The sequence below is a fragment of the Salvia splendens genome, chromosome 6 (assembly GCF_004379255.2).
Source record: "Salvia splendens isolate huo1 chromosome 6, SspV2, whole genome shotgun sequence".
Lineage (NCBI taxonomy): Eukaryota > Viridiplantae > Streptophyta > Magnoliopsida > Lamiales > Lamiaceae > Salvia > Salvia splendens.
This window is the reverse complement of record NC_056037.1, coordinates 2,268,011-2,338,062: the sequence shown is the minus strand read 5'-3', so window position 1 is coordinate 2,338,062 and position 70,052 is coordinate 2,268,011. Positions and strand designations below refer to the sequence as shown.

Sequence of the window (70,052 nt, the reverse complement as noted above, 5' to 3'; positions counted from 1 at the left end):
GCGAAAATGCCGAAATCAGTAATGAAGGCCGTTTTTGAAGCGTCAATCTCATCCATTAAAACTTGATGGTATCCTTTGTACAGATCAAGAAAACAAAAAATTTCAAAGCCTATCAAAGCTTCTACTTTTTTATCTATGTTCGGAAGGGGATAGCAATCTTTGGGACAGTGCTTATTTAGATCGGTGAAATCTATGCACATCCGCCATCCTCCTTCCTTTTTCTTGATCATGACAGGATTGGCCACCCACGAAGGATACTTCACTTCGAATAACACATCCGCCTTCAATAATTGACGGACTTCGTCATGGATGACTTGACTTCGTTCTGCCGCAAAGAGTCTTTGCTTCTGTTTTATCGGCCGGACCGAAGGATCAATATTTAACCGATGAGTGATTACCTCGGGGGGCACTCCGGTCATGTCCAACGGAGACCATGCAAAGACGTCTTTATACTCCTTGAGGAGCTGGATGGTTTTTTCCCGAAGTAGAGGCGTTCCCGCGAAGCCGATCTTAACCGTTCTGGATGGATCGTCTTCGTACAGCTGAACTGTCATCGAATTCGGCTCCGGTATGACTTCGGTCATTGCCTCTGACTCCGGCTGCTGTGATTGCTATGCTTGGTGGTGCCGATCTGACTGCTCGGCACTTCTAAGCGCAATTTGCAGACATTCCTTTGCTCTCTTTTGGTCACCTCGTATGACCGCTATCCCTCCTTTAGTAGGGATCTTGATGGTGAGGTGATAAGTGGAGCAAATGGCCCGAACTGTGTTGAGCCAGTCTCTTCCCAGGATGACGTTGTACGGGGACCGAGCTTTCACCACGAAAAACTCAATCATCGTACTGGAGCTAGTAGGCGCTTTCCCCACCGTGATCGGAAGGCTGATAATACCTTCAGGGCGGGTGTCCTCCTGGGCGAAGCTCTTCAGGGGAAGCGGAGCCGGACTGAGCCGAGCTGGGTCCACTTCTAGTTTGTCGAAGCACTCTTTAAAAAGAATGCTCACTGACGCTCCTGTATCCACAAACACCCCGTGGATCAGTTTGTTTGCCACTCCGGCTTGGATGACAATGGCGTCTTGGTGAGGAGAGATGGCCGGGACGGGATCAGCATCCGAGAACGTAATCACTTCGTCCTGCTTCAGCCTTTTATGCGTTGGCTCCTCTCGATTGGAGCCTCTGCGCTCTGACTTCAGGGACGACTTGGTCTTCCCGGCAGGGAGAGCGTCAATAGTCTGGATTACTCCATCATATTGCGGCTCGTCATCGTCTTCGGGATCCGGCTGCCTTTTCGGATCCTGAGGAGCGCAGTTCGCACCTCTCTGCTTCTTATTCTTCTTTGACTGCTTGCTTTGGTATTTTTTCAATGTCCCTGCCTTCACAAGAACATCGATACCTGCAGCCAAGTTTCTGCACTCCTCGGTATCGTGACCGTGGTCTTGATGGTAGGAGCAGTAGTTATCCTGGGGTCGGCGCGCGGCTGATTTCGTCATCCGCTTTGGCTTTTCGAACAGGTCAGAGTGCAGTTCGAAAATTTCCGCTCTCGGCTTGTTCAGCGGTACGAACTGAGCGGGCGGCTTCTCGGGATTGAGACGGGGTCCCAATCTGTCTTGCACCGGAGCCCTTTGAATTCTTTCAAATGGAGTCCGGCGAGGATGCCCCTGATCGCTATGATCGGGCTTCCTTCTGTCTCCTCGGGATGATGAGCTGTCTAACGACCGTTTGCGACGGTCTGCCTCATCGGCCCGGGAGTACTGGTCCGCAATGTCCCACATTTCCTGAGCTGTCAGCGGACCGCACTCAACGAGCTTCCTGTAGAGAGCTCCGGGCAGGATTCCATTTTGGAATGCCGAGATGACAAGCAGATCGTTGAGATCGTCTACTTGCAGGCATTCCTTGTGGAATCTTGTCATAAAGTCGCTGATTTTTTCGTCGCGACCTTGACGAATGGAAAGCAGCTGAGCCGAAGTGATTCGGACTTCCGCTTTCTGAAAGAACCTCCTATGGAATGCATCCATTAGATCTCGGTAAGATCTAATGCTGCCTTGGGGGAGGCTATCGAACCACCTTCTTGCGTTCCCGATGAGCAGCTCGGGAAACAGCTTGCACATGTGGACCTCGTTGAGACCCTGGTTCGCCATGTTATATTGATAGCGTCCCAAGAAATCATGAGGATCCACGAGTCCGTCATAGGTTATCGACGGAGTTCGGTAGTTCTGTGGTAGGGGAGTTCGGGTAATATCGTCCGAGAACGGAGTCCTCAATGCTCCGTACATGGCGAACCCGACATTTCTTCGGTATGGAGGAGATGGAGTTCTCCTGTGATTCCGGTACCGAGGATTCTTTCTCCTGGAAGACATGACACTACTGCGGTAGTGACTGTCTCGTATGGAGGGAGAGGGAGAATCCGCCGTTTTCGTCTCCGGCTGCTTTTGGCTTTTTTGCAGGAAGGTTAAGAATTCCTCCTGCTTTTCAGCCAAAAACAGCTTGACAGCCTCGTTCAAATCGGGCTGCTGGGAAGACTCGGTGTGACGGCTTTTGGAGCGGCTAGTTCCTTCACCGTGAGAACAGGAGGTAGTCTCCCGAGGCTGTTTCCCAGAGCTGCGGGCTGGACTAGCGTCCTCCTGGTTATCGCGAACGGTGTTACGGGTGTTACGTGATCTGGTACGCATTTTTGGGGTGGAAAAGGGTCAAAAATTCGCTTTATCACAAATTTTGTTCTCTGTTTCCCACAGACGGCGCCAGTGATGAATCCGCGAATTTCTGATGTTAGTAAATGCTGGTAGAGAATAAAGACTACGACACAATGAATTTACGTGGTTCGATTTACTGAAGTAAATCTACGTCCACGGGAAGAAGGGAGGGCAAGATTGTATTGCTTGATCTGGGATTACAGCTTACAACACAGACTTGCTATATGATATTTTATCTCTAGAGAGCTTAACCCTTGTCTATCAGATCTAAGTTCTATTTATATATTGAACTAAGATCGTGGCTTGCATCACCACCCTAAGTCGTGGATGTCGTGTAGGTCATGGCCTAAGATCGTGGATGTAGCGTAGGTCATGGCCTACGATCGTGGCCTGAGTTGACACCACATGGTAGTGGGTGTGTTGGAAGTTGTGGAAATCCTGTATGGGTCCACTAACTCCTTGTTCGGTCGAATACTGAGACCGAACTGCTTTGGTTGCCGATCTGAGAGTAGAGCTTGATGCCGACCTGAGAGCAGAGCTTGATTGGTTGGCTTTTACCGAGCTGTAGGCTGAGGCCGAACTCTTTGGTAATGCCGAACTCATACTCTTCCTTGGGCTTTGGGCTGATGGGCCGTCATTGCTGTTGGGCTTGTTTAGTACGCACCCCATCAGCATTGTTCTTTCTAATGAAGACAACTAATACTTTTCGATAAAATCTTGTATTTTGTTTTTTCTTGATTACTCTATATTCATGCCTGAGGCTCTGAGCAAGATATAACGGGTAGCAAAACCTTTCAAATAGATCCAGGTGTAATTTATGAAACTGAACTCCAACCTGGACCGTTGAGTTAATTTCTAATTACAAGTAAATTATAGATAATACATATATTTATATTTAGGTGTAGTAAGGAAAAACATATCCTACTGCTTGATATATACTATGCTCCATACAATGCTAGAATGCTGATATTGACCTTATCTAAGATTCTAAGGCTAAAATTGGAGGTTAGAATGTATAGAGGTTTGGAAGTTAATGTACCTTTTGCTCCCACTACTTAGGTAACTATATATCAAGAAGTACAGCACATTTTCCCGCATGCAAGGAACCGGATTACCAGCAAAACCTTTGGACTTTGATTTCATTTGTAAGTTAACTAGTGCTTTATCAAATTCGGCCCTGACCTAGTTGATTGATTCTGACTACAGTTTTTGTGATCTTGCAGGGCATGGCTGATAAAAATCTGGAGGATGGTGATATTGAACCAGCCCCTAAGCTTTTATTCCAGAACTGCAGAGTTCAGGTTGATCACTGGGTTGAGCCGTACTTGTGAATAACTGTGGAGCACTTGAAATGCCAAGTGGTAAGCATGACATCTCAATATGCATCTTCTTGTGATCTTTCACATGTGGCTGTGTCCAGTTGTTTTATAATGAAATGGTAATGTCACGACCGCCCATACTAGGGGTGTTACAAACGAGGCGATCGTGACCAAGGACAAACATTAAGAATAGCATTTAAGGATTTCAGTTCATAAGAAGGACTCCATTAGCTTAAAAGAATAGTATTTTAGTTCAAAAATATAGCAGCGGAAATAAGGTTTCAAAGAGAGTCAAGGATGACGCCTGTGTATGAAGACACAACGCATCCATATTCCCTATGCCGACTCAACATCCACCGCAACATCCCGCTCAACCTGCACATAGGGAAAACACATGCAGGGCTGAGTACTTGTTGTACTCAATGGGCTCATGCCGAAAACATTTTCATAAAAACAGTTATGTCATCCATACCAGTGATCTCGAGTTTTATGAAGTTAAGAAATATCACGAGAACACAAAAAATATTTCAAAGTCTGGCCAGACAATCAATCTCCCCACTTTCTCATCAATCATTCAATCACATTCTCTTTCCATAGTGCGACGAAAGTGTGGCCACACTATTCGCCCACGAGACCGGCCGACTAGCAAGGACGGCTCACGATCCCACCTGTGTACACTAGCCTGATAGGGTTTGCGGCCCTACTCAGACCCGAATTCGTTTAACATAGCCCTATAGCCTAATGGAGCGCACTCACAAACTAGGCATCAGGCACAATCTCATCATCAAAACAAACATGGCATGACATAACACTTTAAACCACCCTTATTACACCATAATCATACTTTTGAAAGTTGTAAAAGAGTTTAGTAAAAGAAAGCCCACCTCGTTCTCTTAGCAATTCACACCCCAACTTAGCAACTCTCGATCCTCGAGTTCACGAGTACACAACACCCTTGTCAATGACAACACAAGTCAGCCTCACACAACATCATCTTACTATGCATGTCCTATCGCTTCTCTCTCATCGTTTTCCTCAATTTCCCAAACCCAACATACGTCACAAAGGTGTAAGACACGCGTAACACATTTCAACTGATCACAAGTGATTTCAACGTTTAAACACGTTTCTTGGACATACATGCATCATATAACACTTTTAAATCTTGAAACTAGGTGTCATTTTAATAAGGCAGAAAACTGGCAGAATTGCGCGACCGTTTTGTAAAAATCACTATAAAATGACCCGACTTCCGTTGGGGCTAAAACTTTACCAAAATGCAGTAGACTCATCAAATAACTTCCAGTTTAAATTTCATATCAAAATACCCCCTTTTGGTCGGTCAATTCGGAAACGTAACCTACTGGTCGAGAAAACATTTTCTGGCAGAATTGCACAGTCAACTTCAAAGATTCACCAAAAATTCATCCTTCCTCATATTACGCTAAAATTTGGTCACAACACATTAGACACATTCAAGTTCACCCAGTTAAAATTTCACACCGAAATCATATCATTTGGTCAGTCAAAACATTTATGCAACACTCTGATCGGAACATAAAATTCTAGCTGCACTCCGCAGTTCATTTGAAAAATTCACCGTAAATTCATACAATGTCCAATAAGGCTGAAATTTTCACAAGACTCAGAAGACACTTCAAATTTTCATCTAGTTCAAAAATCACATCAAACGGAGGTCATTCGGTCGGTCAAACAGATTTCGAAACATTCTGGCCGAGAACACACGTTACTGGCAGAATTGCGCAGTCGACTTCAAACATTTTTCAAAAATTCATTTTTCGACAAAAAGGGCTGAAATTTATACGAGACACAGAAATCACCTTGAAATTTACTCAGTAAAATTTTCGTATCAAAATTCGACCGTTTGGTCATTCAAATACACGTCGGAATCCACTGTCCGAACACCACAAATTTCATACTCAAAATTTCGAAATTTGAGTTTCTTCCACTATCACCCAAACAAAATTTTCTCATGCTTATAACACACAATCATGCTTGATAAGACTCTCTTAACATGTTTGCATATAAACTTAGATCATTTACCAAGGATTTAAATCAAACTTCACACAACTTAATCAACAATCGTATAACTATCAAAGTTCTCAAGCAAACTCACTTTCCCACCGATTAACTTTGCGATCTATGATTCCTACACCCTCTATATGCATGTAGGATTCAAGAATAAAGTTTCAATGAAGGAGATGAGAAGAAAATCTTAGTTATACCTTATTGAATCAAGAAAACGAACGGTAGAAACAAACGTTGACACGATTCGTCCCTCTCCCTTCACCGCTGCCGCCGCTGCCACGAATTCGACTTCGCGGATCCGCCGCCATCGGCTCCTCCTCTCTCTTCTCTCTCTCGGATTCTCGATTGCGAAAGAAATGAAATGAAAGGAGGTTGTATTTATAGAAAATTTTTTCATAAAAGACAAAAATTCACGTCTTTTCGTTTCGATGTGACGCGTAATTAATGCGGCGTTGAAAAACGTGCCTGATGCGACGTGGTTCTTATCCACTTGGAAAACGTGCCTGATGTGATGCGGTTCTTATCCAACTTTTCGTCTCGATTTGTTGTCGAAAGTGTAATTGATACGTGGTTTATTCTTTCGTGTAAGTAACGATTTAGCGGGTTGTTACAGGTAATATCTTTTGACAGATTGCTGATACTTTGTACTATAATGCCTCATTTTCACTCATCATTCTGCCAAAGCTGAATCTTGCCACACAAGTTTTCAATCTTTGGTTCCAAATGTTGCAGAAGAAAGAAAAGTGGAGCACGGGCTAATTTTAAAAGGTTCTGGTAAACTTTTTCTTGGTTGTATTCAATCTCTCCTTAAAGCTGAAATGTTGCTTGTATATATTTGTGCTTACGGAGAACACGATAAAAAGGTATGCTGTTTGAAATTGGACATCATTGCTCCCTCTTCCTGCTGATCAGCTACCTGGAGAAGCATTGGACCGTGTTTTTAAATCTACACTTGAGCTGCTGGTTGCGTATAAGGATCAAGTAGCAGGTTCGTACTATAATAACTTGATTCTCTGCTGCTAATTTTCTCAAATGGCTCCTCGGGGCTTGCTCTTTTTCGTATGCGTGTTTATATATATGATTTGTTGGAGCAGAGGCTGCTGAGGAGGAATCAGATGGTGAAGAAGAAGAAGATGATGATACGAGCAATTTCCAAAGTGATGGCAATGAAGATGGTGATGATACTGACAAAGAGATGGGAGTCGATGCTGAGAGCCTTAAAACTTCATAAGTTGGCTACCAGGGTGGGTTTTTAAAATAATTGTATTTGTAATCCTTCTATTTTTCTAGTTTAACCTGGTTCAGCTTGGTCGGTGATAAGCTGCTATAGATGGAATTTGGTTTGAATTGTACTATGGTTTAGTTATGAATCTTCATAAATCATACATTATTCTTTTAGTTTTTAAAAATGATGAATATACCATTACATATGATGCAATAAAATGTATGTACATGGGGGATGCAAGTGGAAGTGCGGAGTCCCCTAAAAATTACCACTTGTACTGTATTTTGAACATATTTCTTTTACAAGAGTTTGAAAATTATCTAAATCTAATGTAAATTATTGTCTAGAAATCCCTATAAATAATCTAAACCACTCGAAAAAAATAAATTTTAAAATAATGTGTTTTTTTGGCACAATGTATAAGAAAATAATGTGTAAGGAGTTAAAACTAGGAAGATAATAGAGTAAAGAGGTGAATAGAAAATAAAGAAGGTAAGAGTAAATGTTATTATGTTTTTTGCTCAAAAAATTAAATGAATCAACTTAAATAGGACATTTCAAAAACGAATACGAGTGTTACGGGATGGAGAGAGAATTTAACATTTACACTTGATTTAATGCATGAAAAAATGATTTTAAAAAGTCGGGTGATACAATTGTGTGATGGTAAGTTGGATTGATTCGTAGTAATGAGTAATGACAATTGACAGACGTAGGATTTTAGTATTGGAAGTTTTAATATTGGAAGTTCAAACTGTTATTAATAATTATTTTATATTTCTAGTGTCCACGACAACAAAATCAAACTCGACATGAATAATACAGAATGATAAATGGATAATGAAAGAAATAATTAGGAATATAGTAAAATACTAATACATTGTTAAACTTTAAAACATACCGCCAAAATTTTCATATAAATAGCATTATTGATTAAACAACATACACAGTAACTCAGTAAGAAAAAAATGGTTAATCCGGAGCTCCTTCAACCTTTCTACTTTTGCCGCGATTTGGTAATAGTAGAAAGCTAATCAATTTTTTATGATTGCTTATCTTAGATGCATGATGAATGATTGCTTACGTTGGTTAGATTACTTGCAAATCACCATAAATTTTGACAGATTTCATCCTTATTTAATGAATTGACTATTAAATACCTATAAGAATCATGTTTTCGATGTTATAGGAATCATGTTTTCGATGTTGTAATAAGAGAGAGAAATGAAATGCAAGTTGATGAACTGAACTGAACTGAACATATTAGAAGAAAAACTTGTCGTTGTTTGAGGCATAATCATCATTTACTTTTTCAATTGCTTTTGAACAGCCTCGTACTAGTAATTAGATTAGAAGCAAAACCTTACACGTTGTCCGATGCGAAATTCTTCTTCATTTACTTGTTGAAATGCGTTAAAATTCTGCACATTTTATTCGCAGAATTTCTTCATCGTCTATCTACTTTCCTGCGCATTATTCGCAGAATTTCTTCATCGTCTATTACTTGCTGAGCTTCGTAAATGATGTGCTAGTAATTAGAAGCACGATGTGCAATTACTTCCTAATTTACCTTTTGAAATGTGTAAAACCTCTGCACATTATTATTCTCAAGTACTCTAGAATTTCTTCATATCGATTAATTGCGATGAATTTCTTCATCATTTGATATATTGCATATGGATCGAAGTAGAATTTCTTATAAATTGCAATTTGATGGAGTACGTACTAAACAAGCCAGCACAAAGCCCAAGAAAGAGTATCAGTTCGGCATGACCAAAGAGTTCGGCCTCAGCCTACAGCTCAGTAAAAACCAACCAATCAAGCTCTGCCCTCAGGTCGGCATCAAGCTCTACTCTCAGATCGGCAAAAGCTGCTCGGCAATAGTTCAGCAGTTCGGTCTCAGCATCGGCAAAAGCTGCTCGGCAATACCGGACTGGGAGACACGATCTATCTAGTGGTGGACCCATGCAGGCTCTCATGACCTCCACGACATCCACGACATAATTACTGATGATGTATGCCACCGCCTAATTAGTGGCCATGCAGGATCTCATGACCTCCGTGACCTCCACGACTTAGGGTGGTGATGCAAGCCACGATCTCAGTTCTATATATAAACGGAACTTAGATCCGATAGAGGATTCACCAACTCTAGAGAGAGAATATCATATAGCAAGCTTGTATTTGTAAGCTGTAGAAAACAGATCAAGCAATACAACTCTGCCCTCTTTTCTTCCCGTGGACGTAGATTTACCTCAGTAAATCGAACCACGTAAATCTCTGTGTTGTGATTTCTACTTTCCTGCATTTACTACCACCAGAAATTCGCGGATTCATCACTGGCGCCGTCTGTGGGAAACAGAGAACCAAATCTGTGATAAAGCGAATTTTTGACCCTTTTTCCACTACAAAAAAAAAAATGCATGCCAGATCGCACAACTCCCGTGCCTCCGTCCGTGATGACCATGAGGAAACTAACCCAGCAGCCCCTAGGCCTGGAAAGCAGCCTCGTGAGAAGTCTGTATCCAGTTCTCACGGTGAAGGAACAAGCCGCTCAAAAGGTCCACACACCGAGTCTTCCCAGCAGCCTGATTTGAATGAGGCTGTCAAGCTGTTCTTGGCTGAGAAGCAGGAGGAGTTCTTAACCTTCCTGCAGAAGAGCCAACAGCCGGAGAAGACAACGACGGATTCTCCCTCCTCGTCTAGGCATGAAAGTCACTACCGCAGTAGTGACGTGTCTTCCAGGAGAGAGAATCCTCAACCCCGACATGTTCCTGTTTCTCCTCGGCACCGGAATCACAGGAGAACTCCTTCTCCTCCGTACCGAAGAGATGTCGGGTTCGCCATGTACGGAGCGTTAAAGACTCCGTTCTCGGACGATATCATCCGAACTCCTTTGCCGCGGAACTACCGAACTCCGTCGATAACCTATGACGGACTCGTGGATCCTCATGACTTCTTGGGACGCTATCAGTATAATATGGCGAACCAGGGTCTCAATGAGGTCCACATGTGCAAGCTGTTCCCCGAGCTGCTCATCGGGAACGCCAGAAGGTGGTTCGACAGCCTTCCTCAAGGCAGCATTAGATCCTACCGAGATCTAATGGATGCTTTCCACAGGAGGTTCTTTCAGAAAGCGGAAGCCCGAATTACTTCGGCTCAGCTGCTTTCTATACGTCAAGGTCGCGACGAAAAGATCAGCGACTTCCTGACGAGATTCCACAAGGAATGCCTACAAGTAAATGATCTTAACGATCTACTTGTCATTTCGGCATTCCAAAATGGAATCCTGCCCGGAGCTCTCTACAGAAAGCTCGTGGAGTGCGGCCCGCAAACAGCTCAAGAAATGTGGGACATTGCGGACCAGTTTTCCCGTGCGGATGAGGCAGACCGTCGAAAACGGTCTTTAGACAGCTCATCCCAAGAAGAGAAAAAGAAGCCCGATCAAAGCGGCCAGGTGCTTCCTCGCCGAACTCCTTTTGAAAGAATTCAAAGGGCACCGGTACAAGGCAGATTGGGGCCACGGCTCAATCCTGAGAAGCCGCCCGCTCAGTTCGTACCATTAAACAAGTCAAGAACGGAAATTTTCGAACTACATTCCGATATGTTCGAAAAACCAAAGCGGATGACGAAATCAGCCGCGCGGCGACCTCAGGATCAATATTGCTCCTTCCATCAAGCCCACGGTCATGATACCGAGGAGTGCCGAAATTTGGCTGCAGGTATTGATGTTCTTGTGAAAACAGGAACGTTAAAAAAATACCAAAGCAAGCAGCCGAAAAAGAACAAAAAGCAGAGAGGTGCGAACTGCAATCCTCAGGATCCGAAAAGGCATGAAGATCCCGAAGACGACGACGAGCCGCAATATGATGGAGTAATCCAGACTATTGATGCTCTCCCTGCCGGGAAAACTAAGTCGTCCCTAAAAGCAGAACGCAGAGGTTCCAATCAAGAGGAGCCGACACATAAAAGGCTGAAGAAAGACGAAGTGATTACATTCTCAGATGCCGATCCCGTCCCAGCCATCTCTCCTCACCAAGACGCTATTGTCATTCAAGCCGGAGTGGCAAACAAACTGATCCACAGAGTATTTGTGGATACAGGAGCGTCAGTCAGCGTTCTTTTTAAAGAATGTTTTGATAAAATGGAAGTGGATCCAGCTCGGCTCAGTCCGGCTCCACTTCCTCTGAAAAGTTTCGCCCAGGAAGACACCCGCCCTGAAGGTATTATCAGCCTTCCGATCACGGTGGGAAAAGCGCCTACAAGCTCCAATACGATGATCGAGTTCTTTGTGGTAAAAGCTCGGTCCCCGTACAACATCATCCTGGGAAGAGACTGGCTCAACACAGTTCGGGCCGTTTGCTCTACTTATCACCTCACCATCAAGATCCCCACTAAAGGTGGGATAGCGGTCATCCGAGGTGATCAAAAGAGAGCAAAAGAATGTCTGCAGATTGCGCTTAAAAGTGCCGAGCAACCAGTTCGGCACCATCAAGCATAGCAATCACAGCAACCGGAGTCAGAGGCAAGCGAGATGACCGAAGTCACTTCAGAGCCGAACTCAATGACCGTTCAGTTATACGAAGATGATCCATCTAGAGTGGTCAAGATCGGCTTCGCAGGAACGCCTCTACTCCGGGAAAAAAACCATCCAGCTCCTCAAGGAGTATAAAGACGTCTTTGCATGGTCTCCGTTGGACATGACCGGAGTGCCCCCCGAGGTAATCACTCATCGGTTAAATATTGATCCTTCGGTCCGGCCGATAAAACAGAAGCAAAGACTCTTTGCGGCAGAAAGAAGCCAAGTCATCCATGACGAAGTCCGCCAATTACTAAAAGCGGATGTACTATTCGAGGTAAAATATCCTTCCTGGGTGGCCAATCCTGTGATGATCAAGAAAAAAGGAGGAGGATGGCGGATGTGCATAGATTTTACCGATCTAAACAAGCACTGTCCTAAAGATTGCTATCCCCTTCCGAATATAGATAAAAAAGTAGAAGCTTTGATCGGCTTCGAAATTTTCTGTTTTCTTGATTTATACAAAGGATATCACCAAGTGTTGATGGATGAGAGTGACGCTCCGAAAACAGCTTTCATTACCGATTTCGGCATTTTCGCTTATAAAAAGATGCCATTCGGTTTAAAGAATGCCGGAGCCACTTATCAAAGGATGGTAGACAAGCTTTTTCGGCACCTAATCGGAAAGCAGGTTGAAGTGTATGTCGACGACATAGTTGTCAAAAGCAAAAGCACTTCGGAGTACGAAGACAACCTCAAGTCCACTCTCAACGTGCTCAAGAAAGCCAACCTCAAACTTAATCCCCAAAAGTGTACCTTTTTGGTAGATTCGGGAAAGTTTCTGGGTTGTTGGGTTTCAAAGGACGGACTCAAGGCAAACCCCTCCAAAGTTCAAGTCGTTCAGAACATGACAATGCCGAAGTCCATACATGACGTGCAAAGGCTAACTGGATGTCTAGCCGCACTGAATCGATTCCTTTCCCAAGCAGCCGAAAAGCAACTGCCGTTCTTCAAGGTGTTGAAAAAGGCACCAAAGTTCGAGTGGGGAGCCGAGCAGAAAAAGGCCTTTGACGAGCTCAAAAGTTATCTAGCCGAGCTTCCTATTCTCTCTGCTCCAACCGGAGCCGAAGTAATATTCTTATACTTAGCGGCATCAGATCAAACCATCAGTGCGGTGCTTGTACGAGAAGAAGGCCTAAAGCAGTTTCCCATCTACTTTACAAGCCGAGCATTAAGAGGTCCAGAAACAAGGTATCAACCTCTGGAAAAAATTGCTCTGGCGTTAGTAAATGCAGCAAGGAGACTGCGGCCATATTTCTATGCTCACAAGGTATGCGTCTTAACCGATCTGCCTCTTCGGCAAGTTTTGACCAAGCCAGAAGCATCAGGCAGAATCGCCAAATGGGCCATAGAGCTGGGAGAACACTCAATCGAGTACCTACCTCGGAAAGCCATCAAGGGACAAGCCTTGGCAGATTTTCTTACAGAGGCCAAGTTCGATCAAGCAATCCCTGTCATTGCCGAACAGAAAAAGTCTGCCAATGCCGAACTAGCACAGCCCTTGGAATCCGAAGTAGAGCCGCCGGACTGCTGGAGCGGATTCGTAGATGGAGCTTCAAACAAGATGGGAAGTGGAGCTGGTATTTTACTTGTCGCTCCCGACGGACACGAGGTAACCTACTCACTTCGTTTCCTATTCCCCACTACTAATAATGAAGCCGAGTACGAAGCCCTTCTTGCCGGACTCCAGTTAGCGCAAAGTCTGCTCGCCAAATCTCTCAAAGTCCATTGTGATTCACAAGTCATAGTAAATCACATGTTGGGTACAAGTGAAGCTCGTGACGAGAGAATGAAGAAGTATTTGGACAAAGCGCAAAGCATCAGCCGAAGTTTCTCCTATTTTCGGATAATCCGCGTTCCTAGAGCGGAAAATAGCCGAGCAGATACCTTAAGCAAGTTGGCCTCAGATCCGAGCTCAAAGGCGGAAGAATTAATGCATCGAAGCATTGATGAAGCCGAGGTACATTCGGTATCCAGCTCGCCGAACTGGATGACGCCGATCTTGCAGTATCTGGATCAAGGACAATTGCCCGAGGATAGGAGAGAAGCTCGGAAGATCACGTGCCGAGCACTTCGGTACGAACTTCATGAAGGAGTCCTCTTTAGAAAGTCTTACCTCCAGCCATTATTGCGGTGCGTAGGACCAGGAGAGACGGACTACATCCTCAGAGAAGTTCATGAAGGATCGTGCGGTAGCCACATCGGAGCCAGAGCTTTAGCTAAAAAAGTTCTGAGATGGGGATATTATTGGCCAACCTTGGTACAAGAAGCAGTGCAGCTCGTCAAGACCTGCCCGAAGTGCCAAATCCATGCAAATATCCCAAAGATGCCGCAGACCGATCTATCCACTATGCAGAGCCCTTGGCCTTTCATGCAATGGGGCATAGACATAGTGGGACCACTTCCTCAAGCTCCTCGGCAAATGAAATTCCTAATCGTTGCCGTGGACTACTTTACGAAGTGGGTGGAAGCTGAACCATTAGCTACGATAACGAGCTCGAAGGCATTGGATTTCGTCTGGAAGAACATAGTGTGCCGATTTGGCATACCCCACATCCTCATCTCGGATAACGGGACTCAGTTCACCGACAAGACGTTCAAGAATTGGTGCCAAGAGCTGAATATTCAACAGCGGTTCACTTCGGTCTCTCATCCACAAGCAAACGGACAAACGGAGGTAACAAATCGTATCCTGGTGAAAGGGTTAAAAGCTCGGTTAGAACAAGCCAAAGGACAATGGGTAGAAAATCTCCCTCAAGTCCTATGGTCCTACCGAACTACACCCACAACCTCCAGCGGTGAAACTCCGTACAGTCTGGTGTACGGCACTGAAGCCGTGATTCCGGTTGAGATCGGCGTACCCAGTCCACGAACTCTACATTTCTCCTCAGAAATGAATGATGACGGACTGCGAGCCGAGTTAGATCTGGCCGAAGAAAGAAGAGAATTGGCGTGCATAAAAGCAGCCAAGTACAAGGAGCAAGTAGCCCGGTATTACAACCAACGGGTGAAGAAGCTGCAATTTCAAGTGGGAGATCTCGTCTTGAGAAACAACGAAGTAAGCCGAGCAGAAAAGCTGGGCAAGCTCGAACCCACATGGGAAGGTCCATATCGGGTGTCAGAAGTCCTCGGCAAAGGGTCTTACAGATTGGCTCACATGTCAGGAGAACAGATACCCCGAACATGGCACATTTCCAACCTCAAGAAGTTCCATTTGTAAGAGACAGTCCGGTCGGTCAGTCAGTCTTATGTGCTTTCCTTGTTTTTTATTTTGCTCTCTTTGCCTATGTGCGTTTTTGTTTGTCTTACGTGCGTTGTGTCTATGTGAGTGTCGTCTCTTACAAATGTAACTGAGGTATCTTGTTCTTCGAAGGCTGATCCCCTTCTTAGAACGTGTACAAGCCAACGATTGTGAGTCAAAGCTTCTAAAGAGGATACAAGACCACAATTCAGCTTAAACAAGCAGTTCATCTGAAACGAGCTGCAATAAGCCAACGATTGTGAAGTCCAAGCTTCTAAAGAGGATACAAGACCACAATTCGGCTTAAAAATCAAGCACTTCGTCTGAAACGAACTGCAACGAAAGTCCGATTCTCGCGATAAAACTTGCCTGAATTAGGACAAGGGAAAGTCCGATCCACGCGATAAAACTCGCCGAATTAGGACAAGGGAAAGTCCGATCCCCAAATTAGGACAACGGAAAGTCCGATCCGAGCGATAAAACTCGCCAAATTAGGACACAAGCTTAGTCCGGTCAAAGATGTTTATTTCATCAGACCAAAGACGAGTCCGGTCAAAGATGTTTATTTCATCAGGCCAAAGACGAGTCCGGTCAAAGATGTTTATTTCATCAAGACCAAGGACCAAGTCTGGTCAAAGAAGAGTTCACTTCATAAGACCGAGGACAAACATCAACTTACCCCGTACCATTATCCAGGATGCCGAAGTGATTCACTTCGCTTTTCGGGGGGGGGGTAGTGATGGGGTACGTACTAAACAAGCCAGCACAAAGCCCAAGAAAGAGTATCAGTTCGGCATGACCAAAGAGTTCGGCCTCAGCCTACAGCTCAGTAAAAACCAACCAATCAAGCTCTGCCCTCAGGTCGGCATCAAGCTCTACTCTCAGATCGGCAAAAGCTGCTCGGCAATAGTTCAGCAGTTCGGTCTCAGCATCGGCAAAAGCTGCTCGGCAATACCGGACTGGGAGACACGATCTATCTAGTGGTGGACCCATGCAGGCTCTCATGACCTCCACGACATCCACGACATAATTACTGATGATGTATGCCACCGCCTAATTAGTGGCCATGCAGGATCTCATGACCTCCGTGACCTCCACGACTTAGGGTGGTGATGCAAGCCACGATCTCAGTTCTATATATAAACGGAACTTAGATCCGATAGAGGATTCACCAACTCTAGAGAGAGAATATCATATAGCAAGCTTGTATTTGTAAGCTGTAGAAAACAGATCAAGCAATACAACTCTGCCCTCTTTTCTTCCCGTGGACGTAGATTTACCTCAGTAAATCGAACCACGTAAATCTCTGTGTTGTGATTTCTACTTTCCTGCATTTACTACCACCAGAAATTCGCGGATTCATCACAATTGAATTTAGTTGCTTAATGATATAATTGAACTTTCGCACTTAGATCGAAGTAGAATTTCTTCTCATTTACTTGCTGAATGATGCGATTGAATGCTTAGATAATTAGGATATTTGGATGCTCTGTTTTCTTTTTCTTTTTTTTTGTCTGTTTCTTCACTACCATCTGTGGTTCTCTGTTGTTGCAGGTAGTTCTGCTCTTTTTGTTGCTTGTTGTTTTCTTGTTGCTGTTTGTTGAAGCGGCTGCTATTGGTTGGGTGACCATATACTTTGGTGGGCAATTAGCATATACCTTGGTGGAAGATGTTGGAAAAGAACAGTACATAGCAATTGTTTACATTTTCATATGCGAAACTGTTGCTGGATGCATCTGCATAATCCTGGGTGCCGATCGAACCCGTCCGAAGGTTCATATCTGGAAAGTTGTGGTGTTATATTGCTTGGTTCAGATACCTGGAACATATGCTGTCAAGTTTTTCTGGATCAACATTGAGAGCATTCTTTCTGATGCCTTGTTGCGTCAGGTAATAACCTTTCAATATACTGATCTTTTTCTTTTAAAACTAACACTATCTTATTTGATACTGTACAATGTTCTTATTTTTTGTGCAGGTTGGCTGGGCTGCCCTGATTTGGATCATTTGTATAGCTTTCATTCTTGAAAAAGTGGTGGCCTGCCTTGCTAGATTGCATGCTAGATTGGATGCTGCCATGAATCCTCATGAAGAATAATATGTTTTGTTTGGACAATGATTTCTAAGAGTGATTTGTTTTGTTGAGATCATATTTTCTCTTGACGTATCACCTTTTTTTTGTTCGAGATCATGGTTCCACGAATGATATGTCTTGATGAGAGTTTGTAGAGATGTTTTTGGATGTCGTTTGAATATTTTTTTCAAAATGTTATGTACTGATGCGATGTTTTTGGATGTTGTTTGAATATTTTTTCAATATGTACTGATGCGTGTTTTGTTGAAATGGGCTTTTTGGTAATGGGCCTAACAAGTATGTGAATATATAAATATGAAATATAAATAGAGCTGAAATTATATTGGCATTCCATATTTAGATTATGCAATTTTTTAATAAAAGTAGTATAATGAATGTTTCCTAAATAATTGCATGTCTAGTTGGATGTGTGCTCTTTTAAATTCCTATTTGTCAATAAATAAATGGGTTAGACACACCACCTCATGGTGCCATGGTGGTGTGGAGGACCACTGAATTTTTTCTCTGGACGTGGAGGCTCTAAGTCAATCAAGTTTTGATAATTTAATATTTTTTTACATATCTTAAATTCAAACATTCTGCTCGAACTTCAATATCAATCAATTGTATTACATCTCTTCGCACAAAACATGTTTTCTAATATTATAGTAGTAAAAAAATATATCATGCTACACTAACAACTATATAAAAGAATATTCTTATTAGAAATATAAAACTACAATAGGGTTCTCATGCTACACTAAAACACCTATATAATTAAAACTCAATAGTACTAGTATTTTAGTATTGTTATTTTAGGGCTTGTTTACTTTAAATAGCTAGATAAATAGGACTAGATTTAGTAAATGACAAATGTCGGGCTTAAAATTATTTCTAAGGCCCATAAAAAATGTACAGTACCTTGCAAATTAAGCACATTTAAAATTAATTTAAAAATTCTTTTCTTCAGATTACTTGCAAAGTAAATATTTAATAATTACAAAAGGTACATATTTGATACCGTATCAATTCCACATTAGGAGAGCTTGTAATACAAAGGTACATAATTGATACCATATCAATTCCATATTAATCAATCTATGTAAAAATTATCTTCAAATCATTCCTTTGACTGAATTTCCCTTAATATTAATGTTTTCCATATTTAACAAGTATAAGTTTTTAATTTAACGTCTCTTATTATAGCTAAAAGGAGAGCTTGTAATACGAGTAAATATTTGTTACCATATCAATTCCATATAAATCAATCCCTGTAAAAATTATCTTCAAATCTTTCCTTTGACTGAATTTCCTTTAATAATACTGTTTCCTCTATTTAACATCATGCCACATAATATTTGAAATTTGAGTAATATAAAGAAGGTATATCATACTATAAATTAAATATAGAAAATTAATAAACCCATAAACATAAAACAATCTTTAGTTTGTATTTATTGTTTGTTAAGAATACCTCGATTTCCATCTTTATGTTAACTTTCCAAATAGGATGAAGACTTATTCTGCCTATAAATAACCCTTAGTTTTTCATAAGTTTCACCTCATATTTTCTTTTTCTTTGTGTGGCATAGTGTTAGATCTTCTTTAGAGCATGATGTATTTGAGATTTCTCTTTCTCTTTGTAATAAGACATCTCATTTACGCCGTCCCAATTATCGGGATCTTGTATTCGGCATTAGTGCTCAAAGAAACTATATACTACAACCCAAAATATATATACATACAACAACTGCATATTCGAGAAGATTTCAATAACAACGACTCTAGCCCTACTAATACTTCGATTGTCATGAACCTCGAATTCAACAATCATCTCTATTCCGACGACCTCAACATTACTTTGTATCGTGCCTCCTGCCAAAGCTTCTCCACCATTGGAAACTGTGTCATCCCAGAGGGCTCGGGAACGGAGGCAGTGGTGGTGCCTCATGGGCCGTTATGGGACGATGCGCGACGGAAGCTTGCCCAATGGTCAACAATAGAGTTAAGGGTTGAGATAACCACCAACTTTATAGACAGTGAAAAATGCCGTTGCAGATTTAAGGAGAGAGAAAAGTGCTGTCGTAGTGATTGCCCGGAGCCGACGCCGGTGAAGGTGGTCACGGATTTTATTCTGGATGGCTCCGTCACGGTTAGGAGGAGGAGGAAAGGATTAGATCAATTTTAGTAATTTTTTTTATTTCGACTACTTTTTTTAGTTTCATTTAAATTGTAGTACTATTTGTGTTTTAATTCTATTAGTATTATTATTTACGGCGTTTTGGATACGATTTAAATTATTGTTTTATACTTAGTACATTTACGAAGCAATTTACGATTATCTTTCGGTGATGGGATTTAGAATCAATTAAAATTTGATAATTGTACTCATACTATTTTATTTATTAACGCTTGGTGCAAGTGCAAGTAATCAAAGTTCATCGAAAGTCGATACTCTACATGAATTACTCACTCCGTCCTCCAAATATTGTAACAGTTTGATCGGACATAGACTTTAAAAAATGTGGAAAGTGATTTGAAAAAGTCAAAGGACATGAGTCATACTTTTAAAATAGAGGGAACATCTTTTTTGGTCCACGAACTTTACCAAAGTATCATTTTAGGTCCGTAGACTTTGAAAATATCATTTAAGGTCCACCAACTATGAGTTAATATCATTTGAAATACTTTTTACTATTTCCAAGTTTTTTGGACGAAAATACCCTCAATACCTTAAAGAGCGTATATTTTTAATAAATTTATCATATACTCATATTTTTTTATAAATATCTTTATAATATATTTTTGACAAATTTTCTAAATATAATTTGACCTTCAATATTATCATTTAATTTTGTGACATGGAATAAATATGAATCGCTATATTATTCTCTCTCTTACTTTACTTTCTATCTACTTTAATTATTTATCACTGAGATGATAATGAAACACCTCTACTACAGAGGGCTGAAAATGAAACACCTCTACTACAGAGTGACGGAGGAGGAAGTACCTTATTATCACTGAGATGTTTGGTTTCTTTTAGAAAAGAAGTCAAAGCAAGTAATTTTAAGGAATAGTTACAATGTTAATTTGATTATGATTTAGGAATGAAGCAATTTAAGATTATTGCGAGTTTCTCCTATTGTAAAAATATGATGGATCATCATTTTTGGGACAGCATCTTCGGCACGAAATTTTGCATATACGGTCTATATACAAATGTAAAGTATTAAAATATGGATTCGACTTTTATATCATACTTGATTTATAATATAGGGTGTAATATTTTAATAGAATGTGATATCCTATTTTCCTCTATTGCATACGAATGTGGTTGTATCATTAATAAATGAAAATTGGAAAAACGATAGGAATATTTAATGTTGTATACTAGAATAAATTAGTGATGGTTCATTAATTCTGGGACGGAATCTTTGACACGAAATATTGATTTTTAATTGCCCAACATTGTGGCCTCGAGTTGTTGCTTCCACGCCGATGAATATTAGAAATTGGTCACTCACCCCTTAAAAGGCCTCTTAAAAGGGAGGGTTATTCACACTTATATAGGTGAGCTAGGATCGTTACCAAGTCGATATGGGACAAGAATTATGAATTTTAACAATGAGTTTAGAATAGATTGGTCATTGGTGGATTATGTGAAACAAAAAAACTAGAATAGATAATTTAAAAAGGAGATGATTATATTACTCAAATAGTGTAGATGACAACTTCATTACGTGAATAAAATAAAGAGATTTAATTAAATTGTTTGATGTATCTCTCATTACAACTGGAGATATTCTTGCATCATGTGTCGGTAGTCTAGTAGCATATGGCACCGCACACCGACAAAAATGCCACCTCTTGATTTTTGTTAAGAACATTAACTCCATCCTTTCCCAAAAAAAATATACTTTAGATTCGGCATAGGTTTAATGTAAAATTGGTAAAGTTAGAAAGATGTAGAAAAAAAAGTAATTAAAAAATTATTAATGGAGAATGAATCCCACTCTATTAGAAATAAATAACTTTCCAAAATTAGAAAGTGCATATTTTTGTGGGACGGATCAAAAAGGAAAAATACATATTCTTGTTGGACAAGTAAAAGAGAAGTTGAGAAGGTTAGTTTAATTAGTTTTAGTGAATAGTGAGACTCACTTTATCATAAATGTGTAATGAGTTGTAATAGTGGGTCTGTAATAAATTATTGTCTATAGATAATAAGTTGTGGACAACTTTTTACAAATGGTAATATTTAAATTTTTATGGGACAGACAAAAATAAAAAAAAAATTTATGAGATGGATGAATATGATATCAAATTAGAGTTGAACCAACAATGAAATACAACTAATTCTCGATTAGTAGAACACTGTTTCTCCGATCATTGAGTTATAGATTTGAATCTATCACCTGCATGTCAACAATTATAAAATTCATTGCACAAGGACACTATATAGTAACTTAATCAAGTACTAATATTAAACTGTACTTGGTTACATTTCTTAATTTGAAAATACGTTTGAATATTCGATATGTACTTCTCTTCTCACAAAACGGGTATTTTTGTATAATAAAAACATAATAATGCATATTTCAGCTTCTCAGGCCTTCTCATTCCTATAAATTCCGGCTATCAAGATATTGCCATGGTTGTTTTCCGGCAAACATAAAAATGCCTCACTCTGTTACCAAATTTTCTTGTACGTACCTATTCTTAAATCCTACAAATTTATTGTTTTTTACTCCACCTACATGAAATTCTTTGCTCGCTCCATGCTAACACTTCTCTATATAATTAAAATATTATATTTAAAAAAATAAAACCACTATCTCAAGTTAGAATGAATAAACTCAAAATAAAATCCAGTAGAGACACCCTTTGTTTTCGTCGGCCGACACAAATACACGTCACATAATTAAAACTCCATAGAATTATATTGTCTTCATTTATATATCATCTGCAATTTTCCCGATAGTTGGAGATAAAAGGGAAAATTAGTAGGCGCAATATGGTTTAATATTCGTACACAATTTTGTACATATTCTACTACTACTAATATTATTATTTTTATATATGAAACAAAATTGTTAGTAATTTTTACTCCTTTAGCTAAATTTTGGAGTTTTGGAAAAGTATATAAAATCGTTTTGGAATATTTTAGTTAAAAAGTGATTATTTTGGTTTATTATTCTAAAATAACAGTACTCCTCTAAACATAGTGGTTTTGGAGATGACTATGATTTGAAATTTTAAAAAATCGATTTTTGTCGATTCCATTTCAAATTAAATAGTCAAATCTAAAGAGATCGAGGCTATATCCGTCATATCATCCGCCTTTTGTTGGTTGGTGGTCGAATTTCTGCGGTTGTTCAACTTAATCCATAGGCCACTAACTAGATAGACAATTTTGCCCCTTACCAAGATACTTCTCTATCTTACCTACCTTCACTCCTCCCTTAAAATACCAATTCTCACACAGTGAGATTTCGCACATTGCTCGCAGATCTGATCCAATTTTCTACTTTTTCGGAGAATCTGTTCAGCTGTGTGCATCTCGCATTGGTTCCTCCCTCTGCATTTCCATCAAATTGCATTTTTGTTGATAGTTTGAATCGGATTTGCTCAATTTGTTGGAGGTAGCAAAGATGAAGGTGATAGAGAAGATCCAGGAGGCGACTGCGGCGAATGACGACCGAGTGGTGTTCTCGTTCGAGTTCTTCCCGCCGAAGACGGAGGACGGCGTCGAGAATCTCTTCGACAAGATGGAGCGGATGGTGGCGCACAACCCCGCCTTCTGCGACATCACTTGGGGCGCCGGCGGCTCCACGGCGGATCTGACGCTGGAGATCGTCAAGCGGATGCAGAACATGGTGTGCGTCGAGAGCATGATGCATCTCACCTGCACGAACATGCCTGTCGAGAAGATCGACCACGCTCTCACCACGATCAAGTCGAATGGGATTCAGAACGTGCTTGCCCTCCGCGGCGACCCCCCGCACGGTCAGGATAAGTTCGTCCAGGTCGAGGGAGGCTTTGCTTGCGCGCTTGATCTCGTAAGTTTGATCGCGTTTGAACTTATGATGTTGTAAGCAATGTATGTGAAGCTGCTGCTGAATTGCTGATTTGGTGCGTGTTTGCAGGTCAAGCATATGAGGGCACAGTACGGCGACTACTTTGGGATTACTGTTGCCGGTTATCCAGGTTCGAATTTTTTGTTAGGTTTGGATATGTTGACATATGCTTATATGTGTATATGCACGTAGAAATATTGATTTGTATAGTTATGTAGTGAGACTATGTGAGTTAGTTTATAGTAATCATTTAGCATGTTCATGTATACTGGTTGGAAATTAAGTTTTGTGCAAATGTGCTCATATTTGTGACCATGGTTATGGGGTTGATTCTTATGCACTCCTTAATTGTTCAGAGGGGCATCCTGACATTATTGAGAATGGATTGGCACCGGAGGAAGCATATCAGAGTGATCTTGCTTATCTCAAGAAAAAGGTTACTGCTCCCCCTGAGTTTACCATTTGTTATAATTTGCCTTCTTATATAGGAGTATTTGATTGAACTCAATATGTACGAGTTCTCCAAGGATTTACACCACTGTGGTGCTCTTTCCTCTTCAGGTTGATGCTGGAGCTGATGTCATTGTAACTCAACTCTTCTACGACACTGACATCTTCCTTAAATTTGTGAATGACTGCCGTCAAATTGGAATAAAATGTCCGATTGTACCTGGCATTATGCCCATTAACAATTACAAGGGCTTTATTCGCATGACTGGTTTCTGCAAAACTAAGGTATGAGTCGAACTGCTCATGTATGTAAGATATTTTTTGTTATTGCTTGCTGCGTCTTTTCAGTAATTCAGTTAGATATGGTCTTCTATAACTCTCTCATATTGGGGTAGCCTTTGTGTATCTGAGTAGTGGTTTGGGATAGGAAAGAATGAGATCAAGATTTTTTACCTCTTAGAAAACAGTAAGTTCTTTTTAACACTTAAGATCAGTCTGCATACCATGGAACACCATGCAATCATAAACTATGGACTAGATTGGTTAGTGTTTTTCCTGGATCTTTGCATAAACGGAAAGAAGTGATTGCAAACCATTGTGCACGATGAAGTGATTTTTCATAAGGAACGGTGACCTGATTGCAAATCAACACTGCAAATATTAGGATTCAATTGTATTTGTATGTGATACTAGTCAGAACAAACTCAGAAGAATGGGCATTATTTACAAGCTTTTCTGCTGTTCTATTTTAATTTCTTGATTGCATCTCTCCTAACTGTTATCAGTAGTGTTGTCAAACTCTAGTGTCAGATATATGATCAAGCTCTAGAACACTAGGGAAAATTTTCACCGCTTCTTGTTCAATTTATGCAATATATGGGCACTGGGTAGGGTCAGGTATGAGTCCAGTGTTATGTTAAAGATAATTTGGTATGCATCTTGTAGTTGAAGTATCGGATTTAGAATTCATTGTGGTACATGTATGTTTAACAAATAGCACTAGTGGTTTTTATGTTGCATTTGTTTCTGCTCATGCCATTTGTAGATCAATTCAATTATATTTACTTATACTACTATATATCTCCTACATTAGATCCCGTCTGAGGTCATGGAGGCCTTGGAGCCTATCAAGGACAATGAAGAGGCTGTTAGGGCCTACGGTATTCACCTAGGAACAGAAATGTGCAAGAAGATTCTGGCTAGTGGGATCCGAACTCTGCATCTCTATACCTTAAACATGGAGAAATCTGCTTTGGCAATATTGGCGGTTAGTATTCAGTATTCACAATCTATAAGTTTTGTAGCTTCAGAAACCTAAGATCTGTTTTAACAATCGAATAAAAATCCGTGGTTCATCTATAACTCCAATGCAGAATCTTGGACTGATTGAGGAGTCCAAAATTTCAAGGTCTCTACCATGGAGACGCCCGGCAAATATTTTCAGGGTAAAAGAAGATGTTCGCCCAATTTTCTGGTAATTGAAGTTTTTTTATTGAGGTTAATAAGCTTGGATATTCTTACCTACATTCCAGTTAATATAACCTTAATTATTTGTTGTTATGTCAGGGCTAATCGTCCTAAGAGCTATATATCCCGAACTATTGGTTGGGACCAATACCCACATGGTCGATGGGGAGATTCGCAGAATGCATCATATGGAGCACTTACAGATTATCAGGCATGCATTTTCATTCAAAATCGTTCTTTACTTGCTGTTTCTTGTTGCAAAAACTTCTCTACTTTTGCACTGTTGCTTCTGTCAATTGCATTGTTGTCATTGTTAATGCAATTTTGCAAGTATTTTTTATGACTTCAGCATTCTCATTTTTCTTTAAATCTTGGTGATGCTGGGTCATGCAAATTTTTTGCAATTATTTCTTCTGACTTTCACAATGGAATCATTTATATAGATTATACTTCCCTAGTTCTTATACATTTTTTTCTTATGTTTGAATCTTGTAATTTTCTGGCAGTTCATGCGACCACGCTCCCGTGACAAGAAGCTTCAAGAAGAATGGGCTGTTCCTTTGAAAAGCGTTGAAGATATTTATGAGGTATAATCCTTACATCTCTAATAACTTGAAATTCCTGAAAATCATTAATTGAGTCCTTACAATGGTTTTAATGCCTCAGAAATTTATGTCCTTCTGCCTTGGGAAACTCAGAAGCAGTCCATGGTCTGAGCTAGATGGGCTTCAGCCAGAGACCAAAATCATTAATGAGAATCTGGGTAATATTAACTTGAAAGGTTTTCTCACTATCAACAGCCAACCTGCTGTTAACGGAGCTAAGTCCGACTCTCCAACTGTTGGTAAGAGAATATTTTCTGTATAAATGTGTACTTATACATGTACTTTATTTGTGCGTCCTAAAAGGTAGTGGTTGTGTGGCTATTTGCAACGTGTGCATGATCCAGCTTCAACTGTGATAGTTTCATGTAGGTATTACACGGTCAGATTTAAACTTATGAGCAGCTTTCTGTCCTTGTCTTTTGATCTTCTTTCAGCTTATAGGGAAAATCATGTAGCCTTCTTAGTTTTATTTAATACATAAACAAAATGGAACATCTTTTTCGTAAAACTGAAAGATGATTTGTGACTCGAGTTTCTTGTACGAAAGAGCTAGTATTTATTTTCTTGCATTTAAACTTGGTATACAGGATGGGGAGGGCCAGGAGGGTATGTCTATCAGAAGGCATACGTAGAATTTTTCTGCTCCCCGGAGAGGTTGACTGCTCTTGTTGAAAAATGCAAACAGTTCCCCAGTCTTACCTACCTGGCTGTCAACAAAGAAGGGACCTTGAAGTCTAATGTCAGCAACAACGACGTGAACGCGGTTACATGGGGTGTCTTCCCCGCAAAGGAGATAATCCAGCCTACCGTTGTCGACCCCGCAAGCTTCGTGGTGTGGAAGGACGAAGCATTCGAAATCTGGTCGAGGGTGTGGGCTAATCTCTACCCTGAAGCAGACCCATCCCGAAAGGTGATCGAGGAGGTAAGAAGTTTTAGATGTCGATAATCGCAATTTTTGTGAAAGTAGCAAGTTTGTGTGACTCGTTACTATGTGCTTGCTCAGGTGAAGAGCAGCTATTACTTGGTGAGCCTGGTCGACAATGATTACATCCACGGTGATCTGTTTGCTGTTTTCAACAGCATTTGATACGAATTCATGCATTTTGCTTTTCGATTAGTATTATGATTTCGATGAATTGAACAGCAATTCATCATTCTTGGCTGTGCTCCGGCTTCTGCTATATGTACTATTATTGTCTTAAAATTGGATTTTGGCATTCTCAACTCGTCATGTAACCTTATACTGTACTATATAAATTTATATGACATTATTCAAATGTCACACGTATAAGCAATATATATTTTCCAGTTATGTTAAGAAGCCATTTTTCATATCAAAATTAGTGTACAAATCATTTTCAACTATTATTCCCTATCAAATTTGACACAATGTGACGTGAAAACCTCAATCACCACATGTCCACGAACAACATAAATTTTTTCATAAAGATGATTTTTGTAGAAAGAATGTTGATTTAAATCCTAAAAATATTTTTTCTTTGAATAAATGGAATCTATATACTACGAATCAGTAAATAGTATTCCTTCCGTTCCATAATCATTGAGTCATTTTGCCATTTTTGTACGTAATAGAGTCATTTTCCTTTTTAGTAAAAGTCAACACATTTTTCCACACTTACTTTATGCTCTCTTACTTTTTTGCTTTTTTCATCTCTCTACCTTTTTCATTTTTCACTTTATTCTCTATTTACTTAACTCACCTAACACAATTTTTCTTAATTTTCGTGCCGAAAAGAAACGCCTCCATTACTATGGAACGGAGGGAGTACTACAATTGCAATTTACACATACTCTATATTCATAGCTGCAGTTTGTGTCCTGCATTTTCTTTCTAACCTTTTAAATTTTCCCCCCAAAGATTATCAACAATGGTTTTCTATCTATTACTTCTATTAGATAGAAGAAAAAAAGTTTACCAATTAACTAAGCAACACTTAATTGTCTTTTTAAGTGAACAATAAATGGGATTCTATATAAAATACTACTTCCGTTCTATAATAGCAGAGTCATTTCATTTTATGCACTCATTTTAGAAAAATGATAATAAATAGTTAAAGTGGAGAAATAATAATAAAATAATGTAAATAAGTTATTCTTTCTCTGACTTTATTTTATTTTCTCTTACTTTATTTTATTCACATTAACTATTTATTAAAAAAAGAACTAGAATAATAAATTTGTTGATTACACTATAAAATACTCCTACTATAGTCCAGTAGTACTAGAAAATACTAACTTATCATGGGGAATATTCAATTTTGTCATTACAATTGACAAAAACTCCTTAATCAGATAAGTAATTTGACAAACATGCTCTGAAATTTGTAAATGCTCCCAATTTCGCAATTTATAGGATTCTAATGATTAACGTGGTACATTACCATAAATGGGTTTTTTCTTTTTTTGTTCTAGACTACGATTATCATTCCTCGAGTGTACTAGGCTTTTTTTAAATTCCGACTTTGGGAGAGACGCATGACCCTCATGCGTCACCCGTTAATGAAACGCATGACCGTGATGCGTCTATGGGTAAGACGCATGAGGGTCATGCGTTTTTCAATTTTTTTTTATTTTAATTGAAAGACGGGTAAAACGCATGACACTCATGCGTCTCTCCTACAAACATAAATTCGCTCCATAGCTTAGTGGTAAGAATTATGTGTTGTCATTGTGGAGATCCGGGTTCGAATCCAACTGCCACATTGCAATTTTTTTGATTACTAGTACAAAATACTATTTAAAAATTACACGGTTACTAAATAAATTATGGGAACTTTTAATTAACATAAATATCTTAAATAATTATGTGCTAGAAATTGACATAAAATACTCCTTTTAATTAACTTTTAAATAATTATGTACTAGCAATTATTCAAAAAAATTGTAATTACTAGTACAAAATACTATTTAAAATTTGTAATTAGTAACAATTCAAAACGGTTACTAAATAAATTATTGGAACTTTTAATTAACATAAATATCTTAAATAATTATGTGCTACAAATTGACATAAAATACTCCTTTTAATTAACTTTTAAATAAGTATGTACTAGAAATTAATCAAAAAAATTGTAATTACTAGTACAAAATACTATTTAAAAATTATAATTAGTAACAATTCAAAACGGTTATCAAATAAATTATTGGAACTTTTAATTAACATAAATATGTTAAATAATTATGTACTAGAAATTGACATAAAATACTCCTTTTAATTAACTTTTAAATAAATATGTACTAGAAATTTCCCAAAAAAATTGCAATGTAGCCGCTGGGATTCGAACCCAGGTCTCCACAATGACAACACATAATTCTTACCACTAAGCTACGGAGCAAATTTACATTTATAGGAGAGACGCATGAGTGTCATGCGTTTTACCCTTTCAATTAAAATTGAAAGGCGCATGAGCCTCATGCGTCTTACCCATAGACGCATCACGGTCATGCGTTTCATTAACGAGTGACGCATGAGGGTTATGCGTCTCTCCCAAAGTCGGAATTTAAAAAAAGCCTAGTACACTCGAGGAATGATAATCGTAGTCTAGAACGAAAAAAGAAAAAACCCTACCATAAATAGAAAAACAATGAAAAAGAATTTTAATACAGTAAATTTAACGTAAAATATTTTTTTTAAAAGTTGAAACAAAAGAAAAAGACCTATAAAAAGCAGAAGCAGCCGCCGCCCGCCAAAACCAAGCAGAGGGACAAAGTAAATAAGAGAGAGGATGAATTTCAGCGTGAAGGCACTGAGCAAGGGCGGCGGTCGCTCCGGCGTGTTGCAGGTGGGCGCCTCTTCCCTTGAAACTCCAGCGCTCCTTCTTAGCACGCGCAAGGGTCTGCCCGCCTTCATCTCCCCCGACCTCCTCTCTACTCTCCCTTCCCCGGATTCCCGCCTCCTCCAATTCAGCCCCCTTCACTTGTACGCCCTACCTAACTATGCTTTCCTTCAATTTATATTTTTGTTTTTCCTCTCGCATTTAAACAGAGGTGAATCAATTGGATTGGATCATGGATGTCTCAGCTGAAGAAAAAACTTTTTTTTTCTGCATAAGTACTCGTTAAGTTTTTATAATCAAGACTGTTTTCCATAGAATCAGAAGATAATTGTGCCAAAATTTGGGTTTAAATTACTGACTTTTTGGTCTGGAAAGTAAATGTGTAATACTATTGGTGTGCTTTTATGATTAATGTTGTGGTTAGTTTATACGACATGGGTTTAATGAGAAATTGGTTAAGTATGAGAGAAAACTGAAGTTGTGCCATTGAATAGAGTTGTAGTGTAAGGTGTGGTGAAAAAAGTTTCCAATAATAGAAATCGACTAATTTTGGTGAACGGATAAAAGTGGCAAAATTTGTATGATATTTCGGGGACGTGGGGAGTATTGTACTAATTCCGCCATTTGGATTGTGACTTTTTCAGTGTGGAAGGCATATCGTTGAAAGCGGTATCTGAGATGGGAGGGCTGCATCAGATGCTTGGTTTGAAGGAGCTTGTGTTTGCAGCCAATCCGGCCGATCCTATCTTATCTGTACCGGATCATCAGAGCTCCAACAAGATTGGAGCATCCTTTGAGACTCCTTCCGGCCGCTTTCTTGTATACAATTTGCAGTTTTGTGCTTTGAGACATATTGAATTGCTTGTGTGTGACACAGTCGACAACTTTGAATTCTGGCAGATAAAACCGGGACAGTATATGGAAATGATTTCTTCAATGAGGCCTGATTTGTGGGTGACATTGGCTGATGAGGTCCCTGCTTGGGTTTCTGACAAGAGAAACAAAGCATCAATTCAGCGTACTATGAGATGGCTTGACGACTGCTTGACGTTGGCTAAAACAAATGATGTATGTGCCAAACTTGTTTCGTTTATATTTATAGTTATTCTCTGGCAATGGATATTACATCTTCAGTGTGCTTTACTGAGATATTCTACTTGCGATGTATTAAAAATATGGGCTTTACTAGAAATGTGATCAATTGCATGAAATTGAATAGCAATTGTTCTTCTGAATATATCCTTTTCTTAAAGAGGTTAAAACTGTAGTCCATAACCACTCAAGAAATTCGAAAACATGCATCTGTGATGATGCTGGACTCGTCTATTCACATGGAGACTTTTCTTCTTAATGCATTTTTTTAAAGTATTAATCGCTGAAATTTAGACAGGCGGAGCTGTATTTGGATCCATCGTAGGAGGCTCTAAAATCAATGAACGGAAATACTGTGCACAAGAAGTTTCAAGGCGAAATGTCTCAGGTGTTTATGGCTGGTTTTTACTAAATGATTTTGTTTGCCTATTAGATGTCTATTTTTTACAAGTCTTATATTTTCGTATGGACAACACTTAAGCATGGCTACTTTCTTTATTTTATTTATGCTATGTCTATATATATTCTACACACTATCTTGTGCGTAGGTTGAAAATTATTTTCAGAAAGCTATTACTGTATTGTTCAGGTTTTCACATTGGTGGCTTTGGTCTTGGAGAGAGTATGGATGAACGCCCCGCTCTTCTCAGTGCTGTTATTGTATGGATTATGTTGCTTCAGTGTAAATTATTATCTATTTGATTTTTGTTAGCTTGAAGTGTTGTTTAAATAAAAATGCCAAAGTTTGTCATTTAAGCCATTCAAACCTTTCGCTTTCAATTGAGTGTATTTGACAAGTTTGTCATTTACATTTTGTTGGTGTTTCTTTACATTTTTCAGGAATCTTTACCCGAGGATAAGCCACGCCAGATAAGTGGTCTTGGACTTCCAGGTGAATCTTCACGAGAAATCTTGGCCACTCATTAAATCTCATTAATTTTCTATCTTCAGAACAAGTCTGTTTACATCTACGATCTCTATGCTGCTCAGATGACTTTTTGCTTATTAAATGTCTTTTTGTAACCAATTTTGCAGAGGAGGTCTTGCAAGGTGTTGCTGCTGGCATCGACCTTTTTAACTCCACGTACGTTTTCAATCTTAGCTTTACCACTGTTCTGACTCACCACCGCCATCATGAAGTTTTCAACAGATAATACATACGGAGTACTTATTATAGTTAATGAACTATATTAACTATTTGTAATTTTTTAGTAGAAATTTGTAACAAAGATAACCATGTTTTACAGTTATGTATACCATCTTACAATTGGAGGCTTTGCACTTACATTTCCTTCAGAGGAAATTGAGAGACATGGTTCCGTTGATAAGCTGAGTGACACCATCAGAGATGATGGTACGAAGATCAACTTGAAGGCAACTATTTACAGGTTATTGTTCTGGTCTCATGATTTCTTAAGTAACCTCACCGTGTTTGACATTTGTTGCATGATGAAACGATTGGTAGACGAGTGGGTTCAGGTCTGTTTTGTGCTTAATTAGGAGACTTTTTTTCTCAAATCTATGTATTCCATGTTGCTTGGTAACCAAAATACCCCGTTATCTTCTTGTTAGTCGTTCTTCGTCATTTGTTTTGATAATACTTTCGTTCTTCATCATATTCGAAATTTAACTATGCAGGAAAGACACGTCTCGAATTCTAGAGGGCTGCAAGTGCTACACGTGCCAGAATCATACAAAGGCGTATATAAACCACTTGTTTAACGTTCATGAAATGTTGGCACAAATTCTACTAGAAATGTATGAAGCTATTTCCTTCAACCCCATTGCAGTTTGCATCCTTGTCAATTTTCCTAACACGGGTCTACCTCATTTCTGCAGTCATAACACTCACCATTATCTGGGATTCTTTCGCAAGATTAGAGACACGATTAGGGAAGGAACATTTGAGGAGTTTCGCCAAAAGTTTGTGGAATCTAGACGCGAGCATGCTGCACCGGCTGCTGCTGATGCTGTTGCTTTGTGTGCATGATTTGCACAACATGATGCAGTTTTCCGTTCCTTCCACTACCGGGAAGATGAGGGGTAATGTTGGAGAAGTTTTTCTGTTTTTCGTCGAACATCCTGCCCGAGATAGTCTGCTGTTACAGATGAGAATTAGGTAGAAAGAATTTGTTTCGTCTCAAGCAAAATGAGTGTAATTACACTAAGTTTTTACATTATTATCCTATAGGGTTTGAGTGCTATGTGATTGTGCTCCGAGAAATTAGTTTGCTTGCTTTAAACATAAGGAATACAGAGTATTTATTCTCAATTTTTAAATTAATGAGTTTGATTTATTATTTTTAATTATAAAAATTTTATGTTTTGTTTAAATATATGGAAATATTGAATGTAATTTTATTCTCAATTATGAAATTAATCCTTTTGATTTAATTAAGTTTAAGAAAATCAATCTGATCAGTATTTCCTCTCCCTCCTTTCAACAGAGACTTGAAACTTGTACAATTTGATAAGATTCGATGGCTCATTCCCTACAAAACAGGGCAATACACAATCACAACATTGATAATACTATTAAACAAAAACAACGATCAAAATTTATGAAAGTTTGGACTCAGGATTAGAATATATATCCCCTATCATGAAATTAAATATTACATGACATATGCATTGCAAGTTGCAGGCAGGAAAAACATGTCTTCGCGAATCCGAGCTGCTCATGCTTAGTGTTGCCTCAACATTTCACAACAGGATACAATACGATAGCCATTCCTCACCAGCTGCCTAATTGTTTTTGGATCTTTGAATTATGAGAGGACTTCCCACCTTTGTCCTTGTAACTGTTTCTAGAGGTTATACCCTTCCTCCTCCCACGGGCAGCCTGGATGGCACGTTGTCTTTGCTTGGTCAAACGCTTTTCAAGTTCAGGGTCGTCGTCATCTTGCTCCTCTCCAGAACCAGAATTATCGTCTGCTGAATCATCATTGCGCTCAACCTGTCCATCTTCTAGGGCTATGTCCCCACTTTGGCTAGGTTCGATGGAAGGATGATGAACGATATTTTGATTGGCTTCCAAATCACCTTCGTGTAAGTTATCTCTTTCCTGCAAGGAGAGATTTTTACATTCAAGAGGCAAACACACAATTCTGAGCTTAAGTTAAATCCAAAATGCAAACGCACCTCTCTATTCAAACTCAAGGATTCAAGACCATCGAGTGGGAGTGTTGCATCATTTATCGGGCAAGCAGTATCATCTTCATCCTCACCTTCTCCGGAATCAGATCCCGGATCTTCCTCTACATCCCCCTCAACAAACTGAGGAATTAACATCAAAACAGAGTCAGAATTTGAGGAATCAACTCAATATTCCATTGAACGTGTCAACTGTACATTGATAGATATTAGTAGTAGTTTTGCAGTGGAAAGCATTTTGTCAAAAGAAACTTGGCAGAGGAAAGGCTCAAGGAAGTACCTTCTCCATATCATCTTGATCCTTCCTAGTGAAACCACTTGCTTCAAGTTCCTTGTCCAGGCAACCAGAAACTTTATTTATGTCTGAAAACCGAGGCCGACAACTTCCATTTTGTTCTGAATCTGAACCATCACTTTCAACTTCTTTTTCATCAAAAGAGAGGTGAAACCTATTGTATACACCAAAAGGGAGCATAGGCAAGTGTTATTAGACCAAGATTTAAGAGCTTGGGTAAAAGTTATAGTGACATGACATCACTAGCTCCTTTTTCATTTTACAGCATAGCAATTTGTTTCTTAAACAATTACCTTTTACGGAAAAACTTGAAGATGCACTCAATATCGCGGTCAAAATACCTAAAACAAAGAAGAAATTAGAATCTCGAATATGATCCTTACTAAAGTCTCTGAAATAAATTGTTTGGCATAATGGGTTTGCAGCACATACATCTGTGCATTTCGATGAGAAACCGAAATCATTTGTGGAAAATCAATCATCGTCACCTTCTCATCATCATCAATCTACAAAATGAAAATAATGAACTGTAAATGGTGGATGAAAATATGTGTAGAACCTCAATAACAAGAGACGCTTTTAGCTTCTAAGACAATCAGAAGTTGCAGAAAACAACATGCACTGGATAAATATTCAATTAAACACAATAATGTGACCATGAAATCATAAAACAATAGCTTACCATGATATTAAATTCATTGAAATCGCAGTGAATGAGCCCATGCTCAGCCAGACGAACAACAAGACCAAGAATTGTTTCAAAGATCGTGTCAGGGTTTGGCAACTCCTTAACTTGCACACTGAACAAAACAGGATGATCAGAAGCAATTCCAGTCCATCCCACAACAAGATTCAAAAGTAGCCTAAACCAATATTGCAGTTGGAGTCTTAATAGGTATACATTTCTCTTACTTATGATTTTCTACCTGGAAATCAGTTTTAAGACATGACCAACAGCAGCAACATTTATTAACATTGTACCGACCCAGAGGAATACGTTATAGACCACACACAGCTTAAACACTTACAGTGGGTAGCCTTGGACAAGTGACATGATAACACAATGCCGATTGCAGTCCACTGCATTTGGAACAGGAAAACCATGTTCTTCCAAAGCCTGCCATAATGATGTAAAAGATTAACAAACTTCAGCACCTTCACTTTAACTTCCAACAAAAATTAATCCATCCAAAATATTCAGAAGAGAGAGGTATAACCAGACCTTCATAAAGGCAAATTCTTTGAGGGCAGCAAGTCGAGACAAGTAGAGCCAGTTAAAGCTTCTACGATGCCTCAAATAGTCTCGTTTAGACTTTACTGCTCTAAATGAAACCCTACCAAGCCTGTGTAACTTCATAGCAAGAACTGTGCCATCTTCAGTAGCAACCTCAAATATATCTTGAAAAAAGAAATAACTATAATCAATAACAATCTATGATTATAAAAACAAAAAACATAGTAAAGCTTCAACAGGTGCAAGGCATCTATACCAGACTCCTTCCCCACGCCAATCTGACGACCAACCGAAGCAAAAACTCCACGGTTCACCAATGTCTTGATCGCAAGAAAGTCGTAGCCCAAGTATGTTAACCGGAAACCATCATCTACACCAAATTCATAACCATTTTTTGATCAATAAACCAAATATATAATGTTAAGATACAGATTACAAAAACAATGAGCTTTTCACAAACTTACACTTTGAAGAGTCGTGATGCACCAGCTTGTGCTTGAGCAAATTCTTCAATACTTTATAGGTTCCGCCATGCCTAAGCGCCAACAAATACAGAAATACAATAAATCGAACAACACAATTTAAAAATAAGGCGAATTCAAATATCGAGTAAAAACAAACTTACTTGAGCGACGCGATTCGGCCGATCAACTCCGCCGGTACGATTTCATGCTGAAATAAAATAAAAGGTGATTAATTTGGACAAAAAACAAAAATAATGAAAAAAGAAGAAATAATTGGAATTGGTGGGAGAAGAGAAACAAACATTGCGCATCCCCATCTCGACGGCGGTAAGAACCCTAAAATCATCCTTGGTCAGATACCTCAATGCATTCACATCCAACTTCATTATTATCTACTGCACTCAGCTCAGGTCTACGCAGAAAATCTTGAATTTTTTCTTCGAATTTACGATGAATGATAGAAATTGACGGCGGAGTTTATACAACTCTTCAAAAAATATTCAGATTTTTTCTGGGCCTCTTTAACTGGGCCTGCTGCGTAATTCTTTTTCAACACATTTCTTTGTGGATCAAATAAATAAAAATTTCCAAAAATGCAAAGATTAATATACTACTCCTTTGTCTATAAAATAAAGGATGTCTCATTTCATTCTTTAATTTTTGATAAATGGGGCCACATATTTTACTAAATATTTCAATTCATATTTCACTACAAAACTATAATATAAATGAGATCCAAAATTTATTATCTTATGTCATCCAAGTGGAACTTTATATTGCGAAGGAAGAAATATTATTCTAAGATTTTGAAATCGTAATGTTTTAGCAAGGCTGGTGAATATCCGAACCAAAATTATTGATTAACTGAATTCAAATACAACCTAAATTGATAATTTGAACCGAACATATTAAGAAATCGGTTAGGCTACTAACTTCAGTTAATCTAAAATAACCTAAATAAACTATACACTTAAAAATAGTACTCATAAATAATCAGTTTTTTCATCGAACACGACCCGGAACTGAACCGAAACTGAAAATTTCAATTAATCAACTAATTAATAATTGATTTTCTTCGATTTCAGTTATTAATTAACCGACTAATATGGCCGTTAGAGCATCTCCAGTGGGCGGATGTCCCACTAGGACATCTACTAGGTCTTCCCAAAAACACCTCCTGCCACGTCACTAGGACTTCCCATCCCACTGCCACGTCACTAGGACATCCCCTTCCCAATCCGCCCTTCCCAAATGCTCGCTCCACATCCTTGCGCGCTGCTTCCTGACGGCTCGCAAAGTATGACTTCTTTTGTCCGAGCGGATGCTTGATTGTCTTCACAAAGACGGGTCAGTTTGGGTATATCCCATCCGCCAAATAGTATCTCATATTGTGCTGGTTGCCGTTGGCGACGAAACTGATGGCGGGACCAACGCCATTGCACTGAGCATTGAATAGGGGCGACGACTGGAGAACGTTGATGTCGTTGTTCGACCTGGCGACTCCAAAATAAGCATGCCACATCCACAGCCGGTAGTCAGCTACAGCTTCAAGGATCATCGTGGGATGCTTGGCTTTGAAGCCAGTAGTGTACATCCCCTTCCAGGCGGCGGGGCAGTTCTTCCACTCCCAATGCATACAATCTATGCTGCCCAACATCCCAGGGAACCCGTGCACCGACCCATGCATATCTATCAGACTATGGCAGTCTTCGGGGCTCGGACTCCGAAGATACCTCTCACCGAATATCGCTCTCACGCCCGCGCAAAAATTCTGCAGAGACTCGACGGCTGTCGACTCGCCAATGTGGAGGTACTCGTCGAACATGTCGGCCGCGCCTCTGTACGCCAGTTGTCTGATTGCGACAGTGCACTTCTGTAAGGGCGTGAGTCCGGGTTTGCCAGCTGCATCCTCCCTGATCCTAAAATACAGGTATCTTCTCTCTAAAGCACCCACGATATGCATAAACAGCGGACGATGCATCCTAAAACGTCGCCGGAATAAGGCATCCCCAAAACGCGGCTGCGGAGCGAAGTAGTCCTGATACAACCGAATATGTGCAGCAATGTGGTCACGGGGTATTATAGTTCGACGACGGATCGGCCGATGTACCGCCGCCTGCTGCCGCCGCTGTTCCCTCTGGTGTAGCAGCCTATCTATCGCACCTTCCATAGCGACCTCCAATTCATCCTCGCTATCACTGTCACTAGCCATTGTTAGACGTCACCACAGTTCGGAACCGCCGGTTCCGGTTCGAAAAAAAATGGAACCGGAACCGAACCGGCCAAGGATCGTCGGTTCCGGTTCCGGAACCGTGAACCGCCGGTTCACGTGAACCGCGGAACCGCCTAGGTTTGCCCGGTTCCAGGCCGGTTCATCCGGTTCGGCGGTTTTTTTTTTGCATTTTAAATTTGTAATTCAAGTAAAATATGTAGATATATTTGCATAAATAAAATTAGAATAAAGCGATGTTCAAATGCAATTTTATTGATACAAATTACAACTTTAAAATTACAAATTACAACTTAAAATTTACAAATTACAACTTTAAAATTACAAATTACAACTTTAAAATTGCAAACTACAAACAACTTTAAAATTACAAATTACAACTTAAAATTTACAAATTACAACTTAAAATTACAAATTACAACTTATTACTTAACATTACAAATTACAACTTTAAAATTACAAATTACAACAATTACAAATCGAAAAATTTAAATACAAGTTACTTACAACAATTACAAGTTACAACAATTACAAATCGAAAAATTTAAATGCAAGTTACAACAATTACAAATCGAAAAATTTAAATACAAGTTACAACAATTACAAGTTACAACAATTACAAGTTACAACAATTACAAGTTTACAACTTACAAGTGTTGACAAAAAAGACTTAGAAGATCATTAAAAGATATTCCTCATTTGATAAGTATCTTATTGGTGAAAAAGTGAGTATCTTTGGGGAAGATGGTACTGGAACACAAATTTATATATGGAATCTGGATGAATGAGGATCAGATTATAGTTTAAAATGGGAAGTTGGGTTCACTGGCGGGAGTTCGTTTCATCGTCAGACTCAGATGAATATAACACCCTGATGGCCTGATGAAACGAACTCCCGCCAGTGAACCCAGCTTCTCATTTTAAACTATAATCTGATCCCCATTCATCCAGATTCCATATATAAATTTGTGTTCCAGTACCATCTGCCCCAAAGATACCCACTTTTTTCACCAATAAGATACTTATGAAATGGAGAATAGAGAAACTGAGATTGGGAGAGAAATTCTTATTAACACAGTTACACAAGAATGGGGTGAGTAGAAATGAAGAGGATTTGGGGTATTTATAGGGGAAAATTGTGATTTAAAAAAAAATTGAAAAACACTGCGGAAACCGCCGGTTTACCGCCGGAACCGCCGGTTTTCGGCGGAAACCGCCGGTTTAGGCGTCCGTTTGAATTTTCAAAATTTGGAAAAAACGGCGGGAACCGCCGGTTTTCGGCGGAACCGGCGGTTTTGCCGGTGGAAACCGGCGGTTTCCGCCCATGGTTTCGGTCAAATCCGGCGGCCGTGGGCCCGGTTTCTGAAAAGGCTAGGAGTAGGCCTGAAATTGTGCCGGGAACCGCCGAACCGGCGGTTCCGAACCACCGGTTATGGTTAGCGAATAATTGGAACCGGAACCGGCCCGGCCGAACCGGCGGTTCCGGTGCCGGTTCGAACCACCGCCGACAGTTCCGGTTCCGGGCCGGTTCGTCCGGTTCGGTTCGGATTGGGGACCTCTAGCCATTGTAGATATACTTGAAAATAGAGATGTAGAGAGAGAAACTTGTTAACACAAGTGGTGCGAATGAAATGAAGTTCAACGAGCCGTATATATAGAGTTTAAAAAAAAATTTTATATACCGGACGTCCGACCCACGCCACAATGGCGGACGTCCGCCCGCCCGTCGCCGCAACGTCCGAGGACATCCGACATCCTTACGGGACGTCCGTGTCCGAGTTGAAACGCCACAATGGCGGACGTCCCGGTCGCCCGTCGCGGATGTCCAACCGGACGTCCGCCATTGGAGATGCTCTTAGAGACCCAATTGACCAAAAGAAAATGTAAAAGTTTGCTGTTAGAACAAGTATTTTACTTTCTTGAACTGTCACAAGCTATCCATCTACAAAATACTACTCCCTATAAACAATCAATACATAAACTAATTTTAAATTGCAGCTTTCCAATTCATTAAAACCAAATCCAGTGGATCTAAAAGGTTCAATCACAGTAAAAAAGAGTGAAGTTTCCAGAAAATAATCTGCAACTATCAATCTAGGTCAAAAAAGTTACAAAGTTTCTGAACAAATTTGCTCTGATGCTCTAAAGTAAAACGATGTACATCACTATGTATACAGTCCATCAACCTACAACCCTAAACTGCAAAAAGTTGACAGATGAATCAGCTCATCCCCGGTGTCAAAAGTGTCGTCATCAAATGTTTTGAAATCATCTCCTTCAACCCAGTAGGTGTGGTGGAGGTAACCCTTGCAGATCTCCAAGATATAATACAAGAATCGATGGGGGAAAACTGGAAAAGGTTAACGGTTTTCATGAAATATAATACAGAGCGGACAAAAATATCAGCAAGTCTCCAAGAAGAAGGCCAACCACATCAAACACAAATTTTGGAGCAAATAATCCCCAGACCTGCAATGAATGATATATAGTGGTATCATCATGTAAGGGTGAATAATACAGAGTTGGTTTAACTGCAAGAAACTCAGAATACGAGGATACCATGAGATGCCGCCTTTGTATTGCGACACATAGCATTGTGAATGTGGTTGCTATGGCTGTAATGAGTCCATACATCAAATACACCTGAAGAAAATAAAAGAATTATAATATAATTTACAGCTCAAATTCCAACAGAGCATTTGAAAATGAAACTTGCTTGGCATATTCTAATAGAGTATACTATTTTGCTCTGCTTCAGCAAATAACCGCGTGCAACGAGTGGAAGTCCAAATATAGGAAGAACGTGTGAAAACCCAAATGTGTCGATTGTGAGAAGGATTGCTTGCCGAATAAGGTTGAATTCGTCAAATCTGAAAATGAAATAGATGAAGCTCAGACAATATTGTTTGAAGGAGAAAGCAAGACACCCACAGAAGTAATGGCGTGAATTATAAAGTAACTATGCAAGATCAGTCTGCAGCCAAGCCTTTACTGGTAACATACAAGAAAATAAACTACCGATTGGCATTTAAACTAAAAGAAAAATGTGTCTTCTCACCCAATAAATGCAGCCGCATATCTGAGGCCGTCAAAAGCACACCTAAATTAATAAAAGCAAAAAAAAAATAGTTATGCCCCATACTAAGTAAAGCCTTAAACAACAATCTAAATCACGATCACACAATGTTGCATATTCTCACAATGTACTCAAAACATGGGAGAAGCACAAAGCATCTTACCAATGACCAGTACTGAAAAACATGCACACGGCCAGAAGGCTCCATTGGGTTACTGGAAGGGCATAAAAGAGTGAAGATCCAGAAGAGTTATTTTTAGTGTTCTGTTCCAATGCCATTAATCTAATTAGGCACCAACCTGTGGAGAATGAGCCAAAGAAAACATTTTAATCACAGCGGTAACTTCTAATTTACCATCGGCTTAATATTAAGTACTGAAGAAACTAACGCACTGAATTATAACATACACTATGAACTAAAAAATGTTTACAAGGTAGAGAAAGAACCTCCAATCAGCAAAGCCAAGAATGCAAGTGGGCCCTGTTTTCCAGACAACAAAATTGTGGTTGAACTACATGCAGATATCAAGGCCAATGCTTTAACAACTGTACTTTCTTCCATGTTTGAGGTTCTCCCCCTATCAATCAGTTGACCTATGACCAATAATGAGAGTTGTAGAAGTCCAAAAGCATAAATCACTTGAGGAATTAGGTTTCCTTTTATTAGCCAAAGTGAAAGGTTTGGACTGAGTAAACTACTCTCTGAGGCCAAGTTTAAGAGTATGAGCATATAGTTAAATAGAGTTCCTGCAATAACATACTTCAAAATGCCCTGAGAAGAACAAGAAGTGATGCTCTTGAACGGTAAATATGCAACGATAATAAGAGCTAACACTGGAAGAACTTCAGCAACATACATCCAGAGCTCAGAATCATTGACAATTCCCAGCATGTTTGAAGAATCAGCCTTCAAGAACAATGAGTTCACAGCCTGCTTCAACTGGCCTAATTCGATACTGATTCTCAGAAAAGGAACCAAAAGACAGAGCACAAGTGCCTGCACGTTGCAACACAAATTTAGCAAACAGCAAGGTATTATTGGTATCGGTTTACAACATGGGAGAAAAACATCAAAGTTATTGTGTATTAGCAAAGTCACCAAAGAAAAAATGATGACATAAACCTACTTCAAGTAGCATCATCTTCTTCATTATAGCATGGCGTAGTTGAAGTATCGCAGTTGTTGCCAAGAGAAAACTTGCCACTCGCCCTTCTTCAACTGCATTGAAGTAATAAGGAATGAGACAAATAGCAAAATGAATGAAGATAAAACCATAATACATAGTATTATCAGAATAAGATACGGTGCTTACGAATAAAACTGTTAGAAAGGAAACTCCATGCACGTATCAGAATTACAATACAAGCAAGATTCACCCCCAAAAAATTCTTTAAATAGCCAGAGAAAAAAGACTGGAGCCCACATAACTTCTCCAGCCTCCTGATGAGAAATACATTCAGATAAAGTGAACTTAACATGATGCAAAAGCCTATTCCCATAATCTTCAAATTAAACTCAGTCCAGTTTGATCGTGCCAGTGCAGCAACACTTTCCAGAAACATGGAATATGCATCAAGTTGATTTCTGACTAAAGGCAGTGACACAAAAGCCCCTGATATATTTCTTGAAGTGATTGACCAAAGCTCCTGTGCCCTTGAATACAACTCTGATACATGCAGCAAGTCTTTATCCGAAAATCCAATTAATGAGAAAGATGAGTAGACATCAATATATTTCTTCACCTACATAAGCAAACCCAGAGTCACAAAAGAGGGTGGCAGCAATCTATTCTTTATGTAAATAAATATTTAATGCTGCTTTCCGGAAGCACATTAATGGCTTATTTGTACATAGAAATACTTTAGGGGGCTACCTCATCCTAAGAGGAAACGTTAGTGGTGTATATGAGCCCTTTTCATAATTTTAAACGTTGATATTTCCATAACAAAACTATGCATAGGGATTAGGGACAACCTTAACCTCTGACATCAAGAAAAACTTCCTTAATGAAAGAAAAGTTGTATGTATTTTATCACTATCAAAAACTTGAACTTGAACCACACTGCTACCCTACTGCATGCGAACGATGGGAAGCATAATGATGTACTATAATATTATGAAGGATAAAAACCACCAGGGATATGGTTTTATTTGTTAAGGAAAACGAAAGAAAACCCAAGCAACCAAGTATCACCTAAGAAATATATAAGGTGCCGGGCCTGTATGCCAAAAGTGGTATAAAGATGAGGAAATGTGTACCTGCCAGGAATTAATACAAAGGGCATTCACATAGTTCAGCATCCAACTTTGAACTTCTGATGGACTTCCATCATCACCAGTAATAGACTCTTCTTGGTTCCATGTACCACCAGCCAAGGAATAGAGTTCAGAGTTAACTTTCCCAATACTGAAAATATGTCATCTTATCAGATTTTCTTTAGAATTATATTTAATTAATTATAACAAACATAGGGGAAATGAAGAACTACAGTTTTCCAGAAAGACATGCCATGAAGTGTATTGAATTTTCCAAACATAGGTATCACACGCATTACATTATCTTTGTACCAAATAAAGTGCGGGGGAAATAAAAGCAAAGAAGAAAACAAACAAGATTTGAGAGGATTCTGGTATCAATTACCTTCCAAAAGGAAATGGAAGACCAAGCAGAGCAGAGACAGTTGCAGCAAAATCTAGCTGGAAAAACAGGCCAAAATAAGTTCAATTATTTGGACAAAGTTATTACTGAGCTCACCAGCATCCTGAGATTAGTTTAATTGACAGACCTGTTGAATTGAGCTAGTGCAAACTTGCCTTCTGTGCTGTAAATTAAAACAGATAGTATTAAAGGAAGAACCGAATATTATATCGATCATTAGAGGAGTAAAAGTACTGAAATGATATTAGAAAACATGAAGCCCTTTATTTTAAAATTAAGTAGAATTGCATCGGGAAAATTTATGCATTTGCACTGGCATGAATCTATATTCGAATTTGCTATCAGGACCAACAGAACTGAGAGAAAACTTTTGGATTTCTAATCATCTTTATTAACCATGCTTTAAGCTATATTACATGTTCTTAATGGTATCGGCCAACAAAACTTACTGAAACTCATCAAGATGTCCGTGAGGACAGGCGCATCATGCCAACCTCTTCATTTCTATTTGAGTAGCCAGTGTAGAATTTTTGTTTCTGTTTTTTAAGACTTGGGAGTGTGATAAATTTCAAAGGCTAAAAGGAAGGGATATATTCAAAGAAAAATTGGTCAAGGGTCCACAAAGAAACTTAACTTTTGTAAAAGGATCACAATTATACAAACTGAGTTTTAACTCTTGCAACTTCTTTAGATTTCTTCCTACAAGATTATTTCTTATCCTGTACAGCTATATTTCCTGATCACTAAACTTTCTTCATATACAAAAGTATTGATATGGTCAGCAGATTTAGGCATACCACATCCAATTGGCAAGACGCACTTTCAGCTGCAGCAAGTAGTGTATTAGGATTCTTCGTAGTTAATGCAAAAATTGCTGTTTCCACCTGCATAGGATATTGCTGGTATTAGTACTGAGCAGTAATCACAGATCCTTGGAGAAACTAAAGAGAGACAGCACCTCCTCAGAAGTGCCTCCCCCATGGTCGCCATTGAGTGTCTGCCCATGATCTCCCATGACAAGAAGCATTGTATTTTCATGCAAACCACCAGGTCTGCTTTGCCTCTCCAGTGCTCCTACAACTCTCTGGGGCATTAATTAAATGTCATTTCATGGTTATAATAGATGGGAATATTTTTTCCAGGAAAATACTGTCAAAAGATTTTCTATAACTTGAACTGGGAAAATAGTTTTTTTTTAATTGGCATCTCTACTTGATTTTAGCAGCTACTCTGTAACAGAAAATTAATAATTTAAGTACCTCTATAACTTCATTGTATTGCTCCAATTTTTCTATCATCGGGGCAGAGTCAACACCAAATATATGCCCAGCATGATCCTGTACCATGGCTATTATATAAGGTATCATATATAAGTGCATGGTGGGAGGATATGGGTGTGGAGGGGTGAGAGAGAAGACGCAATGAAGCCCACACGGTTTGGGAATAATGGAAGTGATCAAATACATGTGCATCGATCGAATAGAATTACAGTTGTGATGGGACTTGGAAGCTAAGAAACAGATTGTGAGTGCAAAAGATGGAGTTTCATCGATACCAAATGGTTCCATCTAGGCAACTACAATTGCATCAGCCATAATTAGCAGTATGCCAAGATCATCATTTACCAAAGAATGCTACAAACTCGGTTAATGCAACTACAATACGGTTAGGCTCACCACACCGAGAAAATGTGCTACTAGCACATCCCAATCTCCTTTGTCCAGGGCAGGGAATAAATTCGCAATGCACCCATTGTCAACCTGACAAATGAAAAGTAATGAAGAATTAAAGATACAAAGAAACAAACAAATATACAGAATCAAAATTAACATAGATTTATTGCTGACAAAATTTATGCTCTCATCGAGTGTTGGGAGCAGCGAGGGCTGTTTTAGCCATTGGCTCTTGCATGACTCATAACTGTTGGTCGAATAAATATTTCACACCTGATAAAGGGAGACTTTTCCTAGGACCCTCGTTGAGTTTGACTTGGCAAGCAGTGTGTTGGCAGGAGAAAGCTTCTCCAAAATTCTAATTATTCATTCGCTATCAATTTCATACCTATTTCCTGTTATTTTGAGTGGCAGCATTCTTTCTTAATTCTAACAAAAATTCACATAAAATTCTAACTTATACAGAAACGGGTATATCTCATGATCATAAAAAATAACATTACCGTATCAAGGTCTTTGACATTAAAAGATGGAAATGGATAAGATGTAGCAAAATGATCTGGAAATAATTGCACCCATGTATCATCCCCCATCATCAGCACCCGCTTTGAACTAACTATAAGCAAAATAGAGTGTTAAAATGTGCAAGTAAAAAAAGGAAAAGAAATAGTACTATATATTAGAAATGTTCAGTTATTGAGTAAGAATCGGATATAAATCAGACCTGGTGTATCAAGTTATCTTCAAGAATTGCGGGAGCACCGAAACTGTTCCCCACATCAATAAATGTGGGAAGTCCACCAGTAGTCAAGCCCTGGATACGAAAACATTAACAATCATAGAATGAACTATGAACATACATCATCTAAAGTTAGTTGTGATGCATATGGAGTAATATTGTTTTTACCCATTAATGTATCGAATCAGGAGGTTCTTAACCCACTGAACTGGTTGATGTGGAAATTTTGTAATTCATGATTCATGAAATATGGATGCACTGGAAAAGAACATTACAAATTCTCATAGAACGCAACATAATCCAAAAGAACAAATTTGGCATTGTTTGATTAAATATAGTTGCACACTTGCATGAAATGAGGAAGGTAAGAAACTAATCTACCTACATACAAGGCATACACCTACTACTGCTCTCATGACTTGGGATGAAGCTCTAGCTTGTGCAATATGTTGAAGACACCATGATTACTTTTGTAGTAAACTATCAAAAGCAGCAAGATTTTCTTAGATCTTCTAATAGACGATGCAACAGGAGACCAAAAATGATATATTCAACACTCTATGACTAAGCCTATACATGTTTTTGCTAAGAAAATTTTCCAAACAACTATGAGCACTCAATCTCAATTCATTTACTGCATATAAAACAAAAACTTGGGGCATGACAATTATTAAATTGAAGTTTTGCAGAATCCCCTAGATAGTAACTAGATGAATCAGTATATATTAAGAGCAATACCATTGTCCCACTGACAACAAAGACAAAATTTCATAAGCCAATAAGTACATAGGTTGCGGAGCCTGATGTATTTGAATGATCATACGAGATTAAGATGGTTTAGCCACATAACATGTATGCACCTCTACTTATTCCTTACTGCAAAAGAAAATACCAAATATTCACCTTTAGACGCTGCAGGCTGGTGGTAGGGGGGTCAGCTATAGCTTTGAAAATTCTTGAAGATGATTGATTGTGAGCAGCAAGGTCATGCATCACTTGTAACTTATCCATCCACGGCTTTTTCTCTAGAAAACACATAAAACAACTCCTAGGTTAAGTGAACACAAGATTAAACCAATAATATCTGCAAGAATGCAATAAGCAAGCAAACAATGAAAATTATACTAATGCAAAAGACTACATACCTGCAAAAAATGTGCTGGGAGCGACAAAATCAAACCTACAATAAGAACGCCCCATTAACACTGGGAAACAAAAAGAGCCAAAAAAACAAACAGATAAAGAATAAATCAATCTCAGCGAGCAATTGCGAAAAGTATTAACCTGAGAGCATCTAGAACAATGATAACAAGACGGCCAACAACAGGCTTGCTCCAACAGCTTCCGTTAGTATTTTGATCACGAGGAGGAAGAAAGCAAGGTGACTCCACAACGTCGTTGCATTCGCTATATTGGGAGAGCTCCGTGCGAGTAAGAAGGAAACCTCTCGTGAAAAGCAAAATGGCCAAGCTGTGTAGCAGCATTATTCCCAAAAACGCAGCAAAAGCCCATCGCCGTCCACTCCAAAACCATTTCTCAGATACCCCCATTTTACCGTATATGGATATGATTCAGAGCTGCGATTTTAGTGTTGGTTTCCATAGCTTTGCTGTGTTGTGTTAATTCAAGCTCAATACTCAGTTAAATGTTTCACTGAAATTAGTAAGCAGTGAATTACAACTAGAACAGTGAATCACAACAATTCATTCCTAAAATGAAAACACGTCGCCCTAAAACTTTTTCTAGTTTGAATTATGGTTGATTGAGCACTACAGCAAGTCATGCAAATTACAATAAATACATCAAGCTTCTTAATTGGTTTACGCAATTAAATTACCGGGAAGGAAACTGATCCCACGCTTCGGGATCTCACTAAGCTTCTGCGAATTGGGGGAGACACAGTCGTCTGGTGTTTGTTTACTGTTCACAGTGTTGCAAAATTATACCCCCCTCCATCCCAGTAACTTTTAGGGTCAACAATGGTAACTTTTAGTGTGATCACGAGTTTTAAGAAATATAAATAAAAGTTTTTGAAAAGTTAATTGAATGTGGGATCGGGACCTGCTTACCATTTATAGTAAAAATAAAGTGTGATAATTATTGTGGGATAGACCGAAATGAAAAAGTGTGGTAATTATTGTGGAACAGGGAGTAACTTGTATTTGGACTAAATTTGTAGACTTGTAATAGTACTTATATTTGGTTCATGATACATATGTCTTATAACTTAATCTTTAATTATAGTATATTATTATTATTTTATCTAGAAAATTCTTGTTTGATTTATGTAAGAATTAGTTATAGTCAATCCCTCCTACTAAACAATTTCGCGGCTTAATCCTATATTATGTCTTATTGATATTTTAGTAAATCAAACACCATCTAAATAAATTATTCATATTTATTCGAGTTATAGTTTGTGTACACATATTACCATTAAGATTTACGAATAAATAGAGAATTCATAATTACATTAAAACAATTGTATACGTAATTTTTTAGCGTGGAAGAGTGTACAATACACACAGACGAAAAAAGAAGTAAATATATAAGTGAAAAAATAATCGTTGTGGTTGTTGGTTAATTTAATTTAATTTAATTTAATTCTATTAGACACTTATTTACAAATAGAAAACTAAAATGACACTCGACCTTAAAACCACGATTTAGTAAATACGTATAAAGTGTTTTTACCTACCGTCGCATTGTAATTATATAGCAACAAATATGATCCCAAAGGGGCATTTGCATTTTCCACGATAAAAAACATGCTTTCACAATGGCAGTGTTTATTATAAAATCTGAACTATATTTTTGCATTGGATGTCTTCCTAGTCTCAAAATTTAGTATCAATGCAAAAATAGCATAGATGTGAAAAAATGAGTGGGCCGGATAGTTTTATCAATGCAAAAATAGCATAGATGTGAAAAAAAAATCATGATGAGGAATAAAGAAAGCAAAATCACAAATACAAGAAAAGAGTTTGTTTTGATGCAAGAAGGGGCGCTTGGATAAGTTAACAAGACAGATGATAACGTACACCGACCATTGGCCGATCGCAAAGGAAAGTCTAGGCTCAGAGCAAGTAAGACCAAACTCATGATTTCCCACAACCAACAACAACATATGAAACAATTCAAGCAGACATAATTTCTCTGATTTTATAAGCTGATTTCTTCTATCCATATGACATTACTTGGATAAAAGCATAGAACAAGCAGCAGCATATTCTCATTCTTCAGCAGCACTTGCAGCACTTAAGTCAACATTAAGATCCAGAACCTGAAAAAAAAAAGAGCAAATGGTCATTTTTAGATGATAAAGCACATCTGATTCGTTATTTACATAAGATTTAAGTCCTAAGAAAGAAAGGCCTAGGTTGGGAGATTCAATTCTTACCTTTCCTGTAATCAGATTTAAGTCCTAAGAAAGAAAGGCGTAGGTTGGGAGATTCAATTCTTACCTTTCCTGTAATCAGGGTATACATATTCAGCACATCATCGACGGTAGACTCAAAATGAGTGGTAGGATCATAACTCTGTCATGCAAGGTTATGTGAGTACATAGAAAGGAACCGATAACTTATCAACTACTGATTTTTTTTTAAAAAATTGTCTAGAAACTTACTGTTGATATGAAGCAGTTGTCTAGAGAAGGCTCGTTGACTGGTTCAAATCGGTCATAAGTCTCAAAGAATATCTCATCCACAGGTCCTAGAAGATCAATACCAGGTTTGAGTTCACTATGGGGGTTATCAGTTTCTGCTTCAGTCGAGACAAAAGCAATGTACTTCCCTTTTGGGGCAACATTGTGAGAATAGGAGCAGCAGAACAGATACCTAGAAAACCAAAAATCATCGGCTGTTAAACAACATCACGGTTCTTATGGCAGGATAATGCTGGCCGGGAAACACTCACTTGAAAACAGCTCACATGAAAGATAAAATCATACTTCTAAAATCAGTTGGTTATTGTGTCTAAATCATAGTACTGTTTATGCACTAAAGTCATCTACTTAGTGCCTATACCATTTTAGCTTATGCCCCATGTAGACAAATTTTACAACACTGCAGCATCCAAATTTCAATTTAACCATAACTTGTGTGTAATAAAAGGACCAATTACAAGACAAATAAAGGATACATCTTTATCTTCTGTATCTCTCATACCATCAATCATGACAGTATAAATGATATACATGTTGCAACGTCAGGGTAATGGCTTACATGTCTGATTTGCGACCCAACTGCTTCTGGGGTAGGATAACTTGTGCTGAATTGGAATCATTGGTGTTTGGAATAGGGTGGCTCATGATAGCAATAGCTCTAGCAACTTTGCCAACCTTCCTAACCTATAACAGCAAACATGTTATTTCTAATCAAGATATCAAGTGGTAGAAGAAGAGACAAGTAAAACAAAGAGCTTAGTAAATGATGAGTCACAGGGAAAACTTCATTGTTTAGCAATTAATCAGCACAAATGTCATACACTCTGCTTGTTGAAGTACGATACGACTTCCAAAAAGATTTTAAATATCAAATAGGTATACACATTAAAATAAAGTGATAAAAAAGGTTATAAACAAAACATGGGGTGTCGAAAATATAAAGAAATTACCTTGTTTGACAGGTAGGAGGGGTCACATACAACTTTTTTGCACTTGGCTGTTTCCCCTTCGGATGTAACACCACACACCTTGCCTTCCTCATCAAACTCGACCTGGAATTAAAAAAATATTAATAATGTCAATGCACACAATACACATATTTTACAGCCAAAAACAGAACCATGGCCAAATTCACTTTAAAATAGAAAAAATCATAAGGAAAAATGGAAGTTCACAGTACATACAGCAAGTTGCAACATAGGAACATAACTTGAAATATAAGGGAAAAGACTGTCAATGTGGGTTATTGTCCAACTCACAAAGGTCAATGTTTATGATTTACGCATGCAATAACTATATGATTCCTGTTCACTTTAGGAGTACAACATTCAGCATGTCTTATCAGTCTGAAGTGCAAAATAATATCCAACTAAACAAATTATTTAACATATTTTGAGCCTAGTTTATGGGGGTGAAAAGGTCAATATATTTCAGACTTTCAGCAAAAGTTTCAGTTCAAGAAAGTAGTCTTCTGGAAAAGGTGTGAATAGATACCTTGCACTCGGGCTTGTTCAACATGTAGGTTCCACCATATACAGCACTTAGACGAGCAAATGCCTGGTCATAAGTAAAAGAAATGAAACTTAAATACTGACCAGTGTATATATATTTACATTATGGAATTGGAAGAGAGGGATTTTGAAATGCATTGTGAGCATGAAGATGGAAAAGAAAAGAAAACCAAAATAAGGATTCAGGAGCAGCAGGGAGGTTTAAAATAGACCTGGGGAAGCTCTCCAAGGCCGTACAGAGGATATATGTATGGTGACCCTCCAGCAAAACGTGCTAGAGACTCTGCATAAAGCTATCATTCAAAAGGAAAGATTAGTGCCAGGTCATGTATTGGTATCTTTCAAAAACACGCAAACAAAAAAGAACCTAACACTTGCTTCCGGAAGACAAGAATTACCTTCATTCTTTTTACAGTGTCCAATGCTGGTTCAGTTAAGTAATTGTCATCTCTATGGAGCGCTAGTGCATGACCAATGAAATCAACGGTGTTGTCATCAAGACCATACTTTCTGCATGGATTTTGATAAATTAGATGCTTAAATACTTACAAGTAAATGAAATGCACCGTATGATGCAAGCAATATCCAATGAGAGTTTGCATTTATCAAACTATGAAAAGGTTTTCATGCAAGTAGCTAAAAAGGACAGAATGAGCTGCTTATTCCTAAAAAACAAGACAATATACAGCACGTAAGTCCGTGACAACAGTGAAAAAGAATATTAACACAGTCCTGATAAACCTTGAGAAAAAAATCATAACTCATTAAATAAGGCATAGAAACAACAAGTGATAATTCTGAAGTATAAGCCTTCTGACTGATAAAGCAAAAGTTCTAGAGGGCATACGCAATGAGTTCTTTAGTGGTTACTCTTGTCAAATCCATGCCTTCGTGTGTTTTAGGATCGTTTTCTTTGTAATCTTGGACATAAATGAAAAATTTCCTTGCACGCCTCTTTTCAAAGATGCCCATGAGAGGAGATTTCAAGGCCTCCATATCAGTTGCAGGCACCTTATGAATCTATTGCATTAAAGTTACCAAATAATTCAATTAGTATTACTGCATAATGTATCCACATGAATCTGGAACACAAAAAAAAAAGTAAATAGAAACAAATGCAAACATATCTGAAGGTGAGGAAGAAACTCAAAGCAGCATGTTACCTTTCCTTTGTTGTACACAAAGCTTCCATCAACAGCTTTGAAGGACAAATACTTAGTTACGTCGGTGTGGATAAGGGCGCGAACAAGAGTACCGTTTGCCATAATATACTGAAGTAAATGAAAGTAGTAGCATTAGAAAAACAAGCATCACTAATGGATTCAAATGACATACAGCAGTGTATACAATACAAACCTTAGGGATCATATCAACATTATAATCTCTGCTAGCACCCAAGTGAGCTGGAGGCTTGTCACTTCCCCTAAACCTCTTCCAAAGCTGAATGGTCAAGAAAATTGAAAAAGTAAGATTGTGGGCAGGGGAGCAGGAATCTATTTCAAAGTGAAGGAGAAGAGCACCTGAATAAGATTAAGTGAAGTTGACTCCCCACCATAGTAGTCATTGCGATCCATGTGCAGAACCTATTAGCAAAGACCACAAAACACCAAGCTCATTACACGATTGAAATACAATTGTTGTATGTTAAAAGACTGGTTTGAGCTACATTTCATTAGATATACAGAAACATATGCACGGAAAGAAAGCTACTTGAATTTATAGACATGTCATTCTTCAGTGAAGCAAGAGAGGAGGGTCTTAGAGAAAAACGAAAGCTCACTGATATCATATAAACATTACGCTGAAAGTTTTCTATTCAAATTCAACGACATCGTATACACCCTTGATTTGCTAGGAATTCGAGTGAAATAGAATCGCAGATCAGTTTTCAAAAATCGTCAAATTTAGAGCTCGTAATAACGGGAAGACTCAAATCCAATCTGCGAGCTCATAGAGCAATATGATCCAATTCAGTAGAACGAATCCCATCAACACAAAATTAAAAAAATAAAACAGCCAATCGCTGAAGATCAAGCATTTCAGTCATCAAAAGGAGCATTATATTGAAATTTAACGCAAGAGGAAACCTTAAGGCCATCGACAGAGAGAAGACCGCTGAGGATGCATTCCTTGAGACCGGTTCCAAGCACTATCACATCGTACTCTTCATCCATCTTGATTTCCGAGTCTGAAACTTAGACAATCTGAACAGAAACTGAAAATTGACCAATTCGGGCACACAGATCAATAGGAACAATGATTTGGGGCAAAATAACTAGGGTTTTCTCCTAGAGTCCAATGAGCTGAGGTTTTCTTCAATGTCAATCCATACATAAATATATGCCGTGTTGATCGAAGGCAGTGATGTTCTTTTTATCTTCACTTTGCATCCTCCAACTACCTCCAATTCTAAATCAAGCCCCTTAAAACTTATATATTGGACTTCACCCATCAAAGTAATTGAATCAAGAACCAAACAATTCGTTAAATCACTATTCTATTTTTTTTATGAATAAATAAATTAAAAACTGAAACTCTGGTTTACATCAGACACTCGGGCATACCCGAGGAAAGTACAAGTGAAAAGCCACAAGTCGTTAAGAAAGAAGAAACATGGTGGAAACCAAGAAACAAAAAAACAAGGGGCAAGGCCCCAACAAGAACAACCTCAGTTCAAGTGACTCAACCCCAGAGAGGGCGGGCGGGCAAGGCCCCAACAAGAACAACCCCAGAGAGGGCGGGCCTCGTTAAAACCCCTTGGGGAAAAAACCCATGAAATAAAACTCCCCAAAGAGAAAAAATAGTACCCTGACGAGTGACTCAAGGTAAATGGAGTAGTATGCTATTATTTCTTCATTTAGAGCATCTCCAATGGAGAGGTAAATTGAGAGGTAAAGAGAAATAACTACCATATTTAACTCATTTTTTATAAAATTTCATACTCCAAAAAGGGTATTTGAGGAGGTATTATACCTTCTGAGTCTCATTATTCACAAATTCACTCTCAAATACCGAACTAGAGACCAAATTTGGGCCACTCATTTTTCTTAATGTTGTGGGCATGATTAATTTAATATTTTATTAATAAAAATGTTTTTTTTTTTAATTTTTTTTATTCAATAAAAACTTGCTGGAGTAAATAATGAACTATATTCACTAAATAAACGTATGGTATGAAGTAATTTTGACATGTTATTGAAATACATTAATGATACAACAAATTTTAGTGTTAAACGTTAAGCGGTTGTAATGAACTTATTACTTCATTCAGTCATGCTATTACTTCATTCCATCAGTTTATTACTTTATAATGTGTTATGACATAATTGTCTCTCAGTTGAAGTAAATTCGGTATGTAATGAATGCGAAAATAACACAACATAATGAACTAAATGAACGTTAGTAATGAAGTGAATGTGACATTTTATTGAAATACAATGTTAACTGTGTTAAACGTCAAACAGTAGTAGTGAACTTATTACCTCATTCAGTCATGCTATTACTTCATTCCATTAGTTTATTACTCCATTCCATTAGTTTATTACTCCATTCCATTAGTTTACTACTTCATAATGTGTTATGACATAATTGTCTCTCAGTTGAAGTAAATTTAGTATGTAATGAATGCGAAAAATAACACAACATAATGAACTAAATGAACGGTAGTAATGAAGTAAATGTGACATTTTATTGAAATACAATGTTAACTGTGTTAAACGTCTTATTACTTCATTCAGTCATGCTATTACTTCATCTCCTTAGTTTATTACTTCATTCCATTAGTTTAGTACTTCATAATAAAAAGTTAAAACAAATTTAAAAAAAAATTAAAAATTTTTAAAAAATTAAAAAAATTTAAAAAAAATAAAAAATGTTTTTATTTAATAAAATATTAAATTAATTGTAAATTAATCATCACCACAAGATTAAGAAAAATGAGTGGCCCAAATTTGGTCTCTAGTTCGGTCTTTAAGAAGGGTTCGACATTGATCACAACTCTCATTCTTAAATATCTAGATTTATTTTATAAAAATCAAGAATCAAGATATTTGTAGATAATATCTATATTCTGTACAATTAAGTAATAAACCTATACAATGAAGTAAAATGAGCTTGTAATGAACACTGAAAAATTTATAGAGCAGCACATCTCATAAAAAACTAGATCTAATGGCTTAGATTTTGTCCCTAGATTTTGTATAGAGTCAAGGTTTGAATTTTATCAACTTTATGTGAGAGCTTTAACAACATTTTTTTTTCATAAGCTAAAATTCCATTTTTAGCTGTTATTTATGTCACAATTTAGCTCTAATTTCTGCAGTAAGAGCAGTTATCATATCATAGCCGTATTCAATTTTTATAAATTTAAATCTTATATGACAACTAAATTCCCTAAATTAGGTAAACGAAGTTCCTAACTTACAAGTTAAAATTACATACTCCCCACATCCCACAAGAATATGCACTCTTTCCTTTTTACTCCATCCCACAAGAATATGCACTTTCCAATTTTAAAAATTCTTTTCACTCTAATAAGGTGAGACACATTCTCCACTAACAATACTTTAATTACTTTTTATCTCTATCTGTCTCTTAGAGCATCCACATTCGTGCTCTTGCCAATGAGCACGGATGTGGGCCCGCTCCCACTTTTACTCCCTGCTCTTAGGCAAGAGCACAACACTCACATCCGTGCTCTTCTGCAAGGACAAGCTCAAGGGTCCCACCATTCTATTATTCAATTTAAATAAAAACATTTCCACAAAATTAAAATGCATTAAAAATACCCGAAATAATATTACAAATTACAAAAAAAAATTAAAAATTACATAATTAAAATACTTAAAATACTAAAAAATAAAATTACATAATTAAAATAATAAAAATTAAAAATTACATAATTAAAATCCTAAAAATTTAAAATTACATAATTAAACACATAAAAAATAAAAATTACCCTCGTGGATGACTATTCATCCGCCTCTACCCCCAATGTTTTTTGGAGACCCCGTATCATCGCCACATGCAATCGAAGTTGCTCGGGGGCCATATTTGACCTATCGGCCAAATTGAGTTGGGCAAAAATCCCCCACAACGAGTTGGTGGGGGGTTGAGGTGGCACATAGGGAGTGGGAGCAGGGGCGGATGGAGTCGCGGCACGACGGCGGTAGACCGCCGCCTTCTTCTTTCCTTGCGGCCGGCGTCGGGGCTACCCAAGTTAGCTCCGGCAAGTTGGCTAGCCACATCTTCGGAGCCGGCATCGGATAGGGATACCGACCTCGACCGTTTGGAGGAGGAGCTAGAGGAGGATGTTACGCCTCCCCTATACTTCGGATGCGATCGCGTCTCCTGCCAAATGTTGAGTGATAAGGCTCATTTCATGCATCAGTTTAAGGGTAAAATGTACGCTGCTTGATCGGTTTATCGCGCAAAACAGATGTTAAATGTGCAGGAATGCCGCTCGACCAAGGCAGCAAGGCCGAACTGATCAAACAAGTACAAAAGGCGATAAAAGGCCAAGAATCGGGGGAGTTGATCAAGGGGGAGTGATCAAGCAGTTAGGCGGGGACCGCTGGCTTCTAGAAGAAGAACAAGTGAGGAAATGAGCTGGATGTGGCGCACCATTCTGTTATCAAGGACGACGTTATAGAAGAGGACACGTGCTAGCTTATGAGAAGCAAGGACGGAGCTGAGTTATGAATCTGTTACTCAAAAGCGTCGTCATTCTAGAAGAAGGGCACGTAGCAATCAATGAGTCGCTCATTCTCAGCATGAGTGAATATTCCCTGTCAAGATCGTTATCCAGCTGAAGGCCGAATCGAGCTTATAAATAGATGGTGTGTCATCACAAGAAAAGGGGGGATCCTTTACTTTACGTCTAGTTTAGCTTAGTTTAGTTCTCTAGCTTAGTCCAGTTCTCTAGAATAGCTTAGCTTAGATAAAGTAATGCGTAGTTAGGAAGAGGAATTAAAGAAGCGCTGCAGAATACTTGTTATCTGTCGGCGTATTCCTAAATTACCAGCCGAGATTCTTCTCGGTTTTACTTGCTTTCTTATTTTCAGAAGTATTAGCTTAGTTTCGATTTCACGTTGTATAGCTCTCAGTTTAGTTTAATCAAAGTTATTACGTTTTCATTCTCGCGTTTACTGTTACGTTTTCACCTGCAATTCACTTGACCCAGTAGTTAAATTTACCTTGATCAAGTTAGCAAGTTTAATTCTGCATAGAGTAAAAACAGTAGTTAAAAACTCCCAAGTTAAAGCGTAGCAGCAACCAACCCCCTGTTCACTACACACACTCTCGACACACCAACTTCTCTGTGGGACCGACCCTGAACTTGCCGCTTTACTGTTAAATTCGTGCAAAATTGGGAGTTTACAAATTACATTGGTAGGAAACGAGCGAGAGCGAGTTTGAATCGATCAAGTGGCAACGACATTTGCTAACTGATCCAATCGGTTCAATTATTTTCAATATAACTTGGTCTGAATTCGCGCCCCTCTCGAGGCCTTCCATTAAGGTACTTGAACGGCTTGTAGTTCATGGATTGGTAGGTCGCCAAGGCGGAACTGATGATGTCAAGCTCCCCGCCGACCGCTCTTCCTGGTGGTAATACCACTGGAACTTTTGGATTTCTTCGTTGGCTCTGTATATGGCATTGCACACCATACTCTCGTTGCGCTCGATTGTTCCAGCCGGCCGGTTTTGATTGTACCGGCGACAGATGCACCACCAATAATGGTCACCGGATTGGTTCGTGCCAACCTCCGGATCTTCGGAGATTGACAAGAACGCTTTGAACAACTACTCCATCTCCCCCGGAGTGTACGGGGTGCGGACACCGCGAGTAGGAAGAGGAGAAGTTTGAGAGGGGCCGCTCCCTCCCGCTCTAGGCACGGATGGCTAGGGTGTCCACTCGTATTGCCCTTCGAGGGCATCTTGGCCGTCGGTCGGATAAGGCCCGTAGCCACCCGGAACTTGCGAACCTTGGGTTTGAGGAGGGGCCGAATATTCCATTTCCGGATTAGGAAACGGTTGTGAACCGAACCAATCGGGGTTCCAACCGTGGGAGCCGGATGAGTGATCGCCGGAGCCGGACATTGTGTTGTTGTAAGAGTGAAAGAATGATTGAGAATTGAGAATGGAAATGAGAAAATGTAGATGGGAATTGTGTAGTTTGGTGTGAATTTCTTGGTGTGGAAGTGAGGGTATTTATAGATGAAAATGTGTATTTTTGGGGAAAAATTGAAAAATAAATTAAAAGTGGGTAGAAAATGGATATAATTTTTTGGGAAGTGGGAAAATATATTTTTTATTTTTAATCGGATTTTTTAATTAAAATTCAATTTTTTTTAAAAAATTTAAATTGCCAACGGCTATGCCGTTGGCTAATAGGAAGCTGCCACGTACGCTGCTCGCTGGCACGGACGTGCTCGATGCATCGAGCAGCGCCGTGCCAGTGGTGCCGCGCCGCTGGCACGGACGGACAGACGAGCGTGTGCTCGCCGCTGTGGATGCTCTTACTTAGGGATGTCAATGTAGCCCGCAACCTGTGGGCTGACCCGAATAGCCCGCCAAATTTATAGGGTTAGGGTTGGAAATTTCTAGGCCGATAAAATTAAAACCCGATTAGCCCGCACCCGATTAACCCGCGACCCGTTAGGGCTAGACCCGAAAACCCAATAAAATTTCTATTATTCTATTTTTTACTCCTAATTCGACACTTTATTGATTAATTTTATAATATAGATAACTAAAAAAAAATAACTTTCAATTTTATATTAAATATACAAATTATATATTAAATTTTTATTAATATAATAATTGATAAATAAATTAAAAACTTCAAATTCACTTAAAATTTTTTTTTCTAAACCATGCATTAAAATTTCACGAAATATCTCAAATATTAGTATTTGATCATGTTTATGATTGAGTTTGACCATATATCTCAAATTTATCATAATTAAATATTTTACATTTTATGAATATAACTAATTTTCATCATTATTTATTGGATTGATCGCATGTTAATCTTGTCGGTAGCAACCCAATTAAACCGCTGGGCTAGCCCGAAACCCGAGCTTTTAGGGTTAGGGTTGAACTTTTATAACCCGAAAGAATTCATAACCCGATTAGCCCGCACCCGATTGACCCGCAACCCGAGTAGGGCCGGCCAAAAACCCGATGGGCCGGCCCGATTGACATCCCTACTCTTACTTTCCTAATTTTATACTGTGCTGAATCCAAAGTGCATATTCTTTGGTGACAGAGAAGTAATATAAACTCATAAATTTTTTTCTTGAGGATGTGATTTATGGTGTTGACGCCGGTCGTTGAACATTTGTAAGTAGTCATGTACTCCTAATAATTCATAATCATTGGATTTTGAATCTTGTCCAAGACAATTCCGATTATGCAAATGGTGTTGGTGTGGGGGCGGCACGGGTCATTGGGGCCTCCCCCTTGCCTTTCTCCTTGTCGCCTCTTGGCCCATTGGACAAATGGCGAACGACAACAGTGTACCAAAATTTTCTTCCAAATGAGAGTAAAGTCGAAGGTGCCATCGTTTTTAAATTGTTTGCATTTTTACGTGCTATTTATAGAAAAAATACAATATAATCAAAAGTAATAGGAAAAAATGAAAGGTAAAATCAAATATATACAAATTTACAAAGGAAAAATCGATTGTAGTCGCCCGCATCGTTGCAATAGAGCCACGCAACCATCGTCCAGCCCGGATGGGGGCTGCGCCGTAGTAGGGCCCAATTCAGTAAATCACGACTAGCTTTCACTTGACATTGAAGAAAATGGTTTCTTTAGAAACACTCCACCTCCACCCTTTTTTTGATTTAGATATGCAAACTTATTTAGTTATTTTGGTTAGTTTAGTAATTGAATTTGTTTTTAATTATAGGAAGTTGCAATTAAAAGATTCAAAATAATACTCCATTCATCTCATTCAAAAATGATGGTAAAGATCTTGAATTCGAGTTAACTATTTGATTCATTTTCCTATAAAATATTTTGCTATATTTATATACATGTATAGGCTAGGTGGTGGCGTTGGAGGGCATGAAAGCCAAGAACATGAGGAGGCCGAGAATGAAGATGGGCAGCAGCAGCAGAAGAAGAAACGGCGGCGGCGGAAGCGGCGGAAGCACCAGCGGCAGAATCAGCAGCGACACCGTGAGGCAAGCCAGCAGCACCACCGACTCCAACGTGGAATATTGCCAGATTTTACCTCCATACCCCTGCGAAGACTGCGACACGCTCTTTCTCTGCCCTGAAATTCCATCTTTGCCCCTCACCTTCTTCTTCGAGTAATCATATTCCACATTCATCATCAAACTCGATCGCCTTCGCTCCGCACCGCTCATTTCAAACCTTCTCTTTCCTAAAAATCCGATCTTTCCTCGCCCCAGCTGCAGCAATTAGGAAGAAATGGATCAATTTTTGGAGAGAGAGAGAGAGAGAGGAATAGAAAATGGTGAGAAACCAGCCAGAATAAAAGGATGAAACTATCTATAGTTGTTCTGTTTTTATCGACGAGAGAAAACAAGAACCAGTTTTGATTGGAAAAATGTGATGTAGTATGTAATGTCACGTTTCCTTTTTAGGGTTCAATTAGAAAGAGGATTTGAAATGGATTTTAAGGTATTTATCAACCATATAGATGAAGAAAATGACTGAGTTCAATGAATGAGCAGTGAAATCAATAATAAGAATTTGAAAATCCCTTTTCCATTTAATTTCTAGGTTCTTCTCCCCTGGCCTCTCTCTCTCTACTTTTATGTTCGGTGTGACTATTATGTACTAACGTCTAAGGGTGTCTTGTCCATTGTATGACGGACACGCCCAATAGCCACGCCCCAGTTTTTTATCCATAGCCCCAGTTTTTTGTCCACAGCCTCAAAATTCTATTTCCGCCACTATAGTGGACACCTCCAATAGCCCCCAAATTTTATAATCAATTTTTATTTTAAAATATTTTTAGTTTTAATCAAGTGTAATTTAAATAATTGCAGTGTAAATAACTAGAAAACAAGGTAATTAGGGTCGAGTATTCGTTGTATTGCAAACCGGTAAAATTATACAACGAATAATTAATCATATTTCATCTTAAATTAGACTAAATTTAAATCTAAAAGCGGATCAAAACCTCCATTTTAAACTATCAAAATTGGCAGAACAAATTCTCTCTCATCATTTCAAACCTCCATTTTAAACTATCAGAACCTCCATTTTAAACCTCCATTTTAAACTATCAAAACCTCCATTTTAAACTATCAAAAAAATTTCGCCGCATGCGCCGCGGCTAATGCCCCCACTATAATCGCCGCGCCTACAGGCGCGGCTATGCCCACCCCCGCCGCGTCCTCGCCCCGAACCCGACGATCCCGCGTCCGCCGCCCCTCCCCCCACCCGCCGCGTCCACCCTCGCGGCGGACACCCTTCCCACTATAAGCCGCCCCGCTTCCGCCCCGCTCGCGGCTATAGCCGCGTCCACATTATAGTGGATGCTCCAACATCTCCAATAGAGAAAAGATATATAGAAATTGTATATGATGTATTTATCTTTTTAAAAAGTGAAATATATCCTTTTAAAAATTAACACATTCCAAAGGAAAAATATATATATAAAGGTAAATTATTTTTTAAAAATAAAATAATAGTACCAAATCATTAAAAAAACATAAATTGTAATACATTCTCAAATACTTTTCCCATTGGAAAATGTTTTTCATGAAAAGAAGATAAATATAATAGTTATAGAGGTAAAGATAACTCTTCAAAATGGGAAAATGTATAATACCTTCTCATATACCTCTTCACTTGGAGAATAATTTTTTATAAAAATAAATAAATATGATAGCTATATTAGTTTACCTTTCCATTTACTTCTTCCCTTGAGATGCTCTAAGAACGAAATGTTAAAAAAAATTACTACAAAAGAAATGTAAAATTTACATTATTTGCTAATCCAGTTGGGTAATAAAAATATGTGATGTATGTACATTTAACATGTCCCACATATACCACATGCTTTGTGGCTTTGTGCCTTTAAATTGTCGATCAAATCTTTGGAACTTTCTGCTTTCTTTGCTTGGGAAACTTCGTTATATTAATTGATTTGATTTAAAATTGGAATCCATTTCAATAAGCGGTTGCTTAGTTTTAAATTGAGATTAAAACTTGTAAACTTATATTTGTCCACAGTCGACCTCATTGCCTTGGCTAAATAGAGCAGGTCAAGTGAGATTCGACCCTAAAAAGAAATTATTAGCAACATAATTAGTTACCAAATTGATTACATATAGTACGAAATATTCGATTCAATGTTATGTTCATGTGCCAGACATTTAATATTATGGGTACATAATATTTATAATCATTTCTGAACATGTAAAAACTAAGTCTCACAAGCGTAAAATATCTTGACATTCACGTTATCACATTTGATTAACATCCAGATATAGGAGGTAAGTAAAGTTGATTTTGCAATTTTATTTCTTATACAGTAAGAATGACGCTGAATTTCCCAAAAATTTCACATGATCTTAACAAAATTAATTAAAAAAAACACGTGCCGGAGACTTTTAAGAGAACGAATCTGTATCTGCATATTTATTTGTTCATGCACTTAATCCAATTTTTCATTGCAACCCAAATTTGAATTAACACATGCACAAAACCCCTTTCAAAACCAACCCAATTCATAAATGGCTGCTAAAAAAGAGGTTTCAAATTGGAAAAAAAAAATTACACCAAGCACATATACGCCGTTGACCGTTACTGCCCTTTCATGAAAGTCAACGTTAGTCCACCCATTACAAACACTATTCCTTGACAAATAAGCTTTGGAACAAAATAAACTAGTGCATAATACTGGTGTCTTTTTTTTCAACGTATCCATAATCCAATTGATACTAATAACTCGAAATCGTATAAAATCTTTCCCTAAGTTTTTATGCATCTCTAATCTTAGAATTATGCGTTGAAATTCAATGTTGTTGATAAATAAAAGAAATATTTCTATAATAGAAAACTTAATTTGATGATATATTTTGTGAAATTTATCATAACAAACCTTAAACCTAAGTATATTCTCATATTCCATTAATCAAAACCAAGGAAACCAATCAAAAGACTACTACTATATGGCGAGTTCTTTTAACTGGATCAGAACCGTTGATAATCATTCCAATTGTAGTAAAACAGAATCAAAGTCAGTTTATTCCACCACACTAAGGAGATCGATTTATCATACGATAATATCATTAAACATAATTAACGATAAGTTGACAAACGATAAGAACATTTTGAACAAGAAAACTTCCACAATCCTTCTCCACACACAATCTTTGCTGAGCTTCAACTCCTCAATTGCCATCTCCTGATTTTCACTCCTGCAAACCAAAATGAAGTAAATCAGTCCACGATCTCGGCGATCCAACTTCAAATATATTCTAGGCCCAACACGTTTATGGGCCTCCGTACATGTATTTTAGGCCCATCACGTTTCCTATTACTATGATCACGGTCGCCTATTTTGCCAATATATAGTCATTCTCTCATTATCACTAGCCCAGACATAGATATGCATCGTATCGAACTAGGTAAATATCGATGTGTTTATTCGTTTATGTTCGTGATCACTTTATTTCCTAACGGGGTAGAAGGGTTCCTAGATAACTCCACATTGTTCAAAAGACACAACAAATACAAGTATTATGAGTGATGAATACCAGCTAAGAAAACAATATGAATCAGCACAGCATTATAAGAATACCTCATCATCATCATCATCATCGCCCCCATCTTCCTTGTTTTTCTTGAGACGAGTTTCGCCACCCTCCTTGGTAATCGGAAGCTTCATAGGCCCAAAAGGCGTGTCCACATTGACATTACCTTTTATGGCGTACCCTGTCCCCCTTCCTCGTATCATATCCCAAAGGGCAGAGCCACAGTCCTTGGGCCTAAACGTGATGGGAACATCAATGAAGCCCGTCCCCTTCTTCTCGATATTAGTAGGCTTGCTGAGATCAGCGCTGCCAATGCTCACATCGCATAGCCAAATCTCAAATCCAATGTCATTAAGGCATAGGTCGAAGTCATTCTGGTTTCCCAGCTTCAAATGAAGCGTGGCACTGGTTTCTTCAAAAGAGAATTTATCGAATTTAATCTTGTCGAGATCAATCTCTGGTTTGTAAGGAATGGGGATCTCCCCGGTCTTCTCGAGGGGAAAAGTAAGCCTGCCAAACACGGGCACATCCACAATGAGGTCGACCTTAACTCTGTAAGGAATCACACTCCCAGGTTGGATATCATCGTACGTGCTCTTGATATCATCGTATATAAGACAAAGTGGCAGCTTGACAGTTTCAGAGCCATGTGCGTGGATTGTCCCTGCATCGGGAATCAACCCAGAGACCAGCTTCCTCCCATCGCTTTCGATCAAATAGTTTATGTCGATGAGGGGGATTGGAACAGGATTCGGGTTCGTGACAAGGACATCCACAACTATCTCGGCCTTCTCCATACTGATATGAGGGATGTGGATCTCAGTAACATCTGCAGTTGGCTTCCCAAATCCGACTGCTCCCTCGATTTTCTCACCAATGTCGTGGATGAAACCTTTAACCGTGTCCAAAAAGCCACCCTTCTCCTCATCTTTATTTTCTTCTTTCTCCCCTCTGTCCCTCACTTCCCTTTCGGCCACATCAGACTTATCGTAAGACGACATATCTATCGAGCAACAAGTTCCAAAAGATGCAGAAATCAGACAATGGACGAAGATGGACTCAAATGCAAACAAACACACAAGCAACTAACCCCATAAAACCACATATCACAAATACATAATGGAAAAGTGGAATTTCGGATAATTGACTTGACAAGGCGGGACCACATTAACGATCAAGAAAGTCGAATGATCTTACTGCAGATTCCTAAGCATCAAATCAGAGGAACAGAGTGTTAACTTGCATACAGAATACTGGGAATCCTAACAAAAAGTTCAGTTTCCAAACAGATTCTATCAACATATGCCATTACCGGACTTCGAGGTTCAAAGACAAAAACTTGTGTACATCCTTATGTATATGGTTATTTGGGTTCACCAATTGCCATTTAGCTATGGTTCATTCATCACAATTAGGATTTCATTACACAATTACACTTCAATATGGAAATGGACTGAATCAAGATTCATACATGAAATGCATCTTTGCTAAACACTAGCAAACCTCTGATAGAATCTCATTTTAACAGAAAACAGAGAAGAAAATAACTGCAGAGCTAAGCTAATTCATCAAGGTTCAGAAAAAATGGATCAAGGTCAAAGGGTACTGAAATCATCAAAAAGATCATATCTTTGCCCATTTACATCAAGACCCACAAATTTCACAGTTCATAAGCCTAATTTTGACGGATCTAGAACCCAAAAATCAGGACCATAAAATCTGATTTGGTATGAAAAGAAATGATCTGTTTCTCTCCATAAACACACAACATGGAGTGACTAAAATAGAGATCAAGATAGATCTATCTCAATTCATCATCAACAAACAAAAAAAGATCTGCTGATTCCACACCCAAATCATGAAAAGAAAACTGCAACAGCTCACCACCACATATACAATCATCACCCCACAACAACAACAAAAAAATGAAAAGAAAGATAAGGAGAGGGTCAATTTTACCTGCAAAGTGCAAAGTGAAGTGAGCAAGTAATGTCCAAGAACGAGATCTTTCTGAATAAAATCTTGTGAGCTTATACGTGTAATATTTATGACCCAATGTAATGATTATGATACAGGAGAGAGGATTGGCTTTTAATGTACATGTGGATCTTTACTTGGTTTCGTCAATGGATACAGAAAACGAAAAATGGAACGACTAAGTTAATTTATTTTGCCGACATTACAAAATGAGAGAGACCTCCTTACAATTGTCAATTGGTGATTCATTGCATATATTATTTGTTTTTCATAATCATATAAACTAGCCCATGACTTATTTCTAGGGTTTCCTAATAAAAAAGCCCTAAGTCCTCTCACTCTAATAGGTATGCACACGGTTCAAAAACCGCCGATTCCGAACCTTTCCTTGAACCTTAACCGGCCCGCTAAGGTCCCTGGTGGTTCCGGTTCAAAAAACCGGCGGCTTCGGCGGTGGTTCCTGGCCGGTTCGGCGATTCGATTTTTTTTCCTTTTTCTTCTTTATTTATCTATGAAATTTGCGTAAAAAATTCAAACAATCACTATAAAAATTGCAATTTTGTTTTTGTTGATATAAATTTAAATGAGACTATACAAGTTACAACATACAACAATTACAAATTTACAATTCACTAAAGATGTAGAAGATATGAATTAGGAACACAAACAAAAAAAATGAAAAACTCAATATTATGAAATTATGAATGCTTAAAATAAGAACTTACTTGCGAACTTTAAGCCTCCCGTCGGGAAACCCCATCCAAAACTTCTCAACGACTAGCTCGTCAGGATCTTTGAGAACGAGTACTTTGATCTTGGGCAATTCATTTGCCCCGATTCACCACCACGAGAAGAAGATATATTGCAAAGTGAAAGTAATATAGAATATGGATTATGGAAGTAACTTGGTAAGCAAATAATAGAAAGAGAGCAGAATCACAACAATAAAGTAGTAAGCAACTTGAGCAAATTAGAGAATGGGGATAGAGAATTGAGATTGAGAAGAGAAATTCTTGTAAATACAAGAATGGGGCACGTAAAAATGATGGGGGAAGTGGAATATTTATAAGAGAAAAATCGGAAGAAATAAAAAAAAAATTCAAAATTTGAATTCGGCCGGTTTACCGCCTAAACCAGCGGTTCAGTCCACGGTTTCTGACACAAACCGCTGAACCGTCTGCACCCCTAGCCTGAAAAAGCCTGAAAACCTATGACCCCAGTCGGAATCTTACCGTTTGAACAGCTGAACCGCCGGTTCCTGTTTGTGATTTTCTTGAACCTGAACCGGCCCGCTAGAACCGCCGAACCGTCTGGCGGTTCGGTTCGGTGTGTGCATGCGTAGCTCTACACCATCCCCAATCGGCGTCACAGAGAGAGAGGTCGAAAATGGTGACATACAGGGTATGCTTGATATTCTTAACGATGGTAATCGAGAGACTTGAAAAGGCGATGCACATTAGAAGATTTTGAGAGAAGAGAATTGTATATCTTGATTGATTAGCTCTCGGTTCTCTCCCCAATTTATAGGGAGATTGTACAATGTAAATAAGGTAATAGATCAATCTAATTCTAGACTATGTATTACACATTTATTTCATATCAATCAAATATATTCTCCTCTAATCATGCTTGATTTGGTGCGCTTGATTTGTTACTTTTGACACTCCCCCTCAAGTTGAGCAAGGGTATCTCCAATGCTTAACTTGGTCAACACTTCTTTGAACAAACTTGGGTTAACAGCTTTGGTGAGTATGTCTGCCAATTGTTCTTCTGAGCGGATGAACGGGAATTCAATGATGCCTCCGTCTAGTTTCTCTTTGATGAAATGTCGATCAACTTCCACATGTTTTGTTCTATCGTGTTGGACTGGATTTTCTGAGATGCTAATGGCAGCTTTGTTGTCACAGAACAACTGACTCTTCCGAGTAGGTGGGAAGCCAATTTCTGTGAGCAGTCTCCTGAGCCACAGGATTTCCATGAGTCCACTCTTCATTCCTCGGAACTCTGCCTCGGCACTAGATAGAGCTACAACCTTCTGTTTCTTACTCCTCCAAGTAACCAAGTTTCCCCCTATGAAAGTAAAGTAGCCTCCAGTAGATTTTCTATCCACCGGGTTGCTTGCCCAGTCAGCATCGGTGTATCCATCAATCTCCAAGTCTTCTCTCTTTGCTAGGAACACCCCATATCCTACAGTTCCTTTTAAATACCGCACGATCCTCAATGCAGCTTCCATGTGACTCGCTTGAGGTAGGTGCACGAACTGACTTACAATACCCACGGCGTATGCAATGTCGGGTCTGGTGTGTGAGAGATAGATAAGTTTTCCGACAAGCCGTTGATATCTTTCTCTGTCAGCGAGCTCTGCTCCTTCCTCTATCTTCAGACCATGGTTAGGGACCATTGGAGTGTCTGCGGGCTTACATTCAAGGAGACCTGTTTCCGCCAATAGATCTAGAACATATTTTTTCTGCCTTAGGAATATTCCGTGTTTAGATCGCAACACTTCTATCCCCAAGAAGTATTTTAGTGCTCCTAAATCTTTCATCGCGAATTCTTTGAACAAATTCTCCTTCAACCTCTGGATCTCTTCTATGTCATCTCCTGTGATAATCATATCATCAACGTAGATAAGCAGACAAGTTACCTTGTTGTCTCTTCTTTTTGTGAAGAGAGTGTGATCAGACTGACTTTGTTGAAATCCATGCTTGAGCATGGCTTGGCAGAACCTGCCGAACCAGACCCGTGGGGACTGTTTCAACCCATACAAGGTCTTCCGCAGCCGACATATCTCTCCATCTCCAAATTCTCCAGAAAAACCTGGTGGAACCTCCATGTATACTTCCTTGTTCTCTTCCAGTTCTCCATGGAGGAAGGCGTTAGTCACATCAAACTGGTGTAGATTCCAGTCTTTGCATGCCGCAACAGATAGCAGTGTTCGCACAGTCTCCATTTTAGCCACAGGAGAGAATGTCTCTTCATAATCTACCCCATATACTTGGGTGTATCCTTTTGCCACGAGTCTCGCCTTGTATCTCTCGATTGAACCATCTGCTCTTCTTTTTATGGTGAATATCCACCGGCATCCAACTGGTTTTTTTCCTTTGGGCAGCGTACATTTCTCCCATGTGCCATTCTTGACTAGAGCGTCTATTTCTTTCTTCATAGCTTCTCTCCAGTGTTTGTGTTTGCTTGCCTCCTCAAATGATTGTGGGATGTCTTCTTCCTCATATAAAGCCATCTCGAAGGCCCGGGCCATTTCTGATAAGTGACCCTGCGCAATATTGGAAACTACGTATTTTGCCTTTCTCCCTTTCCAATCTGGTGAGTATCGTCTAGGAGGTACCCCTCTTGTTCTCCGTGGGGGCAGTTCGTATGGATCATGTATGTCTCCACTAGTTTCACGGTCGTCACTGTTCCTGTCAAGATTAGTATCAACATCTGAACTGATTACCTCGGGAATCGAAGGCGGGGTTGATGGTCGGGTAGTGTCACTTTGTTCCTCATTTTGTATTACAGGACTTGACGGCCCGGCGGTGTTGCTAGCTTCCTCAGTTGGACCAACGTCTGAGACAGGACTTGGCTGTGGTTCTCCCCCTATCTGTGGTTCCCTCGTCTGAGGTTCTCCCCCTATCTGTGGTTCCCTTGTCTGAGGTCCTCCCCCTATCTGTGGTTCCTTTGTCTGAGGCTCTCCCCCTAACTGGTTATTTTGGATACTTGGCAGCCAATCTAGGAGGTCGTTGTGAGGACTATGGTCTGAAGGTTGTGTCTCCCCCTGACTGCTAGATTGGGTGTAGAAATATTCCCCTTCCACAAAATCGCAATTCATGGTGGTGTGTATCCTACGGGTTTTTGGGTCATAGCATCTATAGCCTTTCTGATTTTTACCGTAGCCAAGGAATACACATTTAAGTGCACAAGGGTCGAATTTGGAACGGTCTTGCTTGGGAATATGAACAAAGACC

The 70,052-nt window shown here is 38.8% G+C and overlaps 6 protein-coding genes and 1 pseudogene across 13 annotated transcripts; 3 read left to right on the top strand and 4 right to left on the bottom strand.

The window, feature by feature from the left end:
* Positions 1-6,685: 6,685 nt before the first annotated feature.
* Positions 6,686-7,286, top strand: LOC121807914 (annotated as a pseudogene).
* A 15,338-nt stretch (positions 7,287-22,624) lies between these two features.
* On the top strand, positions 22,625-27,094 carry LOC121809854 (methylenetetrahydrofolate reductase 2-like). Its single transcript, XM_042210678.1, has 11 exons — positions 22,625-23,236; positions 23,324-23,384; positions 23,611-23,690; positions 23,816-23,989; positions 24,798-24,971; positions 25,078-25,178; positions 25,271-25,382; positions 25,678-25,758; positions 25,838-26,015; positions 26,364-26,698; positions 26,780-27,094. The coding sequence occupies exons 1-11, from the start codon at positions 22,829-22,831 to the stop codon at positions 26,861-26,863; spliced, it is 1,788 nt and encodes a 595-aa protein (XP_042066612.1). The 5' UTR covers positions 22,625-22,828; the 3' UTR covers positions 26,864-27,094.
* Positions 27,095-29,485: 2,391 nt separating this feature from the next.
* On the top strand, positions 29,486-32,981 carry LOC121806713 (queuine tRNA-ribosyltransferase accessory subunit 2-like). The gene is made up of 10 exons (XM_042206840.1): positions 29,486-29,716; positions 30,218-30,392; positions 30,474-30,641; positions 30,960-31,053; positions 31,255-31,325; positions 31,506-31,557; positions 31,701-31,749; positions 31,913-32,053; positions 32,304-32,423; positions 32,505-32,981. Exons 1-10 carry the CDS (start codon positions 29,523-29,525, stop codon positions 32,653-32,655), a joined length of 1,215 nt encoding a protein of 404 aa, XP_042062774.1. The 5' UTR covers positions 29,486-29,522; the 3' UTR covers positions 32,656-32,981.
* A 192-nt stretch (positions 32,982-33,173) lies between these two features.
* On the bottom strand, positions 33,174-36,303 carry LOC121809860 (serine/threonine-protein kinase rio2-like). The gene is made up of 12 exons (XM_042210687.1): positions 36,114-36,303; positions 35,973-36,019; positions 35,812-35,882; positions 35,604-35,717; positions 35,336-35,511; positions 35,142-35,230; positions 34,796-34,913; positions 34,546-34,619; positions 34,407-34,454; positions 34,099-34,267; positions 33,807-33,941; positions 33,174-33,729 (listed from the first exon to the last, which is right to left on the bottom strand). The coding sequence occupies exons 1-12, from the start codon at positions 36,195-36,197 to the stop codon at positions 33,400-33,402; spliced, it is 1,455 nt and encodes a 484-aa protein (XP_042066621.1). The 5' UTR covers positions 36,198-36,303; the 3' UTR covers positions 33,174-33,399.
* Positions 36,304-40,018: 3,715 nt separating this feature from the next.
* Positions 40,019-48,105, bottom strand: LOC121808616 (GPI ethanolamine phosphate transferase 3-like). 5 transcript variants are annotated; one of them, XM_042209193.1, is made up of 21 exons: positions 48,027-48,105; positions 47,474-47,842; positions 47,335-47,369; positions 47,093-47,214; positions 46,176-46,264; positions 45,954-46,074; positions 45,454-45,537; positions 45,037-45,114; positions 44,736-44,861; positions 44,575-44,661; positions 43,905-43,940; positions 43,760-43,815; positions 43,378-43,525; positions 42,431-42,860; positions 42,245-42,336; positions 41,565-42,114; positions 41,281-41,416; positions 41,100-41,141; positions 40,758-40,911; positions 40,601-40,684; positions 40,249-40,510 (listed from the first exon to the last, which is right to left on the bottom strand). In XM_042209193.1, exons 2-21 carry the CDS (start codon positions 47,737-47,739, stop codon positions 40,412-40,414), a joined length of 2,835 nt encoding a protein of 944 aa, XP_042065127.1. In that variant the 5' UTR covers positions 47,740-47,842; positions 48,027-48,105; the 3' UTR covers positions 40,249-40,411. The 5 variants fall into 5 exon arrangements, with proteins under 5 accessions (XP_042065125.1, XP_042065126.1, XP_042065122.1 ...); XM_042209191.1 differs by lacking the exons at positions 47,335-47,369; positions 47,474-47,842; positions 48,027-48,105 and having other exon boundaries at positions 40,019-40,391; positions 40,472-40,510; positions 45,954-46,066; positions 46,175-46,264; positions 47,093-47,144; XM_042209192.1 differs by lacking the exons at positions 47,335-47,369; positions 47,474-47,842; positions 48,027-48,105 and having other exon boundaries at positions 40,019-40,391; positions 40,472-40,510; positions 45,954-46,062; positions 46,175-46,264; positions 47,093-47,142.
* Positions 48,106-49,159: 1,054 nt separating this feature from the next.
* LOC121806415 (guanosine nucleotide diphosphate dissociation inhibitor 1-like) lies at positions 49,160-53,716 on the bottom strand. The gene is made up of 13 exons (XM_042206438.1): positions 53,455-53,716; positions 52,888-52,950; positions 52,724-52,807; positions 52,531-52,638; positions 52,215-52,387; positions 51,766-51,877; positions 51,580-51,660; positions 51,351-51,413; positions 50,807-50,908; positions 50,416-50,540; positions 49,818-50,028; positions 49,654-49,728; positions 49,160-49,472 (listed from the first exon to the last, which is right to left on the bottom strand). The coding sequence occupies exons 1-13, from the start codon at positions 53,539-53,541 to the stop codon at positions 49,422-49,424; spliced, it is 1,335 nt and encodes a 444-aa protein (XP_042062372.1). The 5' UTR covers positions 53,542-53,716; the 3' UTR covers positions 49,160-49,421.
* Positions 53,717-63,539: 9,823 nt separating this feature from the next.
* Positions 63,540-66,247, bottom strand: LOC121806729. 4 transcript variants are annotated; one of them, XM_042206856.1, is made up of 3 exons: positions 66,073-66,245; positions 64,161-65,116; positions 63,540-63,777 (listed from the first exon to the last, which is right to left on the bottom strand). In XM_042206856.1, exons 2-3 carry the CDS (start codon positions 65,112-65,114, stop codon positions 63,772-63,774), a joined length of 960 nt encoding a protein of 319 aa, XP_042062790.1. In that variant the 5' UTR covers positions 65,115-65,116; positions 66,073-66,245; the 3' UTR covers positions 63,540-63,771. The 4 variants fall into 4 exon arrangements, with proteins under 4 accessions (XP_042062790.1, XP_042062788.1, XP_042062787.1 ...); XM_042206854.1 differs by lacking the exon at positions 63,540-63,777 and adding an exon at positions 65,204-65,319 and having other exon boundaries at positions 64,149-65,116; positions 66,073-66,247; XM_042206853.1 differs by lacking the exon at positions 63,540-63,777 and having other exon boundaries at positions 64,149-65,116; positions 66,073-66,246.
* Between the last annotated feature and the right edge of the window lie 3,805 nt (positions 66,248-70,052).

Coding starts and splice junctions, on each gene's coding strand:
- LOC121806713 (XM_042206840.1), top strand. CDS start 29,523: ATGAATTTCAGCGTGAAGGCACTGAGCAAGGGCGGCGGTCGCTCCGGC. Junction 31,054..31,254: donor TTCAAGGCGAAATGTCTCAG/GTGTTTATGGCT, acceptor TGTATTGTTCAG/GTTTTCACATTGGTGGCTTT. Junction 31,558..31,700: donor AAGTGGTCTTGGACTTCCAG/GTGAATCTTCAC, acceptor CCAATTTTGCAG/AGGAGGTCTTGCAAGGTGTT.
- LOC121808616 (XM_042209193.1), bottom strand. CDS start 47,739: ATGGGGGTATCTGAGAAATGGTTTTGGAGTGGACGGCGATGGGCTTTT. Junction 42,115..42,244: donor AGAAGATGATGCTACTTGAA/GTAGGTTTATGT, acceptor TGCAACGTGCAG/GCACTTGTGCTCTGTCTTTT. Junction 41,417..41,564: donor CTTGGCTTTGCTGATTGGAG/GTTCTTTCTCTA, acceptor CATTCTCCACAG/GTTGGTGCCTAATTAGATTA.
- LOC121806729 (XM_042206854.1), bottom strand. CDS start 65,114: ATGTCGTCTTACGATAAGTCTGATGTGGCCGAAAGGGAAGTGAGGGAC.
- LOC121809854 (XM_042210678.1), top strand. CDS start 22,829: ATGAAGGTGATAGAGAAGATCCAGGAGGCGACTGCGGCGAATGACGAC. Junction 25,179..25,270: donor GATGTTCGCCCAATTTTCTG/GTAATTGAAGTT, acceptor TTGTTATGTCAG/GGCTAATCGTCCTAAGAGCT. Junction 26,016..26,363: donor GTCCGACTCTCCAACTGTTG/GTAAGAGAATAT, acceptor CTTGGTATACAG/GATGGGGAGGGCCAGGAGGG.
- LOC121806415 (XM_042206438.1), bottom strand. CDS start 53,541: ATGGATGAAGAGTACGATGTGATAGTGCTTGGAACCGGTCTCAAGGAA. Junction 51,414..51,579: donor GCCTTGGAGAGCTTCCCCAG/GTCTATTTTAAA, acceptor ACTTATGACCAG/GCATTTGCTCGTCTAAGTGC. Junction 49,729..49,817: donor ACAACTGCTTCATATCAACA/GTAAGTTTCTAG, acceptor CTTGCATGACAG/AGTTATGATCCTACCACTCA.
- LOC121809860 (XM_042210687.1), bottom strand. CDS start 36,197: ATGAAGTTGGATGTGAATGCATTGAGGTATCTGACCAAGGATGATTTT. Junction 35,231..35,335: donor AAGAATTTGCCTTTATGAAG/GTCTGGTTATAC, acceptor TCATTATGGCAG/GCTTTGGAAGAACATGGTTT. Junction 33,942..34,098: donor ATCAAGATGATATGGAGAAG/GTACTTCCTTGA, acceptor TTAATTCCTCAG/TTTGTTGAGGGGGATGTAGA.